Source organism: Benincasa hispida, chromosome 6 (genome assembly GCF_027475165.1).
Source record: "Benincasa hispida cultivar pf3 chromosome 6, pf3_genome.v1.1, whole genome shotgun sequence".
Classification (NCBI taxonomy): Eukaryota; Viridiplantae; Streptophyta; class Magnoliopsida; order Cucurbitales; family Cucurbitaceae; genus Benincasa; species Benincasa hispida.
In genome coordinates this window covers 39,823,445-39,895,533 of record NC_143483.1, presented here as the reverse complement: position 1 = coordinate 39,895,533, position 72,089 = coordinate 39,823,445, and the positions used below count along the sequence as shown (strand labels likewise).

At 33.5% G+C, this 72,089-nt stretch overlaps 2 protein-coding genes and 2 pseudogenes across 3 annotated transcripts; 3 read left to right on the top strand and 1 right to left on the bottom strand.

Moving 5' to 3' along the window:
* The first annotated feature begins 32,453 nt into the window (after positions 1-32,453).
* On the top strand, positions 32,454-33,447 carry LOC150035651 (uncharacterized; annotated as a pseudogene).
* A 2,791-nt stretch (positions 33,448-36,238) lies between these two features.
* On the top strand, positions 36,239-47,855 carry LOC120079734 (kinase superfamily with octicosapeptide/Phox/Bem1p domain-containing protein). Its single transcript, XM_039034083.2, has 11 exons — positions 36,239-36,608; positions 36,723-36,753; positions 39,209-41,767; positions 41,857-41,958; positions 42,107-42,259; positions 42,500-42,663; positions 42,805-42,952; positions 43,280-43,402; positions 43,499-43,586; positions 46,787-47,244; positions 47,378-47,855. The coding sequence occupies exons 3-10, from the start codon at positions 39,404-39,406 to the stop codon at positions 46,951-46,953; spliced, it is 3,309 nt and encodes a 1,102-aa protein (XP_038890011.1). The 5' UTR covers positions 36,239-36,608; positions 36,723-36,753; positions 39,209-39,403; the 3' UTR covers positions 46,954-47,244; positions 47,378-47,855.
* Positions 47,856-55,022: 7,167 nt separating this feature from the next.
* LOC120080338 (transcription factor MYB36-like) lies at positions 55,023-58,088 on the top strand. Its single transcript, XM_039034981.2, has 3 exons — positions 55,023-55,274; positions 56,117-56,246; positions 57,341-58,088. The coding sequence occupies exons 1-3, from the start codon at positions 55,139-55,141 to the stop codon at positions 57,957-57,959; spliced, it is 885 nt and encodes a 294-aa protein (XP_038890909.1). The 5' UTR covers positions 55,023-55,138; the 3' UTR covers positions 57,960-58,088.
* A 1,446-nt stretch (positions 58,089-59,534) lies between these two features.
* On the bottom strand, positions 59,535-61,993 carry LOC120079530 (uncharacterized; annotated as a pseudogene). The gene is made up of 2 exons (XR_016530042.1): positions 61,965-61,993; positions 59,535-60,382 (listed from the first exon to the last, which is right to left on the bottom strand). The product of XR_016530042.1 is annotated as an uncharacterized LOC120079530 (transcript).
* Positions 61,994-72,089: the final 10,096 nt, after the last annotated feature.

Here is a 72,089-nt window from a genome sequence, read left to right as displayed (position 1 = left end):
CTGCAGCCGCATTGGCAGCGGTCTGCGAAGCAGGATTCAAACCGTGGTAGAAAATTTCCATTTGCAGGCAATCTGGTAGCCCATTATGCGGACAGTCTCGGACCAACCTTTTAAGCCTCGCCCAAGTGTCGTTCGTCCATATCTTGTTCAAAATTGGTAATAAGCTTTCTTCGTCTTGCATTCTCGGTAGGTGGAAAATACTTCTTCATAAACTTCTCAACCACCTGCTCCCAAGAAGTGATCTCTCCTGGTTCAAGCGAATAAGCCCATTTCCTAGCCTGATCATAGAGAGAAAATGGGAACGATGTTAGTCGAACTTCTTCAGCAAAGATGTTCGGGAACACAAAAGTATTGCAGATTTCAATAAAACTTTGGAGATGGGCGTGCGGATCCTCGCCACGCCTTCCTCCAAATTGACCTGCAGCCTGGATCATCTGTAGCATCACCGGTTTCATTTCAAATCTACTTCCGTCTAAGGCAGGCCTCATGATTCTCGGAGAGAAATCATAGAGGTTTGGCGATGCATAGTCCCTAATGGGCCTATTACGATCATTTGCCAACAGAATCGGATTTGCCATGACATTGTTGTTATTTGGTGCTTCATTCCTAGGCTGCTCCGCCATCTCTTCTTTATCGGATTGTGGTTGATGTTGACGGTCTCTTAGTCTCCTTTGAAAAATTCTCTCAATCTCCAGGTCGTAGTTCACCAAAGATTGGGAGTTCTGCAAAGAAATCACAAAATTACTGTTAACAACTATTTTGCCGAAGTCCCCGGCAACGGCACCAAAAACTTGATGCGTTATTTTATTAAGTGGAAATATGGATGATATGCGTTGATGGATTGCATTGTGCACTCAAGTTTCCCCAACGGAATTCAAGTGTAAATTCCTCTGAGTTTCCTAGTAAGTCTAGGGTCGAACACAGGGACTTGTGAAAATAGTTATGTTGATAATATTTATGAAAACTTTGTGGTAACCAAGTAAATAAATAAAGTGTGGGTGTGTTGTTGCGTTGATGAAAAAGGAGTAAATAAAGGCGGCAGATTTAAGAAAGAGAGTTGCGTTGATAGATGCAATGAGTATGCGATGAACGGGTTGAAAAGATCTTTAGTTAGCGTTACTCAGGAATGCGTCAAACTTTGCGATCATGTTACAACCATGCACAGCAAGTCATTTTCCAATGTAAATACAATGCTCCTAAATCTAGGACGCATGTGTTGAATGCAAAATGTCCATAGAGCTTATCCCTAAGTCTCTACTCTTGTAGGCATTGATGCAAAATGCATAAAAGCAAGGTGACCGCATACAATCATATCTTCTTGCTAAGATGCATGCGATGCATTAATAACAAATAGTGCTCATTTCCAAGCACCTATCTCTCGTTTATATGTTCTAATATGGTTCTTCCAAACCTAGATTCTGACCTGACCTTCCCAAGTCTAGAACCTGTCCTTAGACTACCCTCCCGAGTATCTCTAATAGACAAATGAAGCATACATAAACAAGATAATCACAAAGAATGAAGATTCCCTAGTGGTGCTAGCTAAATGCTTCTCAACCCATTCAAATGATTTAGCTACTTATGCATGAATTACAGAGAGTGAACAGATATAGAGAAAGATGTTCTATTCTTATAACTCAATTGAGTACAAAATGATAATGGAAAATAAAGGTAGAGAGCCTGGTAGCAATTCCTTGTTGACCGAGGCTTTTTACACTGAATCTCTATTCCCGCTTCTACAGGCGTTGACCCTCTCTCTGTCTTGGAGCTTCTGGTGCTTTCCCAAGCTTGCCGGAACGATCTATCGGCACACCTTCTTCCTTGCGTCTGCCTTAAAATTAAGGAAGACTATGGACAGAGACGCGAACTTGTAAAATGATGAAGTAATCAACTGCTTAACCCCTTCTCTGAAGAATGCACTTCGTATTTATAGGGCATCAAAGGTGAAAGGCAGCTTCTCTCTCCTAGTTGTACAGATGAGACAGCTTTAATTCCTGACTGATGCACCGAAAAATTATCACCGATAAAGCTAGATGTACTTTGTGACCGTTATCGGTTGTCAACTTAATTTGGATCCAACTGCCATCAGCTTTCTTTCCCATCGATCTTAATTGTCCTTTCATCTGGATGCGTCCACCATGTTGCGGTGATTCTTCTTGGGTGAATGTTTGCAAGCACGATCAACGCAAAGTCTTGCGGTGAAGTTGCGCTCGACCAATGTATTCTTATGATTGCATTCTTTGCATTGCGTTAACGCATTATTCTGCACAAAAGTATAAATATCAACTTCTCTAATGCATTGGACGCATGCGACCGCAATATTATAGAATTTATGCTTGATGGACGCAATTTAACATATTTCATCAACGCAATCCAACATTGTTTAATGATTTAGCACTATGATAACATGCATTTCTGTCTGTTATCAGTTGCCTGGTAAGCCCAGGGTCGAACATAAGGACTATGGAGACAATATGCCACGATGATTTCAGATTCCTTTGTGGTAACAAATAAAACAATGATTTGGTTGGTATGTTTGTTTAGAATATAAATCCTACGTGGCGAAATTGAGAAAAGAGTTAATACAACGAAAGTTACAATGAGTACGTGGGAGAATGGGTTGAGAAGGGATTTAGCTAACACTTCCTAATCCGTTCATGTTATGCGATCATGCTACATACATACAACAGCAAGTCATTTCTCAATGCAAATGTTATAGTTCCTAGTTTTAGAACGCATGCGATGTATGCGATGATGTCTATAGAACTTATGTCTAAGCCTCTATTCTTGTCTATGTGATGATGAATGACACACACATATACAAGGTGACCACATACCACCATAACCTATTTCTAGGGTGCATGCGATGCATGTTAGCAAACAGAGCTTATCTCTAAGTCTCTATCTCTTGCTTATGCGGATCTAATCTTGCTTTCTCAAGTCTAGATTCTAACCTAGCTCTTTCAAGTCTAGGTTCTTTCTTTAGACTCTCTCTCGAGTAGCCGTAAAGGGGTGATGGACGCAACATAAGACAAGATGATCGCATACAATGAAGATCTTAGGTCATGCTAGCTAAGTACTTTTCAACCCATTCGAAAGTTTAGTTACTCATGTGTAATGTAAAGAGAGTGAACAAATGTAGAGATGCAAGTTCCATTCTATAAATGAAAGCAAAATACAGAATAATAATGGAAAATAAAGATAGGGAGCCTGGTAGCAATTTCTTGCTTCCCAAGGCTTTTACACTGCGTTTTTCTACTCTGCCCAAAAGAATAGTTTTGCTTTCGCAAGAGTCGGCCCTCTCTCCATTCTCAGCACTTCCCGGCACTCTCTCGAGCTGACCAAGAATGATCTTCCGGCGTCTTCTCTCTTCCCTCGCCTCCACCTTCTAAGTGTAAGAAAACTATGAACAAAGGCTAACTATCTTTTGTATGGTGAACTCTCTATATGGCTCAGCTGGAATAGAACCGAACTTCTTTAACGAAGGTGGCCTTGGCCATTTATAGAGCTTCAGGGTGAAGAGCTTTTTCTCTTAAATGATTGCACTGATGGGATGTCATTAATTCTCTGTCTGATGTGCCGATTAATTGTCATCGAAAAGTTAAGTGTACTTGCTACAGTGTGTTGTTAACGGCTTGTCAACTAAATTCGAATTCAACCGTCATAAGCTTTCTGTCCCATCGTGATTTATTAAGCTTTCACCTTGATGCACCGGCTTTATGCGGCCACCTTCTTGAGCAGATCTTCGCGAACGCATACGATCGCATAGCCGTGCGGTCACAATTCCTTAATGCTCTCAGACGCTGTATTCCTTCGATCGCAATTTTGCCTTGCGCCAACGCATTTTTCTGCACAAAATACGTAAATTAGCTGCTTTAATGCGATGGACGCATGCGATCGCAATGTTCTAAACTTACTGCTTTTTGGACACAATTTTATATATTTTACCGTCGTAATCCTACGTTGTTTTATATCTTTGCGTTGTAATAACGAGCATTTCTGCCCGTTATCATAGGGCGAGTTCAATTATCCACTAGAGGGCTATCCAGGATTAGCAGAGATTTTTACATGACTCACTAGAAAGTTACATTTATTGGACATAAATGCATAGCTTGAACCTAGTAGTAGGGTTACTTATTGAGTATTTTATACTCATTCTTTATTATGTTATGTTTTCAAGTAGGATAAGGACATACAGGCGAATGACAGAATGAATCTGTGATCGTGCCAATGGGACCAGAGAGATGTTTCCGCTCATATTTTCATGTTTTGATGTTTTAAATTCCAATACTGATGTTTGAACTTAGAGTTCCATTGTCTTAAATTTTTATTTATAAAGCTTCACGGAATTTATTTTTATTTCAGGGGGACCCCAACCAAAGATTTTCAGTCATTGAGATTTTACAAAAGCTATTTATTTAATAAAATTCTTTTGATTTTAGTTAAAATTTATGAGAGTGTCATTTTGAGATTTATGCATGCATGTAGTAGCGACCTATTATAAGTCTTAGTTGGGTCGTTACAAGCTCATTAGTCATTGGTCAAGCATACACAATAACATGATCTCATACAGATCTAGAAGTTTTTCTATTTAAACATAAGCTACAAAATGTTCAACACTTATCCCAATCAATTATCGAATGCAAACTCACTAGCCTTATCAAAACAAAATAATAAGTATATATGTGACCGTCAACTGGATGTGCCAACAAAAATTATAAAACCATGAATTTGTTCCAAAAGTAAGAAATGTTCAATTTCAATTTTAGTTAGTGAGAGTTTGATAATTAATCTCTTAAGAACACGATGCCATGATAATTTATTAGATGGAAGAATCTTCTAGTTCTTCAATAGATGTCAATGTATATTTTTTTAATAATTATTTTCACTGTTGACCCAAAATGACTCATCATGTCAAAGAAAAATATATTTGGATCAATAAACTTTAGGTTTATTGTTGCATACATTTCAACTACACAAATATGTGTGACTACACAATTTAGAAGGAAAAACATTACTTTTTCTATATACACTTCCCATAGAAGATAATAAATATAGTATATAAATACCATATTTATTCTTATTATAAATCTTTCTAGATGATATCTTAGAATGTATACCTTCCAAATTTACTAAATTTCTCTTTGACTTACAAGAGAAGAAAATATATCAATTGTCAATTTTGCTCCTCTGACAAAATATTGTTTTCTTTTTCAAAATATTTGGTCAAGTATACAGGGCTTAATATCATATTTGATTTTTCACTTCAAGCATTTAAATTTTTAAAAATATATTGTCTACTTTTAATATAATATGCATAGATGTACTATATGAACAACATAAATATTATTTATTCTTATTCTCTTCGTGAGATTTAAAAGAAACCCAAATATCTCATATACGAATTTTCAAAACAATAATAATTTCTTTGGGAGATTCTAAGAAATTTGTAATATAATATATATTTAGGGGTTAAAAAGATAAGTTATGATCTCTTCAAGAGATTCAAACAACTTCTCAAATTTTGCTTCCACACATCGTTTCTTTTTCATTAACAAGGATTTTAATTCTTATTGTATGGTAGGTACAAAATTATTGTCTCTTTTGCATCACATTTGAAAATTGAAATTTTCCTCCAAAACATTATATATCTATATGGTTTTAATAGAATAATTACTTTCTTCTTTATTAACATGATCCCGATCTCAATGATTAAATATCGGAACATTCATTTCAGGAAATGATATTATATTATTTGATCAAAATTCATTATTTTTCAAAACATCTGCTGGTATGTTTTATTCAACCTCAAAAGATATTGGATAAATATTTATCACAATATTTTAAACTTTCTTTCTCAAACTATAAACACAAGAGTATAAAATGTTTGATAAATGCTCATTAGTTTATAAGCATTTATTAATTTAAAATACGTGCAACTACAGGTGCATGACAAAAACAATAAACAATAATTCATTTATGCAACTTCAAGTATATTAAATCAAAATTAGCTTTAGGAAGAGTAATTAGCTATTATGCATAACTTTCAAACTTTGCCATAAAGGAATTCAATCAAATATATATATATATACATACATATACATAAACATATATATGTATATATGGGATAGTTGCAAGTAAAGCAATCAGACTCAAAGTATTAGCATATCTAACATAATGTAAAAAAATATACAAATATGACAAAATTTAGATAATCTATCAGTGGTAAGAGTGTATCAAAGATAGAAGTCTATTGCTGATAGACTTTGCTATATTTTCAATTTTTTTAAAATAATGTTATGTACTTGGTTATTATCCCAAAAAATGTTACTAATTGCAATTACTCTATATATAATCACTATATATAAATTTCAAAAACTCACAAATTTATCCATATGAGAATAATTTAAATATTCAACAAGCAAATAAATTTCAATTCTAGCATAATAAACAAAAATTGACTACTTCAACTCTTAGGTTGGTTCCCAAGTAGAGGTATTCCCTTACGCTCAGCTTAAATACCTCAATCTAATCAGAACAATCCTTAGACAGAGTTCCCTTAGTCAATTTTTATTTCTGATTCATTAATCTTTCAATTAGGAGTTAATTTCTAAGTTAAATATTAATCTTATTAAAACAAATTCACTTTAAGAAATAATCTTTAATATCTTAAACCTTAAACCTTTTAAATTAAAACTAAAGATAATCATGCATATTTATTCTCATATTTCAAAAATAAAAGACAATATTATCAGAAAATAATTTTAACATATAAAAAGTTAATAATAATATGAGAGGGTCTTATCTTTATTTAAAAGAAACTCAATCTTATTAAGAAATATGCAATCCAATTAAGAAAACAAATATCAATTTTTCATAAATAATTATTATATTCCAAGATATAGAAAATATAAGAAAAATATCTCAAACAAATATTTCAAATATAATTAATATGCATGATTTGCAATCTATGAAAAATTTCACATACATTAAAAAGAAAAAAAAAAAAACTGATGCATGCATGATTTATAACACCAGTTGCGATATATATGATATCATATACAGGATAAGAATAAATAAAAGAATCTACCTTCTAGTAAATGAATAAAGTTATAACAAATTATACGCGTTGAATGTTACCCCTGTTAGAGTTAAACAATATGTAGCGGAAGTATCAAGGATCCATAAGCATTCTAATTCACTAATTTTGACAAAAAAACTAAAGCATGATGTTCATAAAAATGGGTTTTCAGAACATACCTTTGAAGAACTCTTCAAGAAAATCGTCTGTTCAGCTGCTATCTTCACTTGATATCAACGTGAACCACCTCAAAGCCTTCCCTACTATGCTCTTGGACTTTAGGCAGAGTTGTGGGACTCAAGAACAACTTGTAGATGTGGAGAAATAAGGGAAGCTCACAATAGCATGTTGAAGAAGACAGCTTCTTCTTCACCACGATTTTTCTCTCCAAATTCTATATTCATCCCCTTCTCTAACAACTCCAATCTTCTTTATATATCAAGATAAACATGCAAAGAGATGGAGTGCATGGCTTACAGCTCATGCTTGGAGAATCAAGGTAGAGAAGATCATGGTTTGTGTGTGAGCATAAAGATGATGATAATGGAAAAAACTCTTTTTCCATTATGTGCAACCCATATAAACAAATTTCCATTTTATTTTTTAAAACAAAAAATGACTTTTAAATCATTTTCATTTAAAAATTTGATAATTTAATTTCATAAATTAATTTTAAAAATTAATTAATTTAATATCAAATATTAAATTAATTTTTACACAATAATCATCTTTATATATTTAAATCATATTTAAATATTTATTCTCTTGTTCTGTTTAATTTGAACGTTTCAAATTAATTTCTCAAGCTACCCTAAAGTGTACCCATTTACGAGCTAGTAGGGGGACCTCGCAGACCTACAGATCATGGGCTCCAACGATCCGATTAATCGGCTAAACTCATTAAACTGATCTAACTCCCATTCGTTAACTAATGGGTGATTCCACTAAAGCCCATAGCTGAACTCCCCTCACTGTAGATATAGTATGTTCACTCGATATAACCATGATTAGTAAGTTAACCCTTCATAGGTTGCTCGTAATAACGGCTGGGTCGAATCTCTGTTTTACCCCCGTAATTATCTTTTGTTCCTTAAGTTCCACTGATCCCCTAATGAACAATTGATTTGTGATCCAATCAACAAATTGAATCCCTCTCATGCCAATGAGATTGTGAGGCCTCTTGTTCAAGACCCAAAATCAGCACTTGAAGGGAACAACCTCTTTAGTAACCCTAATCGGGTAGGAGTGAATTCCCTCTTATACCCTATGTTCCCAACTATTCATCCGGTCTTATCCCCAAAATGGTAAGCTTAACTCTCACTGTTTGCAGATCAAAGGATAATCCCGAACAAACAGGAGTTCATAGTTAGTTCAGGATTAAGGTTAAGTTATCTAGGTCATCCCTTTGAAATCGTCAGTCTTAAATAGTAAATAGCATTATAAAGTAAGAGCGACAAGTTTCGTGGTCCGATCTTGTACAGGACACCTCCACTTCTCATGTCTCAACATGCATGAATTAGGATCACTTCGTATGTAGCACTTTACAACTCTTTGTAACAACTACAGAGTAGGCCGCATCCAATAGTGTTACCAGAATAAGGTACCCAATCCTATTCATATACTATAGATCATTTTGACTATTTACTCAAACCTGATCCACTTGTATGTCTCCACATAAAGTTCAAGTACTCATATAATAGTCAAGGGACTTAGGTTTATTGGATTTCTAAAAAATAATATATTCAACAACAACTTTATTGAATTCTCAGAATAAGTTCTAATGTTTACAAACCACGATTTTTAGGACATAAAACCCAATAACCCCAACAAAAGCTTTGATAAAATATTGATATGCACTTCATCGACAAAACTATGACATCAAATGCCTAACAGAAGCCCTACAATGCCTTTTAGAGTATTTGTTAAAAATAAATTTGAATTTGAAAAGGTGGAGATTGAAAATACGATGAGAACATCTATAATTATATGTATACAAACAATTGGCAAAGTAAAAAATTGAATTGAGGATAGAATTTAGTGTACTTCGAAATGTAGTGTGTGCATGTGATAGAGATTAAAGAGGTTTGCACAATAACTCACAAGTTGTATTTAAATCTCTTACCCACAAAATCACATCTCCTTCAATTTCATAACTCAATTGCATCACAAACAACTAAAGATTAATTATAATTTGAAAGTGGAAATAAGGCTAAAAAACTTACAAGTACTTTAAGACACAAGTTGGGCTCATGTCTAAGGATTTTAATTTCAATGCTCATATAATACTTATATCGAGTTTACAATTTGATCTAATCAAATGTAAAATCTAATATCAAACATATATTAACAATCAATTCAAAAACGCATAAATCACATATATGTTTTAAATAAAGTGTTCACATTCTTTGAACTTTAGTTTTAAATACCTTAATAATGTGTAGGACCTTTATCGTTCTTGGTATTCCAATGAATCAACTCAAATCTCGACAAAATCTCCCAAGTGGTAGAGACTCATACTAATAACATGTGATGAAATAAGAACAATATGAACAACAAAATAACAAAATAACAAAGAAAGCAAGACAAAAGAGAAAAGTAGAAGAGAAGAAGTAGAGAGCTAATATCGAACTCAATTGTGGTGTGTCTTACAAAGACACCATACACCATTATTTATAGGACATAGAATGGTGTATGTTACAACATAAAATTCAATAGAGGGTGCAATGTTACAACATGAATTCAATGGGAGGTTTATGATATTTGATAACCTATATAGGTTATGGATATCTACACTAAATAATATATTATAATATATATTACATTTATAATAAAATGCAGATTTTTTTGAAGCCATCCACGTTTTGTCTCCTAAAGCATGAGGTAATTTTAATCAAACAACGCACAGAGACTCAAGGTTTATGTTGGGAATGCGACCAAAGTCCCACATTGGTTAGATAAGAAGAGGATCATGGGTATATAAGTGAGAATGACTATCTCCATTGGTGTGAGGTCTTTTGGGGTGAAACCAAAAACAAAGTCATGAGGGTTTATGTCCAAAGTGGACAATACATACTATTGCGGAGATAGTTTGAGGGTCTTGTCCCTATCAAGTGGTATCAGAGCCATGCTCCTGAATTAACCATGCTCGGTAGAATCCTTGGTGCCGAACAAAGATAGAGCCTTGGAAGTAGTCATGGTGTGATCCGTGGTTGAACTCTAGATAGGTGGTATGCTCAGGTGAAAAGGAGTTAGCCTAGATATGAGTTAGATGGATGGATGACTGTTTGAGGGGAGGCTCAATAGTTCTTCACCCCTTTTGGGGTGAAACAAAAAACAAAGCCATTGAGAGTTTATGCCCAAAGTGGACAATATCATACCATTGTGAAGATAGTTTAAGGGTAGTTGTCCCTATCAAGTAGTATCAGAGCCATGCTCCTGAATTAAACATGCTCGATAGAATCCTCGGTGTCGAAACAAAATATATAGTGGAGCCTTGAAAGTAGTCATGGTGTGATCCGTGGTTGAACTCTATTGGATAGGCGGTATGGTCGGGTGAAAAAGAGTTAGCCTAGATATGAGTAAGACGGATGGATGACTGTTTGAGAGGAGGCTCGGTGGTCTTTTGTTCGAGGAGAGGGATTGTTGGGAATGCGACCAAAGTCCCACATTGATTAGTGGTGGCAGGAAATTAGAAATCAATTTTACTCGACAACCAAAATCTCATGGATGTGGTATGCGATGCATGTTCCTAAGATATGCATTGATGGTCATGCGTCGGATTGATAATGCGTTAATGAATGTATGCGATGACCATGCATCCTGCCACAAGTTTTCTTGCGCTCATGCCAAGTATAACACGAACACAAGTTTCTCAGGTAATCTGAGGTCGAACACAGGGACTTGTAGCTATATGTATGTGGTGATGTGCATGTGGCAGTTTGAATAAAAGAATGGAAGGGATGTTGCTACGTTACTCTTACTCCTACTTCTATCTAACAGACAACACAATGATAACATGCATGAAAGGTAGAGATACGACAAATCTTGACATGAAATAAATGTGTGGGAAAATAAATAAAATGCGGAGATGTTTTCATTGCAACCCTTAAGAGTGACCGTAAGGGCAACCCTAGTCAACGCAAGCCAATGCGATCATGCTACACTCATGCACGAAAAATCATTTTCCAATGAAAATGTGGTGCTCCTATGTCAAGGACGCATGTGTTGAATGAAAAAATGTCCATAGAGCTTATTCCTAAGTATCTACTCTTTTCCTATGTGATGATGCAAAAATGCACACAATGCTGCGGTGACCGCACACAATCGTATCCTATTTCTAGGAAGCATGTGATGGGTTAATTAGCAAACAGTGCTTATTCCTAAGCTCCTATCTCTTGTGTTATGTGTTCTAATCTGACTCTCTAGAGCCTAGATTCTGACCTGACCTATCCTTAGACTACCCTCCCGAGTATTCCTAATGGACAATTGAAGCATACATAATACAAGACAATTGCATGAACTTGGTTGACACAAGATTGTTACTATCCCTAGTGAACAATGCATACATTGCTTAATGCGTCCAACCACTTACCCTCCTGGGCAGTTGATTATTGCTGACTTCACTCATAGACAAGCAATGCGTTAGCCTATAGACAGGCATTGCAGCAGCTTCACACTAAGAAAATAAGATTACTCACACACTCGCGCAATGCACACCTCTCGGTGGGTTGCTACATGCTTCATATCCCTAATCTACATGAATAAGTATGCGATACCCAAGCAATCCCACTAAGTTTTGCAATGAAAGTACATATGCTAAGCAAAGAAGATGGAGATAGAGTCGAAGGAACAGAGAAATGCATTGAAAACAAATTATATTAATTCCTTAATTCCAAGATGTCATACAATACAGTATAAGAAAGAAAGGAAAAGGAAATGACCAGCTGGAAGCAAAGATTTACTCTCAGCTGATGTGCATCAAGGCTACCGGTGGTGCCATGGATGGGCGGAGGAACTGACTTTTTCGAGATCTAGCTCCGATCGAAGGCTCTGGTCGTCACTCGGAATGGATGTAGGAGGTGAAGAACTCCCAAACTTCTTCTCACGCGTTTGTCTGGATCGCAAGGATCCACCCTAGGCGAACCTCAGGCGAAAACCTTGGATAACTTGAATTTCTGCTCATCGACTTTTGTTTATAAAGCTTAGGTCACCAACAGCATTAATTGGACTGCTATGAGTCTGACATTCGGTGCGTTAGTCCTTTTCTGAACCTCTGCCACTAACGGCGTGGTAGGTGAAATGTCAGCATCATCTTTTGGTTTTTCTTGAGGTAGATGCGTTGATGTCTCCATTCCACCAACCTTGCGTTGATCCCATTAGTATGCGTTGTCGCATAGCCGCAATCATTCAATGAGCGCATTCTCTTAATACCGCAACTCTACACGATGACCCAATCACTTGACGAGCGCAACTCCCATGCGATGGACGCATACAGCTAATTACCGCAATATCCATGAATTGATCGATGCGTTTGCCTTTGTAATGGAGTGTTTCTCCACATGCAGTCATCTATGCGGTGGTCCGGTTTTCGTGTTTGTGTCCATTTCCTACATTAGCTACAAAAATAGAACATTGAACGCATAATTAACACAAAATAACGGGTTGGCTGAGATTCGACATGCTGATCGAAGCAAGCTCATTTTCTCGTGAATTCCTAACATGATTGTCACATATTCTGCCTAACAACTTTCATAATTCTAAGTAAAAGGCCTAAAATGACATGCATTTCTGCATGTCATCACACCCCCAAACTTAAAATCATGCTTGTCCTCAAGCATGCGTTATACTCAAGAAATTCTAACTCACCTTTATGCTTTCCTTTGCGATGACCAGCTTCTTAGAATATAATTTACACACATCTTTGATCATCACCATAATGCTCTCCTCCACTTTGGCTGCTTCTTCAAAAAGATCTTGTCTAAGTTTAAATCCGGCAAGCCTTTGCTCAACAACTTTTATTCATTCACTGCAATTTTGTGTTTAGCTTTTGAAAATGCGTTCATTCAAAAATACTTCAAAACTTTGCGATGGCTTATTCAAATGCGGCATTGAACCTGGTTACGCCCTTCGTTTTGGCTTACCCCCACATGTGTCATGTGGGCATCCAACTTCGGTTGCATTCCATATTCAACTCAACTCTTGTCTCGTTTGTTTTGGCTTGCGCCGGACAGAGGAGTTGCGCTTATGCGCTGATCCTGGTGACTTGCCTTCGTTTTGGCTTGCCCCCACATATGTCGTGCAGACATCCAACTTCAAGCAAGTGCCTTTCACAGCTTAACTCTTATCAACATGGGTTTCCCCATTGCGTTGATAGTGGAGTTATTATTCTCAAAATCTCATTTCAATTTTTTTTCTTCAAATGATTGCAATATAATGAACGCAATTCTCCGAGACCGCTGCCACCCCCAAACTTAGAGGTTGGCAGCGTTCTCACCGCAAAGCTAAAAACAAAATTACAAGAATACGATAATAAATGTTTGAACAAAGGTTTGCACAAAATACAACTTAAGACTTTCAAAATTTGAAGAAGCTAATAAAAGTAAAGAATGCCTTGCATTGATTAGTTAGAAGATGCGGTGAACTTATACGTACCATCATAGAAACATCGCAAAACAACACAATCGGAAAAAAGAGAATTTCAAAAGGATAAGGCAACAAGATAACAAGAAAAGACCTTAGACGGCACAACGCATGCGCTCATGCGTTGGAATCCAGGTGATTGAAGTCATGCATTGAAGGGTGAAAAGAATTCTTTTGTTGAACTATGAACCGAGGAGACTTATTGTTGCACCTACAAGAGCAAACGTACCACAACCAAGGAAGCAGCCATATATCCAAAATAACAATAAAAATAAAAATAACCTATACTAAGAAAGCAAAGTAAAGATAGAGTAGAAGACGTCCCTGGAAAAATTAGAGTGTTGTCACTGCAAGGAGTCTTCCATGTAAGAGATGGCTCTCAACTGCTTGGGTCAAGTTGCCCTGACCATTGGAGCTTCCGACAATTGTTGGGCGCATGTTGGCCACCATGAGCTTAGAATTACTTTCAGCTCTTTTGCGACTGATTGCCCTTCTACCTTGGGGTCAATATTGGCTTTCAGCGCATCGCCTACACTTCAATATTATTTGCAACCTGGTCGCACAAGCTGCAATACTCCTAAGATAAAAAGTTTGCTCATAAAGACACAAAACTTAACAAACATTTAGCTGCCAAGTCCCCGACAACGGCGCCAAAAACTTGATGGCAGGAAATTAGAAGTCAATTTACTCGACAACCAAAATGTCGTGGACACGATATGCGATGCATGTTCCTAAGATATCGTTGATAGTCATGCGTTGATGGTCATGCATTGGATTGATAATGCGTTAATGAATGTATGCGATGACCATGCATCCTGCCACAAGTTTTCTTGCACTCACACCAAGTATAACGTGAACGCAAGTTTCTCGGGTAATCTGAGGTCGAACACAGGGACTTGTAGCTATATGTATGCGGTGATGTGTATGCAGCGGTTTGAATAAAAGAATGGAAAAGATGTTGCTACGTTACTCCTACTCCTACTCCTATCTAACAGACAGAGAACATGCATGAAAGGTAGAGATACGACAAACCTTGACATGAAATAAATGAGTGGAAAAATAGATAAAATGCGGAGATGTTTTCATTGCAACCCTTAAGAGTAACCGCAAGGGCAACCCTAGTCAACGCAAGCCATGCGATCATGCTACACTCATGCACGGCAAATCATTTTCCAATGCAAATGCGGTGCTCCTAAGTCGAGGACGCATGTGTTGAATGCAAAAATGTCCATAGAGCTTATTCCTAAGTCTCTACTTTTTTCCTATGCGATGATGCAAAAATGCACATAACGCTGCGGTGACCGCACACAATCGTATCCTATTTCTAGGATGCATGTGATGGGTTAATAGCAAACAGTGCTTATTCCTAAGCTCCTATCTCTTGTGTTATGTGTTCTAATCTGATTCTCCGAGCTTAGATTCTGACCTGACCTTCCCAAGCCTAGATCCTATCCTTAGACTACCCTCCCGAGTATCCCTAATGGACGAATGAAGCATACATAATACAAGAAACTCGCGTGAACTTAGTTGACGCAAGATTGCTTAATATATCCAACCATTTACCCTCCTGGGCAGTTGATTGTTGCTGACTTCACTCATAGAAAAGCAATGTGTTAGCCTATAGATAGGCATTGCAGCAGCTTCACTCTAAGCAAATAAGATTACTCACACACTCGCGCAACGCACACCTCTCGGTGGGTTGCTACATGATTCATATCCCTAATCCACATGACTAAATATGGGATACCCAAGAAATCCCACTAAGTGTTGCAATGAAAGTACATATGCTAAGCAAAGAAGATGGAGATAAAGTCGAAGGAACAGAGAAATGCATTGAAAACAAATTATATTAATTCCTTAATTCCAAGATGTCATACAATACAGTATAAGAAAGAAAGGAAAAGGAAATGATCGGCTGGAAGCAAAGATTTACTCTCAGCTGATGTGCATCAAGGCTGCCGGTGGTGCCATGGATGGGCGGAGAAACTGACTCTTTCGAGATCTAGCTTCGGTCGAAGGCTCCGATCGTCACTCGGAATGGATGCAGGAGGTGAAGAACTCCCAAACTTCTTCTCACGCTTTTGTTTGGATCGCAAGGATCCACCCTAGGCAAACCTCAGGCGAAAACCTTGGATAACTTGAATTTCTACTCATCGGCTTCTATTTATAGAGCTTGGGTCGTTGACAGCATTAATTGGACTGCTATGAGTCTGACAGTCGGCGCCTTAGTTCATTTTTGAACCTCTGCCACTAACGGCGTGGTAGGTGAAATGTCATTATCATCTTTTGGTTTTTCTCGAGGTAGATGCGTTGATGCGTCCATTCCATTAACCTTGCGTTGATCCCATTAGTATGCGTTGTCGCGTAGTCGCAATCATTCAATGCACATTCGCTTAATACCGCAACTCTACATGATGACCGCAATCGCTTGACGAGCGAAACTCCCATGTGATGGACGCATACGGCTGATTACCGCAACATCCATGCGTTGATCGATGCGTTTGCCTTTGCGATGGAGTGTTTCTCCACATGCAGTCGTCTATGCTGTGGTCTGATTTCCGCGTTTGCGTCCATTTCCTGTTTAGCTACAAAAATAGAACATTGAATGCATAATTAACGCAAAATAACGAGTTGGCTGAGATTCGACATGTTGATCGACGCAAGCTCATTTTCTCGTGAATTCCTAACATGATTGCCGCATATTCTGCCTAACAACTTTCATAATTCTAAGTAAAAGGCCTAAGATGACATACATTTCTGCATGTCATCAATTAGATAAGAGGAGGATCATAGGTATATAAGTGAGAATGACTATCTCCATTAGTATGAGACCTTTTGGTTTGAAACCAAAAACAAAACCATGAGGGTTTATGCCCAAAGTGGACAATATCATACCATTGTGGAGATAGTTTAAAATGTCAATATTGACAAAAATATCGAGGTCCTAATTTTACAAAAAGTTTGATGGAAATATCAACAAAATGTCAATTTTGATTTTCTGGAAAAATTTTAAGAACAAAATATTCAAATAAATAAATTTAGATTAGTAAATAAACATTTTATGATTTTCAAACAAGTTAACATGTGTATTATGCATGTTGTACTTGAAGGAATGAAATTCCATAGCGAAAGCATGTGAAAGCATGCGTCATTGTTATTCATTTTGAAAACTCGAGGAACAGAGAAAACATACAATAGGTAAATGATAAATATGTATTCATACAACATGCTCTTAAGGGAAAGAGAATAATACCTCTTGAAGACTTTCTTCAACGTAGTCCTCCTCCTTTTCACGAACTCAAGAACACCAAAACTTCTTCCCAAACTCATGAACGAACATGAACCCATAGCAAGACACCATCACTTGGTTTCCTTGTTATTCTTTGGACAAGGATCAAAGATTGTGGGGTCCTTAATTTGGTAGGGAGAGTTCTTGTGAGAGAGCATTTTTGTTTGTGAGGGAGAAGAATAATTTTTTGTAGACTCTTTCTATTTTGTTGTGATATGTACCAATAAATTAATGTCACAAAAAAAAGGGGTAATACTTGAGTGCATCTCTTTATGCGTCCTCCTCCCATCAGTCATACAAAAAAATAATAATCAAAATATTTCAAAAAATAAATAAGAATAGTTCGGCACATGTCACAGTATGATAGGACAATTTGGTGGGATGCACAAAGATAGGTACTCCCTTAGATGCACCGTAAGTTTTTTTTTTTAAAAAAAAAAAAAAAGCCTCATCTTTTCATGAGTGAAGATGAAATGGCTGGAGAGGGAGTTATAACTCCCTTCCACACTTCACAAATAGCTCTCAATGGAGTTATTTCCTAATTTAATTTAAATAATTTATATACTAAATAAAATTTCATATATATATTAAATAGTAACCTCTTACATAATCTATAGTTTTAATATGAATCTCATTCATATTAATTATAATCTATAGTTTTAATATGAATCTTATTCATAGAATTAATATTTGAATCTCATTCAAATATTTATCTCTCACATATTATAAAGTACAATTTTGAATCTTATTCAAAATCAACTTTATATAATAATGTATCTATATACATTATATTGATTGTATCATATACAATTAATTCTCTTATTTAATTTGAACAATTAAAATTAATCCAAAATTAATTGATTCTTGTTTTATCCTTAGTGAGCTAGCAAGGGACCTTATGGACCTACAGATTAGAAGCTCCGATGATACGAGCTTAATTAATTAAACTATTTAATTAAATTAATTAACATTCATTAACTACAAGTCACTCTACTAAAGATCCACAGTTGCACTATTTACACTATAAATATATTTTTATGTCCATGGATATAACCAATCAACTATAAGTTAACCCTCATGAATCTATAGTCTAACTATAAACTAATCCCTCTTAGGTCAGTGAGAGGGTGAGACCTCAATATTCAAGACCCAGAATCAACCCTTAAGGGAGCAATTCATCTACTTACTCTAAAGATGGAAAGGAATGAATTCCATTTTGTGTAAATATGTTTCCAACTCCTATTTGGATAAATCCTCAAAATGATAGGCTTATTGAGTCGACAAGTCTGACCACTCTTACACATACAGATCAAAGGAATTTCCTCGTGGACAAGAATTCACAACTCACTCAGGATGAAGGTCGAGTCGCCTATGGTTATCCTATTGAAATGTTAATCTCTTCAATTAATGGCGTTATAAAGAGAGACTAATCATTTTGCGATTCGATCTTATACAAATTCCTTATATATGATATCCCCACTCGCATGTCTCCACATGAACGACTAGGATCAAATCATTTGTAACACTTTACAAGTATTGTAACAATTACAAAGTGGATCATATCTATAGCGTCACCAGGATAAGGCACCCAACCTTATCTATATACTACAAACCATATGGGTTGTTACTTAAATATGATCCACCTGTAGTTCAACCACATACATGTTAACCTCGGATCTTAGTTTATTGGATTGAATTACACAAGTCTAAATGTCAAATAAAATAACTTCTTATAAATAAAACTTGTGGTAGACCTTTTCAAAACCAACTAATATTACTTATGAACTCATATAAGCTGCTTCATATACTTTAACTTTTTTAAGAATATAAAAGAAGAGAAAATAGTGGTTTGATTATGTTAGTCTACAATGAGCACGTTTGTGCATACATGTTTGTATTTTTAGATTGATTAATTTGAAATTGTGTACTGAGGCGTTTGTTTATCCCTGGCCTCTAGGTCTTATTTTTGTCAGGTAATGCTTACTTATCCTTGGCCTACACCTTTATGCTGTGGTGGTGTTTGTTTATCCTTGGCTCCCAATGTTTCATTTTTATTGTTATAGGGCTTGTTTATCCCTGGCCTTCAGCTCTTCTTTTTTTCAGACGATGCTTGTTTATCTTTGGCCCCTGGCATCTTTTTGCTATGGTGGTGCTTGTTTATCCCTGACTCCTAATATTTCATTTTTATTGTGGTGGTCTTTGTTTATCCTTGGCTCTCAAAGTTTTCATTTTTTTGTGGTAATGCTTGTTTATTCCTTGCTTCTAGCGTTTCATTTTTGTTGTGGTGGTGCTATCCTTGGCCCCCAACGTTTCATTTTTGTTGTGATGAAATTTGTTTATTCCTAACCTTCAACTCTTTTTTTTGTTAGGCGGTGCTTGTTTATCCCTGACCCTTGAAACCTTTTGCTACGATGGCACTTGTTTATCATTAACCTCCAGCTCTCCTTTTTATTCTATTGTGTGGTGCTTGTCTATCCTTGGCCTACAACATCGTGTGATATTTTGTTATTTTGAAAAGTCGTGTTTTTCCTTACTTAGGTTATTTTTGTTCTTTTATGGGTTTAGCTATTATTTTGCACCTTTAAGTCAGAGGCAGCCAAACAAAATAATCTCTATACCTTTTTCAACCTTATAATCCTATAAGGATGGACAAAGGGGGCATGTTGTAGCCATGTATTTTGTTCAAATTAATTTTGTTACTTAGTAGTTACATTTTTTATTATTTTATTCACTTGTTATTATCTCTCCTTTGATTTTTCTTAGGGAACTAATGGATGAGAGAATGTTTGAAATGAGAGAAATTATTGATCCAACTATTTTTAGAGTAATAAAATCAAAACTTCCAACTTTTCATCCACATTTTGGCTTATTTACATTTGGAAAAACATTTCAAATTGAAAATCTAGGGCAACAGGAGTTTATACACATAAATGGTGGAGTTTATACACATAAATGGCAAACTCTTTTCCTAAAAACAATGTTCTTCAAAAAGGTATAAAGTGCAAACCCCAAAAGCATACAAAAAGAAACTAGTGAGATTGCCAAGCTTAGTTGAAGGTTACATACGATAGAGCGAACATCCTAAGGATCCATGCCTTAAGCAACAAGCTTTAATCTCCTTCTCTCTCGCTAGTTCTTAGAAGGAGCTAAAGCAACCTTCAACTTAAGAAAGGCTTACAAACTTCCCCTCTTTAACCTTTATCTTCTTAAGATCTGTAAAAAGGGAAGGAGGTAGCAAAGTATTATGATTTGCTTCATTTTATTTTTTTTCCCTTATCATTTTTTTCATTTTTTTCTTATATTATTATTGTTATTTATTTTTTTTTGTCTTATACTTTTATATGTATGCCCTATTTATAGGATGTATTATGTTATTTTATTTTATAGTTTGTTTTTTCTCCTTTTTATGTTCATACTCATGCCTTAAATCTATAATCTCATCATTGTCATTTATTGTTTGCTATTTGCATTCTTGTTCATCTATTCAAATTCTCATTCTTGTTACTGTCATTATTTTCTTTATTTTTCTGTCATTTTTTCCCTTCCTCCTCTCTTGTTCTTTTTCTAACATCTTTTTTTTTTTTTTTTTTTTTTGCTACCATCATTTTTAAAAAAAAAAAAAAAAAAGAAAGAAAGAAGTTGAAGATGTATGTGTTAATGTTGTTGAGAGAACAAAAAGAAAAACTAAACTAACCTTAGTATAGAGACTTCCTCTTCTTTGTAGGTTTATGAAGGTGAGCCATAACTACGTTCGAGTTTGGAAGTCGAGAGAAGAAAACCAAAGGGAAGAGATAGTAAGAGGATAAAAAAAAAAAAAAAAAAAAAAAAACCTTAGGTTAGCGGAACCATATTCTTGGTAGCAAAGTGAGAACTATAGCCATGTTTGAGTTTTAGAGGGGGAGAGAGTTTCAGAAAGAAATCAAGAAGAGGGAAAAAAAAGTTGGTGAAAAAAACAAATTGAGAGTAAAGGTGTAATTTACTAGATTAATAAAATTATTAGATTCTGATGTACGTAGTTTAAACAAAATATATTAATAAAATTGTTAATTGAAACAGATGCACAAAATTGAATAAAAAGATTGCACATACTAATCAGTAAAAACCATAACATCATATTATTATGGATAGTAAGATCACCAAAAATTAGAAAATATAAAGATTGTTATATGTATGAACAACGACCATAATATAATGAGAATATTGTCCGACTACCAAATGGGTTATGTATGTTGCAGGATAAAAGTAGTTAGTTAACTGGTTTAGTTTATTTTTCAAATGCATGAAGTCAGTTTTTTAAGTCATCTCTCGAATTGTTGTCTCCACTTAGTTAGAGTAGGAGTAGTTTTAATTTAACAACAATCTTTGCTATTAGATTCCCTATATAAAATAAAGTAGAAGTAGTCATTGCGCTTAACCAAATTACTAAGAATGTGAACAACACTCTAACTCAATCATTATACTAAACGTGACACCGTATATTAACAGTATGGTGTAAAAGTCATGCAATAGTAGTTCAGTGGTATTAATACATCATTTGAGTTTAATACAAAAAAGAGAAAATATAGTGATAATTTAGGTCATACTTTTGACAACAACTAGTAGGGAAAAAAAAAGAGAAAGAAAACATGTGCATAACAAAATTTGTTTGATAAAGACTTCATTGAAATTCTTTTGTTGCCATTTTTGTATTTGCTGATTCCTCATTTTGTTGAGTTGCAAAAGGAGTGATTTCTGATTACGTGATTTTATGCTTTTAAATTGAAGTTTAGAGCTTTGTTTAGTTGTTGAGAAAATTAGTGTAATAATTAGATAAATGTGCGAAAAATGAGAGTATTTATATAAGGAAAAAAAATTGACCATACTAATTGTAAGAACAACTTTTGAAAGTTTTTTTTTAAACAAGGTACTGATATTTTTTGTCTATATATTAATGATTAGTTTAAAAGTTTTAGTGTATTATTGAAGATTTTGAAAGTTCAAAGATATTTTTAAACAAAGTATTAACGAATTTCAATCAAAACTAATGGTAAATATATTTTTTTTAAAAAAAAATTAAAGATATTATTAAAAATTTTGAAAATTTAGAATTATTTTCAAAACAATGTACAAAATTCAAAGATGTTATTTGCGCGCGCACACACTGATGTATTAGACATGCAAAGTTGAGTTCAGTTGAATTGAATTGATAATAATTGTCTGTGGAGTTAAAAAAAAATATGTGTTTGGGGTGCAACGTTGAGTTGAGTTGAATTAGAAAGTCTGTGTTAGGGGTGCTGTGAGTTGAATTATTAAGTCAAGGGTATCTGATGCAATTTTTTGTAATCTAAAAAGGTTTGATTTTCTGTTGGCTATTTTCTGTGCTCAACTCTTTGTTCAAACATGTTCAAACATTCAGCTACACGTTTATTTCTCAACTTTTCAACACTCAATTGAGATGTCAATTTAAAAACTTCCATATATATTAGAATTTTCTACATGTTATAATTGCACTTAAACTGGATAAAATACTCTCGTTTCACACGACTAATAAAACCATGATATACTTTAACATTAGTGGAATGTTTTTATTAGAATACATATGAAAAATAAGTAGGCCAACACGGGTTTATGATTTTCTATGACATCTTATGTCAAATTATAGGTTAAGGTTTCTTATGCATGCACGTTAGTTGAGGTAAAACATTTGTATGTGTCACTATTCATAAACGTGATATTAGAAACTTTAGCAACATTATGTTCAAGATTGAGAATGCATGTTTTTTTAAAAAATGCATTTATTTGTCTTGTGAAAAATAAATCTATTTTTTTAAAGTGCAAATGTATATGTATTCTATAGGTTTTTTCTTCTTATTAAAATATGGAATGACTTTTTTTTTTTGTAACTACATATGTATTATAAGGTTAAAACAAAAAAAATCCTAATGTTATTTTTTAACATGTTATTTGATCTTCTTTTAACATAAGAAACTTGAATTATGGTCATTTAATTTTCTCATGTGTTGGTTATATTTTCTCAAAAATATTTTATGCGTAAATTTGTTTTGTTTGATAGATACTCAAATTTTTTGTATTTAATGTCAAATTACTATAAAAGATTATTATTAAATATTATGAATCAATAATTTCAAATTTGTATTTAAAAATACTCTTACTGGTCGATTTTTTATGTTTTTATTTTTAATTTTTTAGTATATGATTGTCTGTAAGCTGAGTGTTAGAGTTAGTCGTTAGAAATTATTGATGGAATTGGTCTTCAAAGGTGATCGTAAGAGTTGATTACCCAAGGTAGTTGCGTGGAGGTGGTTGTCGCTAGTGTTTTTATTGGAAGTGGTTACCGAAGTTGATCGCAAAGATGGTATTTGCTAGAGTTAGTCATTGGAGCATCATTGGAGTGAGACATTAGTTGTTCTTAGAGTTGGTAGCCGACATGTGGAGTCATTACAAACATCGGAGAGATGGATAGTAATAACCAACTTAACAACTAAGGGCATGTTTGGGCCTAAGATTAAAGTGAGGTGGAATGGGCTATAATAGCCCACTCCTTGTTTGGGGCTCCAACATTTTTTAGTTGGAGCTCCAATTTTACTTCACAGAATTGTTCCCAACCCCCACAATACATTGTTTCCATCTCCTCTGTTCTCCATCACATTCATGTTCGATCGTTCTCCCTCAATTTTTCTCCTTTCTTGTCCAATCAAACGTTATGCTCAGGTTTCGTTCTTCCTTCTCTTTACTTCAAATCTGGTTTCGTTCTTCATTCTCTTTACTTCTCCGCTTCATATCTGGTCTTGTTCTTCCTCTCTTTACTTCCCCGGCTTCAGATCTGGGTTTGGTGGCGTCTTCAGATCTGATTTCGCATTTCTTGCATGTTTTTCTTCAGATATGGTTTCACATATAACATATCTATAGATCGTGTGTCTTCCCCTTGGTGCTCCAAACAATCTCTCTCTTCCTGCTCCAAAACTTTGATTCCCTTTTCTACTTTATTCGATTCCTCACTCTGTCGAAATAGGCCTTGTAGCTTGGTAGGGGAAGGTCGACATTTGGAGCTTGGTAAGGGGGAGGTCGAGATTTGGAGCTTGGTAGGGGGAGGTCCAGATTTGGAGCTTGGAAAGGGGGGATGTCCAGATTTGGAGCTTGGAAAGGGGGAGGTCAAAGGTAGTCTTCTTTTTCCTTTTTCCAGCCGATGATGAGGTTTTGAATTTTTTTTTTTCCAATTTTAGCTCAAAATTTTGTAAATCAGTGGACAAATTATTTGATGTTCCTCATTTTGCTTTCAATTATTTTGCTTCCAAATTATGCTATTCATTCTACTTAATTCATTATTTTGCTTTGAGTTACTACTGTCTCTGAAAATATCATGATCTGTTTATCCATTGGTTGTCCAAATTGCTTTGAATTACTACTGTCTCTGAAAAATTTTGTAAATCAATGGACAAATTTGTTCATTTCAGTCTTTGTTTATCCATTGGTTGTCTAATTTGTAACTTTTAACCTCCGTTTGACCATTTTTATTGTATATTGATTGACAGCGGTTGTTAGGTATTATTCACTACATTTATCATTAGCATATCCCCTATTTTTAGGATGATTTATTGTATATTGATGAACAGTATTTGTTAGGTACTGTTTATGGTATTCATCATTGCCATATCCATTTTCTTTGGATGGTCTATTCTATATTTACTGACAGTCGTTGTTAGTTTACTGTTTATTATATTCACACAACTATATATATGTATCTCTCTTCACTTCACTTCAACTTAGGTTAAACTCATTCCATCTACTTGCTTAATGCAATTGGTATGTTATTTCTCTTGTATCCAACATTTTCTTATTCTGTGTTATTTCTCTTGTCTCCAACATTTTCTTATTCTGTGTTATTTCTCTTGTTAGTTTACTGCATTCATCTTATTAGTTTCTCATTTTGTTGGTACTGTTTATTGTATTCATCTTGTTGGTTAACTCTGGGGCTGGACCCTATTCCATTTTTTGTTTTTTGTACTTTATAATTATGCTCTCACTTGCCTTCGAGTATAAGGACAAACACATTCCATCTACTTCATAAATGCAAATGGTATGCCTTCTCCCTCTTTATCCAACATTTTTTTTATTACGGTTCTTGACTATTGTACTAATGTTGTTTATATTGAAACCAGGGAAAAAAACATTTTTCTTGAATTCTCATTAATGAGTTGGCCCAATAAATAAGCAATCAAATCACTGGCAATAACAACCAATAACATAAAAATAACCATCTAACCAATTATAAAACTAATTCTAATACTCCCCCTCAAGATGTAGAATGAACATCAATAATTCCCATCTTGTCTAATAAAAAAGTAAAAGAAGAGTATGGTAATGATTTGGTAAAAATGTCTGCCAATTGAGCATTAGAACGAACAGGATGAAGCTTGATGTCACCACGAGTAAGACGTTCGCGAACAAAATGACAATCGATCTCAATATGCTTCGTCCGCTCATAAAAAATTGGATTATATGCAATATGAATAGTAGATTGATTATCACAAAATATAAGAGCAAGAACAGAAGAAGAAACTTGAAGATCTTTATGAAGTTGAAGAATCCACACACTTGCACTTGTGGTGACAGCCAAGGCTCGATATTTAGCTTCAACAGAAGAACGTGAGACTGTAGTTTGTTTCTTTGCCTTCCAAGCGACCAATGAATCACCTAGAAAAACACAAAACCCAATTGTGGACTTTCTGGTATCCAAACAAGATGCCCAATCAACATCAGTAAAGGCCTTTAATTGAAAAGAAGAATCAGCCATAAGAAAAATGCCTTTGTCAGGACTGCCTTTCAAATAACGCAACAGAGAATGAACAGTAGATAAATGTGGATACCGAGGTTGTGACACAAACTGAATTAGCTTGTGAACAGCAAAAGTAATATCAGACTGAGATACAGTCAAGTATAATATGCGACCAATCAAACGTCGATATGTGGATGGATCTTCAAACAATTCACCTTGGTCTGACCGAAGCTTAAGACTAAGATCTAATAGCAAGGAACATGGTTTGGCAGATAGAAAACTAGTATCTTCAAGCAACTGTAAAGTATAGTGTCGTTGAGATAAAGAAATACCTTTTGAAGATCTTGCCAACTCTAGCCCCAAAAAATAACACAAATCTCCTAAATCTTTAAGCTTGAAGGTCTTATCAAGATGAGTTTTTAGCTTAGTAATATCATATGGAGAAGCCCCAGTAATTATAATGTCATCCACATATACAAGCAAAATAAGAAAATGAGAACCGGAACCTTTGGTGAATAGAGAATAATCAAACTTGGATTGGGAGAAACCAAATAACAACAAAGCATTAGAAAATTTGTCAAACCATTGACGAGAAGCTTGCTTCAAGCCATATATCGACTTGTGTAATTTACAAACTAGACGCTTCCCCTTAAATGGAACATGATCATGCCTGTAGCCAAGAGGCAAATCCATGAAAACTTCCTCTACTAAATTACCATGCAAAAAGGAATTATTCACATCAAGTTGAACTAATGGCCAATTAAGAGAAGCAGTAAGAGTAAGAAGTACCTTGACTGTTACAAATTTAGCCACAGGAGAGAAAGTCTCAATATAATCTAAGCCTTCTTATTGAGTATATCGTTTTGTAACGAGGCGAGCTTTATAACGTTCAACAGATCCATCCGATTTATGCTTGATTTTATACACCCACTTGCATCCAATAGAATGTTGCCCTAGAGGAAGAGGAATGACAAACCAAGTGTTGTTGGCTTCCAATGCTTTTAATTCATTAGCCATGGCAAAATGCCAATGAGGAAAAAAGATAGCTTGATGATAAAACTGTGGTTCATATTCAGAAGAAACACTTAAAACAAAATGTCGACAAGTAGGAGAAAGTTTTTCATATGATATAACAGAAGTCAAAGGATATCGAGATCCAGTTGGTTCCATAGAGGTGGCATGTAAAAGACTACAATGATATTCCCTTAAATAAGAAGGAAGCTTTATTATTCTAGTAGAATGACGAGGAATGATGCTATCAATATTAGGAACACCGCTGGAAGAACCACCAAGACAGCAATCATCTGATTTATCATTAATATCATAAGAAAATGGTCTAGTATCAGCAACAATGACATCATTATTTGAAGAATCTGTAAGCATATCATCATTATTGTTCACAATAGGGCTATCATGATGAACAGTAGGTGATGTGGCTGCAAGATCATGAAGAGAATGTTTATTCACATTAGTATCAGTAGAAACAACATTAGGTAAGAAAGTAGACAATATCCTTGGTAATACCAAATCTGGAAAATTATCTACTACTTCATTTTGATCAGTGATATTGTGAAAAGGAAACATATGTTCATGGAAAGTGGCGTCCCTCGAAATGAAAATGTGTTGCCTTTCAATATCATAAAGTCGATATCCTTTAATCCCTGGCGGATAACCCAAAAATATAGCAGGAATTGCACAAGGATGAAACTTCAACCGTTGGTTTGTTAATGTAGAAGCAAAACATAAACAACCAAAAGTTCGAATAGAAGAATAATCAACATGTTGTCCATATAAATGAAAATAAGGAGTATTCCACTTTAATAAAGGAGAAGGAATCCGATTGATGAGAAAATAAGCAGTGAGAACACATTCACCCAAAAACTTAATAGGAACATGTGATTTAAATAGTAAAGAATGAGCAACATTCAAAAGATGGTGTTTTCTTTCAACCACAGACTTTTGTTCTGGATGAGCAACACAAGAATACTAATGTAGAACTCCCTTAGTAGCAAAGAAATCATTAAAAGCAAAGGGGCATGATCAGACCAAAACTGTTTAATAGATGCATTAAATTGATTCTCAACAAGTTCGAAGAAACGTGGAACAATCATCTGATTTTTGTTTCATAAAAAAAAACCCCATGTATATCAGGAATGATCATCAATAAGTGTTAGAAAATATCGATAACTAGAATGCGTATGATTCTGATACGGTCCCCAAATATCACAGTGAATAAGATCAAACATATGTGAAGCTACATTTTTATAAGATATGAAAGAAAATCTTTTCTGTTTTGCAAGAGGACAAATTATACAAGTAGTAGCAATATTATGCTGGAGTTTAAAAGGTAAAACATCTTGCAGAGCAGATAAATGTTTGTGAGATGGATGACCCATTCGATTATGCCAAAGATTAGTATTCTCCATATGAGAAACAGAAGAGCACATAGAGATAAAAAAAAAAATCAGATGATTTATATGAACTTATCTGCAACTTATGAAGTCCCTGCCAAAGATCAGCCATTCCAATCATCTTCATGGTTGACTTGTCCTGAATAATGCAGAAATTTCCAAGAAACTTAACAAGAATGGACTAATCAGCAGTTAAGGCACTTATAAAAATCAGATGATAATGGAAACTAGGAAAAAAAAAAACATTGTGGATCATGAGATGAGAATCAATCTGAATATCACCAATAAAATCCACATTGATACGAGATTGATCAGGAAAAGTAACACACATCCCAGATACAGGCATGAGATGAGAGAAAAAATCTCAACAAGAACAAATATGTGTAGTAGCACCAGAATCGACTATCCAAGCAGCAGATAAAGGAGAAACAGAACATGTACCTGCTACATGAGAAGTGATAACATCAGAATCAGAAGTAGACTTGGCTTTGGAAAGATGTGTTTGAAAAAAACCAGCAAACTTTGATATTGTCCTGCCGTAAAACCAGGAATAGAACTTAAAGAAGTTGCAGAGGAGGATTCAGGCTTAGTCGAGGCATTCTTTTGATTTTTATATCCAAGAGGAAATTCATGTAATCTATAACGTTTCTCAATAGTATGACCTAAAATGTTACAATAGGTGCAAATCAGACGATCCTTTTTCTTAGAATTATAAGAAGTTGATGTGGAATGAGCACTTGAATTAACAGAGGAAGAAGAAAGGGAAGAAGAGTTCTTTATTAAAATATCTGCAATGGATGAAAAAATTGTTGATGAAGAAGGTGCAACAGAAGCACGCTATTCAACTTCTTGAGCAACAAGAGAAAAAGCTTGTTGTAAAGAAGGCTCAGGTTCCCTTAACAAATGTTATGTCCGATTTTGGCTAAAAGAATCATTCAAGCCGATGAGGAAAGTCATTACATGCTCTGTTTGGAATTAATTAACCAAATCTTTAACTCCTCCACAGGTATAATGACCACAAGTGCAGGATGGATGGTAAGAGGCGAGTTCATTCCACAACATTTTCATTTTTGCGAAATAAGTCATAACGGAGAGCTGATCTTGAGAAAGAGTCGATAACTCTCAACGAAGTTGGAAGATCTGAGGTCTATTCTTATGTTGATATCATTGTTGAAGATCAAGCCAAATGTCCTGTGCTGAATCGGAGATATTAACACTTACAGAGATCTCCTTCGAGAGAGAGTTGAGAATACATGTCGTAACCACACTGTTACAAATAATCCATGAATTTCACAAATCTCCATCAGGTTTGGACAAACTTCCTTCAACAAATCCAAGTTTGTTCTTGACCGTGAGCCCTAGAATCATAGGACGGCTCCAGGAAGTATAGTTAGATTCTGTTCGAGGATGAGATTTATGCTATCAAAGTGATGAAGAAAGTAAGGGTTCAAATATTGATCAAAAACTGAAGAAGAAGATGAAGGGTTGGCCATTAATCACGAAGTAAATGAGTTATCGGGAAAATCAATCGGAAATAGGAGAAGAAAAATGAAGAGGTTCGAGAGAAAAAAGAAGACATCTGATACCATATTGAAACCAGAGAAACTTAAAAGCCTTTTTCTTGAATTCTCATTAATGAGTTGGTCCAATAAATAGGCAATCAAAGCATAATTGGCAATAACAACTAATAACAAAAAAATAACCATCTAACCAATTATAAAACTAATTCTACTAGTTTATTGTAATATGTTTTAAGGTTGGTCTTATACGAATCAGCCGGATCAAACACTGTTTACCAACTTTCTCTTGCTAAGGTGTTTACATGCACTTAAATATATGTTACTTTTGTTAATTGTTTCTTATATTTGTTACTTTTGTAATTTATTTTTTGCTATATTTGGATGATTGACTATAATAATATCACGATCCAATATTTATTGCTATATTTGTAGTTTGTTTTTATTTTTATTTATTTATAAATTTTTTGTGTTCATTATTTTGTAGCTTTAAATTAAAAATGGATTTTCATGACAATTAGTTAAAAAATATAAATGGGAAATTTTTGCAATTGGTATGTATTATTATTATGGAACAAGAAAAAGTAACAAAAACAACCATTAGAATAAGGGCATTAGAAAAAGTAATAACCATTATTATGAAACAAGAAAAAGTAACAAAAACAACCATTATAAAATTTGGGAAACTTTTGCAATTGGTATGTATTATTTTCTCAGTTGGTATGTATTTCAAGAGTTTTAAATAACTATGGGTGTGTTTTCAACGATTTTTATCAAAGTTATTTTCTCAATTTATAAAAATGAGTTTTATCAATGTGTTGCAAAGGAGTGAGACAAATACAAAAAAAACAATTTCTCTGGAGATTTTTTTTATTTTTAACATCCACAACTAACAGTTAACATTCACTCCCTCTTTTCTTTCCATAGACAACAAAAAAAAAATGTTATAAATGGTAAAAAAAATCAAAGTATCTTTACATATAGCATGATTAAGTTTATGGTATTAGAAAATAAAAACCTTTTGGAATTTGATTAAGTTTACTTAACAAAATAATATTTTTTTTAATAAAAAGTTATATAAAAAGTGTTGTTTTTTAAGTAATATAAAAAAAACAATGTTAACATGACTAAAAAATATTTTTGGAATTTCACTAAGTTTATTTTTTTTAGTTTTGTAATTATTTTACGATCTAAAATTTTTCTTTCAAGACTAGTTCCAAATTTATTAGTACATAATGGACCCAACAGAACTAGTTACGATAATAACAACATTTACAGCTTCACAACGTCAGTTACTTTTAACACTAGAGTTATTACTGAATGACCATAGGAGGATAGAAAACACATCACACGACAGTAGACATCGTATTAGACAATTAGCATACTTTCGTCATTCATGAGTCTGATTTATGTTATCGTCAAAGTACAAGAATGGATAGAAGATGTTTTGCCATTTTATGTCAGTTACTTAAGACAACTAGCGAATTAGTTGAAACTGAAGTTATAGATGTGGAATTGATGGTTGCTATATTCTTACATATTTTAGCCCATGACGTTAAGAACCAGATAGTTCAAAGAGAATTTGTACAGTCTGGTGAGACTGTTTCTAGGCATTTCAACACTGTTTTATTAGCGGTGTTACAGTTACATGACGTGTTATTAGAAAAACATTTATCGGTCATAAACTCGTGTACAGATTCGGGATGGAAATGGTTTGAGGTATAGTTCAACTACACCAAGTTTGATGTGACTTATTTCTTAGGAGAATGTATGTGCATGAATATTTCTTATTTTGTTCGAATGCATAATTATTTGGATGTATTAGATGGCACGTACATCAAGGTAAATGTCAGTGCAACTGATCGCCCAAGGTATAGGACGAGGAAGGGTGAAATTGCAACAAATATACTTGATATGTGTGATACAAATGGCGACTTTGTGTTCGTCTTATCAAGGTGGGAAGGATTCACAACTGATTCTCGAGCTCTCAGAGATGTAATATCACGACCTAATGTACTGAAGGTTTCGAAGGGTAACTAGCTACACATACCATCTCTCCCTACTCATTGTATTTGTAATATAAAGTTTGAAACAATTGGACATTCAATAGGGTATTATTATCTATGTGATGTTGGATAACCAAATGCGGAGGGTTTTTTTGGCTCCATATAGAGGCAAAAGATATCATCTTTCAGAGTGGCATGGAGGAGGTAATGCACCAATAACTCCACGAGAATTTTTTAACATGAAGCATTCTTCTGCACGGAATGTCATCGAGAGAACGTTTGGGTTGTTGAAGGGTAGATGGGCAATCTTGCAAGGAAAATCATACTACCCAGTGAAAATCCAATGTCGAACCATCATGGCGTGTTTCCTTCTACACAATCTTATCAATAGGGAGATGACTAACAGTGGACTGACCAAAGATTTGGATGAGGTGGATTCAAGCTTTGCTACAACTAGAGGGGGGTGAGATAAATTATATTGAGAGTTCAAATGAATGGACCCAATGGAGGGATGGACTGGCACAACAGATGTTTACTTAATGAAAGTTGCGTAGTGTGTAGTGCCTTTATACTTTTTGTTTATTGTAGTGCTTTTATGAATGATTTCATTCAGAACTCTCTCATTATGTTTACTATATGTTGTGTTTAACTTTATCCATGAACTCTTTCATTAGTTATGCTACAACTACTTGTCATTTATTATTTAATTGTATTAAAATATGTACAACACTAGAATGTCAAGTTCCTCAAGAGTCTCGAAGCACACTTGGACTAAAGAGGAAGAAGTGAAGCTAGTCGAGTGTTTGGTGGCGTTGGTCGCATCTAGTGGATGGAGATCAGACAATGGTACGTTTCGACCTGGCTACTTGGCACAACTACAATGTTTGATGGTTGGAAGTTGCCCGACTGTAATATCCAAGGATCACTAACTATAGATTGTCAAGTCAAATCCTTGAAAAAAAAACTTACCAAGCGATCGCAGAGATGAAAAGACCAGCTTGTAGTGGATTTGGCTGGAATAAGGAATTCCAATGCATCACTATAGAGCAGAAGTTATTTGATGGATGGGTGAAGGTACAATTTTGTCTAAATTGATTTACGAATATTGGTAACAAAATCATAACATCCACCTCACTCTTCATGCAGAGTCATCCTACAACAAAGGGGCTTCTACACAAGTTGTTCCCATACTATGATGATCTGGCCTACATCTTTGGCAAGGATCGGGCTACGGGAGGACGGTCAGAGACCTTTATGGACGTCGGGTCTAACGTGCTAAACCATATGAATGATGGAGTTCCTATTCATGAATCACAGGATCCAAACATCCCCACGATGTCTAGTCAGGGAATGGACATGTCACAGGATGACATGCATGGAACACGTACCGATCGAAGTACTGAAGGAGGAAATGCTTTGAGAGGAAGTAAGAGGAAGTGAAGTGGGAATCAATATGAAACGACAGAGACTGTTAGGAATGCGATGGAGTTCGCAAATGACCAATCGAAGGCGATTGCAGAATGGCCGAAAGAGAAGCGTACAACTAAAGTCAAACTAAGTGCAAAAGTCGTAAACCAACTTCAAGATATTCCTGAATTGCATAACCGACAGAGGGTGAAGCTTATGCAAATCATATTCCATAGCGTGCAAGATATGGAAAGCTTTTTATCCGTTCCCACAGCCCTGAAGTTGGACTATTGCAACCTCCTCCTTGAAGAGAATGTTTGATCAACCCGTGTTTTGGACTGCTTTTCAATAGTGAACAATGATTAGTTTGTTTTAATTATGCATTTAAGTTTGTAGTATATTTGATACCTAAAAAAATGGTCATATTTTAATCATGCAATCACGAGTTAGTTATTTTGTCTTAGAGATGCTTGTACCTAAAAAAAGAGCTTTATATATGAAACACATGAATTGCATCCGAAAGTAATGCATTTTTTTTTTCTTTTTTGGCCATGTTAACCAAGGTATCTCTGAAAATGACAAAAAAATCGTGGTTAGTTTTTAATATAAATTACAATGAAATTAATTTTGTATAAATTGGTGGAACATATTTATATGCATAATTATTAGTATTATAAAGTATGGTAGTAGAAAAAATTACACATGATCTAAAATAATCTACATTTAAATTACAAACTATTATAATTCAGACTATAATAATCTGCACTCCAAACACAGACTATTAAGACAGAATACAATACTCTACACCTCAAACACAGACTATTATAAGATAGAATACAATACTCTACACCCCAAATACAGACTATTATAAACTAGACTATAATAGTTTGTACCCCAAAGACAGACTATAAAAACAGACAGTATATTATAACCCACGGACTATAATAACCTACTCTATGCCCCAAACGCCCCCTAAATTGATGGACAAACACTCTCTCCAACTCAAATGGGTAAATCAAACATGCGTAAACAATTGAATGAACAAGCAAAATGAGATATGAAGATACAAAACTCAAGAGTCTAAGACCATATGGATTCAAATAAAATTAAATGAAGACCATATGGATTCAAATAAAATTACATGAGGATCTTAAGAATATGCTAAAGAAAGGAAAGAATATGCTTTAAAAAGAAATTACGAGAAAACATGTTTTTTTATTTTTTTTTAATTTATTCATTTTTTTAAAAGAAAAAAAAGACACGCTCTCTCTATTTACATTTAACTCCATGGATACATTTTTTATTTCCAACTTTCCATCTCAAAATTCCGAAGGAGGTTTCTCCTCAATTTTCTTTTCGTTAGGATTTAAATAGATTTATCCGTTTTTTCCTTTTTCCATTTTCCTTTTTTTTTTTTTTTTTTTTTTTTTTTTTTTTTTTTTCGTGAGAAATTGAGAATGAGAGTGGGGAATCCCCAAGTTAATAAGTGACAGAGACGGGAAGGAATATGATAATTTTTTTTCAATTTAACTTTGGAGATGTTGAAAATTTTACTCATACCTATTAATTTTTTTTAGTTGATATTAATTTTTAATTAGTTCAAGTACTAGATTAGTTGATGTATTTTTTTGTTTTAATTCATTTTCGGCTTTATACTTTCAAAATGTTCATTTTGATCACTATATTTTCAAGTTTTGTTCATTTTGATCTTGTATTTTAAAAAGTGACTATTTTGGTCTCTTAATTTTCATTCTTACTAGGAGATTAAAATGAACACTTTTTGAAGGTTCGAGGATTAAAATGAACCAAAATTGTAAGTACAAAAACCAAAATGAACATTGAAAGTACAATGACCAACTTGAGTCAAAGTTGAAAGTATAGGGACTAAAATGAATATTTTAAAAATATAGAGATCAAAATGAACCTTTTAAAAGTATAGATACCAAAATGAACTAAAACCAAGATTACATGGACTAAAGTAATATAATCGTAATTTTTTGTTTATAGATAAATAAACTACATAAGCTTATAAAATTAATGTATAAAAATAAAATAATAAACCAGTTTTCTCCACATTTTAATTCAAGCCGCATCAATAAGGAAAAAAAAGCATTCTTCAAAAAAAAAAAAAGAAGAAAAAAGAAAGCAATGAATTTTCTCATGAAGAATTTCCAAACCTCTCATATTTAAAATCAAGTATGGATTAGGAAGACATGTCTAATGTCTCCTACACTATTGGACGTACCTAGGTGCAACTTATCTCTTTCAATTACTGGAAAAAAAATCGATAATTAAAAAAAATTTTAAAGAAAATTTTTGCCAAAGGACAACTTGTTATTAAATACTTGGATGAATTGCACAGAAAGATAAGTGGAGTTTGAGATTTATCTAAGTATTTTTGCTCTACTTGTTTCATTAACATCTTTAAATATAAAAGAGAATACCTGTCTTTTAGAAACTTACAAATAAGAAATTAGGGCATTTAAGTATTTTAGACTTTTCCCCCGAATATTTATTGTTCCACCAAAACCTAAACATTGTCGAGAGGATGGTCACAAAGCACTTGTACTTGCTATATCCATGAGCTACCTTACTATCTCACTAGGTGTTTAGTTCGACTATGAAGTCTAAGGTATGATGCTTTTCTTGTTTTATTAAGTTGTGTGAGCTTTTCTTTGTGGTAGACCAGTGGTTGGTTGATTTATTGGTCATTGCTTCTCATCTATGTACTGTGTTTTGATTATGTAGTAAAAAAGAGATTTTGAACTTTTGATCTCTTGATAATGGCATCTCTTTGAGTCATGCTCATTTTGGCACACACATTAATAATTTTAAATACAATTTTGAATGAGATTGTCAAAATGGGTTTAGGTTAACGATAATGGACATGTTCTTTCTCTTAAAAGGTTGAAAGTTTAATTTTTCACCCGATAAAATATTAAATTTAAATGAGATTTATTTTCGTTTCAAAATTAGACGCGTTATGTTTTCAAACTCTTTTTTTAGAAAGTTGTGGAACTTTCGATTTAATTTAAAATCGAGAATAAAATCAAAGATGACAAATCAAACATATGAGATATATAATATGCGTTAACGATTAAAAAAAAAAACCGAAAAGAGGGTTGAGAAACCCATCTCTTTTGAAAACAACAAAAATACTAGCCTTTCGATTAACACGAATCATCATAGATGAAAGGTAAGGTACAAAGGAGTTTCCCCTTTGGCCGATTTCCATTCCCTTTCCTTCTTCCCTCAGCCTTCGACAATCGCCACCGTCATCTCCGTTCTCCCATTCTTCCTCCTCTTGATCTTCTCATCTTTCTCATCTCAACGTTTGCTGCTTTTCTCCCTCACCGTCGATCTCCCTCCACTCCGTCGATCTCCTTCACGGTGTCTCTCTAATTCTACTTCATCTATCTCCTTCACGGCGTTCTCTCATCCACTCATTCCATTTCGAGTGCCAGTAAGTCCAAACTCCGAAGGTAAGTCTTCACTCTTTCGTCTCTCTCGTCTCCCTCACCTTCTTGCTCTGTTTTGTTTTGTTTTGTTTTTTTGTATTAATCTCAGATCTCTGATTTCTGATTTCTCGCGTTCAGGGCCTCAGGTTTAGCTATTCTTCAGTGTAAGGTATGTAAAATTGTAAATTCATTGTAAAAGAAGTTTATGTGTTGGTCGCTGTTTTACGTGTTTATGTGTTTTTCTCTCACACTCGAATGTTTTGTCATGTGTTGGTAGATAAATTTAAGTATTTAAAATTATGAAAAGAAAAAAGAAAACAATAACCCGGTAACCCAACCCAACCTAACCTGAATTTGTAGTTGTCCAAAGATTCAAACATACCATAAACTTGGAGTTGAGCTATACAATGTGATGCAATTGATAAGGTCTACGTAAATGTTAAATTCTCTATCTAAATTACCTTCTTTTGAAACCCAAATCCCAGTCTTGGTGCTTATTACAAATGTTTCAGGGAACTCTATGGCAATAGGAGCTACGCCTCCAATCCAAAAGTACAATTCAATGTTTAGGCTTAGTTTGATAACCGTGTGATTTTTAGGCTTGTTTGATAGCTATTGAATATACAACTTTATATATTTCTTAGATATTATGAAAGGAATACCAAAGGTATTATTTTTTCATGACGAGACACAATTTGAGTATTGAGGAGTATTGATAAATGTCCTCCTTGATCTTTTAATGTGTTAGTGTTAAGGATATAATATCTTACTTATCCACCATCTTACGATGGTAATGATATATATTGTCTACATTTATTATAAGTTATTATGGCCTTACTTTTGGTTTTACTGTTGGGAAAAACCCCACTTCTATCGTAGGAATAAACAAAAAAAAAAAGGGAGAAATTAAAAGAAAGTAATAAAAAATAGGAAACAGAAGAATTTATGTGGAAAACACCAAAACTGATGAAAAACCATGACTCACCAGAAAGAAGCCCATTATGTGAAAAAAATGTTACAATCACAAAAAGTTCTCTCCTCGATCCCAATTACAAAAACACTCTCTTAAAGCTTTTGGTACAAGTCATACCCTTTTCCCCATTCTCAAACTAGAGAATACAAAAAGTATAGAGACTGAAATTGGATATTTGAAAGTATAAGAACTAATATTGAACATTTAAAAATATGAGGACTAAAAGTGAACTAACCTCAAAGTATAGAGACTAAAATGATATTATAACAATTTTTTATCAAGCTTAATAAGATATGTGCATGTATATATTTGAATTTTTTATTTTTAGAATATATTCAAGTTGGTGGGAGAATATGGACTATTTTGTTCTTTTCACAATTTTAAATCTACAGGCATAAAACATGCGTATGCACACAAACACATCATTTGGGTGGATAGAAGAATTTCTTTCCACCCAACCACAATGACCATAAATATGAATACAATTTATAATGAATGATAAAGTAAAACTAAACCTAAATCATGTAGTCAAAAATAGAGAACCGGAAAGCTATATCTGAAAAGTTTAGGCAGTGGTTATTAAAATAAATTTAGAGCATATTTGGGAGTGATTTTGGAATGGTTAAAAGTACTTTTGTCATTTTTAAAATCATTATAAAATATGCTTTTAATTATTCAAAACCAGTTTTAATGATATGAAATTACATTTAATTAAATATTAAAATAATTTTGAGTGATTAAAGATGTGTTTTGAAGTGACTTTTGAACATGAAAAAGTGATTTTTAACAATTTCAAAATCACACCTAAACATGCACTTAAATTATCATTTAACTCTCATAGTTTCAATTTTCCTTTCTTTAAAAGTTTTATTGTATATTTTTTCTTTCTTTTTCTTTTTCTTTTTTTTTTTTTGAAAAGTTATCATATAGTTTTTATAGCATGGTTAGATCTCCCAAAGTTATGAAATATTTAGAATTTCCTAATGTGAACTGTTTTCATTAGTTGTGGCAGAGAGAAATTTAGGCAGATTTTTAGATTATAGTTTTATAAGCTGCATGGCAAAACCTACTCTTTTTTCTTGCACAATCTAAATTCTTTTTAATTTTCACCCAAAAATTCACTATACTTTCTATACTTTTACCAAGCTTAAATCCTAATAGATGGCGAATTGATATGACCAATAAAATAAATCTTTGATATATTTTATGCTAGAAAAACATAATTATAATTCATAGGTCAGCAATTGAGACATCTCACGCTACTTCGAAGAGGTTGTAAGTTGAATTGTCACCTTCATATTTGTGATGTAATGTTCTAAAAGGACGTATATCACCTTTGCATATTATATCAAACAAAACATATTGTTAGGTGTTGAAACCACCCGCATAACTCCACATTAGTGTGATATTGTCCACTTTGGTCGCTAGCTCTCATGATTTTGTTTTGAGAATTACCAAAAATGCATCACACTGATGGACATATTGTTACGCAATTCCCGCTTCTTTGTAAATTGGAGGATTTTAATGATCTTTTGATCTATTTTTAGAATATCTTATTATTATTATTATTATTTTGGGATGCTTTTAGGTTTTGTTTTTGATTGATTTGTTACTTTTTTTCTTCTTTAATCCTTTAAATTGATTTTTTCAGGATGTTCTTTTGATTCCTTATGATGTGCCAAATGGATTTGGGGAAACCGGAGAATTTGTTTCGCTAAAAACTGAGAAACTTGGGAGTTGCTTTCTGGATGGTTACACATTTTTGTGGTTTTGTTTTCGTGTGTGATTAAAAATTCAATGGGCAAAGCTAAGGACTGCAATTAGTGACATTCAAATATCTAAACAGATGGATAGCCCTTTGACTCGGAGCTCTACCCCTAATTCCTCACCTATCTCAAATCCTGGTTCAAATGATGAAATCCCGCGTGTTAAATTCCTGTGCAGCTTCTTGGGAAGTATAATGCCTCGCCCCCAAGATGGCAAGCTTCGGTATGTTGGGGGAGAGACGAGGATTGTGAGTGTTCAAAGGGATATTACATATGAGGAGTTGATGATTAAGATGAGGGAACTTTATGATGGGGCTGCAGTGTTGAAGTACCAGCAACCAGATGAGGATCCTGATGCTCTTGTGTCTGTTGTCAATGATGATGATGTGATTAACATGATGGAAGAGTATGATAAGGTGGGTTCTGGCGACGGGTTCACTAGGCTCAGGATATTCTTGTTTTCACATCCTGAACAAGATGGTTCTTTGCCCTTTGTGGATGGGGATGAGAGGGATACTGAGAGGCGATATGTAGATGCTCTTAATAATTCCAATGACATGAATGATTTTGTTAGACAACAACAGCAAAATTCCCCTGCAATTAGTGGCTTAGATGATATGCATGGGACTGAACATTTTTTGAATTCAATGAATATTGAAGGTAGTCTTCACACTCAGAGGAGTTGTGAGCCCTTGTCACAATATCACCTGCATCAGCTCACAATCCCTCATGTTGGGTCTGGTGGGCAACAACAATCTGCAACTCAAAGGTATGGTGAAATGGAAGCTCCATGGAGTCCTGCTTTCCTTTCACCCAGGCATCATGGTCCATATGATTCAAGACCGATGGGAGAATATCCATCTTCTCCATTTGCACGGTACCGTATGCCATTCCCAGATTTGCCAGATAAATATTTGGAAAGAATGCCTGAAGACTACGTCAGGCAGCAAATGAATCACCAACATATGTATGAACATCAACCACAATATAATGAGAATATTGTATGGCTGCCAAATGGAACAATTAGTGAAGAGTCAGGTTTCCCAGGTAATATATTACATGGACATGGTGTTCCAGATGGGAATAGTTCTTGTGAACATTGTCGGGCAAATTTTCATCGGTATCAAACACACATGGAGCAAGCTAATACATTAAATGGACTTCCGCTTGAATACTCTCAGAATAGGGAGGCCTTGATGCACAAGGCAGACACGAAGTTCCATCATGGTATTTTTCCAAATGAGCAGAATATTAATGATCATCGATCTGCTTATAATGAGACACCACCCCATGAGAAAGGATGGATTATGCAACACCATATGAGTGTGCGAGGGGATGACACGAGAACACATGTTTCTGGGGCTGGACGATTGAATGATCACTACATTGTGGATGGTTCTGGCTCAAATTTTCCACCTACACAAAGTAATATAACTGATGGCTACCATGCTTCCACGAATTTTCATGATGAGGTATTTCGTGATCAGGTTGTGCCTAGTGGGCAACATATGTGTGCCCCCCCTCCTGAAGATCGTGGTGTTGGTTATATACCTTATGGATATGGAGGAGAACCTCATTATCCTCCAATGGCACCAAGGCATATGCCTGGAAATGCCTCTTGGCGAAATGCTCAGAATCCATTGCACGTTGCCCCCCCTTATGAAGCATCTGTTTTCCTTCAACAAGGGAATGCGAGCATAAATCCAGGATATATCAAAGCCATGCAGGATGGTAGTCCACGAATTCATATCGGTATGGACCACCAAAATCCTTGGCATGAATCCTCACAAAAAAATTTGGGTGTTGAGGGAGCAACTGGTTTAGAGCATTTACCTGCACATGTTTTGAAGACTAACTCGGCCACGGGTGGCCATGACAATCAACACTTCACAAGTTTAGAACATATCCAACCACATCTAGATAAGATAAACCTTGTCGCTTCTCCTATGCCGAGGTCAGATTCATCTTCAGCATTTATTCATGAAAAAATGGTTGCACCTTTTCATCCTAGCCAAAATCCACAACCGAGGGCTGTTAGTGTGGTTAATGAAGCTATGATGATGGAAAGGAAAGTTGTGCATGGAGAAGGAAACGGACACATGATAAACGATATCGGGAAAGTTGATATCTCTGAAGGACACATTGTTTCTCATCCAGGGCAGAATAATACTGATGATACATGTTCTAAGGTTGCACCCCTTGAATCTTTAAATTCAACTTGCATGAACTCTGCAGTAGAAAATGGTGATGGTCTGAAACCTTCTGTAGAGACTCTTGAAAAGCCTAAACTATCTGTCAGCCGTCTGAGTTTCTTACCTGAGTTGATTGCATCTGTGAAAAGAGCCGCACTAGAAGTATCTGAAGAGGCAATGGTTGAAGAAACCGCTCAAAGGAAACCTGATTCAATGGGCAAAAAAGAGACGACAAATGAGCGACACTCCTCAGTTAGGACAAAGCAAATGAGCAATTTTCTGTCTTTTGACAATATTTCATTGTACTTGTTTATGTTTTTGTTGTTTCCTTTGCCATACAGAATGCCCATGGGGAACCTGAGTTGGAAACTGAGAGTGACAATCAAAGCTCCGGAATTGAGCCAACAAAAGCTGAAGAGGAAGCCATTTCAAGAGGATTACAAGTAAACTTACAATCATGCGTATTTTCTTTCACCTCATATATATCAATTTCTTGGAAGGCTCTTTGGCTATTGCTTGTGTTCATTATGACTTTGCTTATGCTTTTCAATCATGTGCTTTGATTCTTTATTCATTGTCATTGTTGTTCAGACAATTAAAAATGATGATCTGGAGGAGATTCGTGAACTAGGGTCTGGGACTTACGGTGCTGTTTATCATGGGAAATGGAGAGGTTCTGATGTTGCAATAAAGAGGATCAAAGCTAGCTGTTTTGCTGGACGGCCTTCGGAAAGGGAACGTTTGGTAGAATCTTGGTCTTAACGCTCTTCCTCCACTAGGCATTTGTGGTTCCATTGAATGAATGACTTGGTCCATGTCCTACTGTTTATGCTTGTTACTTGTTTGTGCTTCAACGTGTAGTTTGTGTAACCAAATATTGACCAGCTTTTTTATACCTCTTCCAGTATTTATTTGTTACTGAATCTGTTCATCGTTTTGGCGGAATACAACTAATTATTGATTTCTACTTCTTCCCTATAACAGATTGCAGATTTTTGGAAGGAAGCTTTGATATTAAGTTCTTTACACCATCCAAATGTTGTTTCCTTCTATGGTATTGTTCGCGATGGTCCTGATGGTTCCTTAGCAACCGTCACAGAATTCATGGTCAATGGATCATTGAAGCAGTTTTTGCACAAGAAGGACAGGTAAATTGTGGTGGGGTAGTTCTTATTTCATTTTCTTAAAGATCGTTTGCTCTTTTATTGAATATATTTCATGTTAAACTTTTCTCATTAGTGAGTCCTACTGGGATTTGTGATATGACATAAGTACTACATTTTTCATAGGACCATTGATCGTCGTAAGAGACTCATTATAGCTATGGATGCTGCATTTGGGATGGAATATTTGCATGGGAAGAATATTGTACATTTTGATTTGAAATGTGAAAACCTTTTAGTGAATATGAGGGACCCTCAGAGGCCTGTTTGCAAGGTATACCGAGCTCAATTTGTTTGTGAATATTTCTGTTTTGTAGCACCCTTTCTTCCTGATATTTCTGTTGGGACCTATAGGCTTGTTTAAATGCATTGTTGTTATTCTATTCTGTGTTTTTAACTTAGATGGTTAGCTTATCAAATTTATATTGTTTATGAAGCTAACGATTCAAAAAGTTTTTCTTTCAACTAAACAACTACAAATTTCCTCCCACCACAAAGTTAAAAAGATTAGGGGGAGATGGGGAACCGAAGGCAGGGAGTATTTTGTGTCTTGGGAAGGATCTGGATTCTAAGTTCACATGCTATGTGCATGATTTTTTAGATTGGCGATTTGGGATTGTCAAAGGTGAGACAACACACGTTAGTATCGGGAGGGGTTCGTGGAACTTTGCCCTGGATGGCACCGGAGCTTCTTAGTGGGAAAAGTAACATGGTGACAGAGAAGGTAGGGTCACTATTTTCTCAATCTTAACAATTTTGTTTTAGCTAGTTACATTCTTAAAACTTATCTGTAAACTGATCGGTTTTCATTGGAATACAGATTGATGTTTATTCATTTGGGATTGTTATGTGGGAACTACTCACAGGAGATGAACCATATTCAGATATGCATTGTGCTTCTATAATCGGTGAGCACTGAACTATGAGGGTAAAATTATGCTTTTTAGATAAGATATGGATTGTTTTTTATACTCGCTGGCAATTTGCAATGATTTCAAGAACTTTTTATTTAATAATGAAATCATATCTTAAGATTGTTGGTAAAACATATATGGTGGCTACTTCTTTATTTTTCATGTGGACAACATATATTAATTTTGAGAGGCAGAAAAAAAAAAGGCCTTCAAATTGTACAGCAACTATTTCCCAAAAGGTTTATGTTAATGTGAAAGGTATTCCCTTCTCTATTATTGATATTTAAAGGAAGAACAGCCCCTTGGGGGTTTCGATTGGAACGCTTTTGGGACTCTATTATTGAAAAATTCAAAGCTAAGCTTGGCAAATGGAAGCATACTCCTCCCTTAAAAGCTTTACTTAAGCTTGCAAACTATACCCTTAACAGCCTTCCAATTTAGAGCTTCTCGATTTTCAAGGCCTCAGTTATGGTGATCAAGCGAGTGTTTTTTTTTTGGAAGGGTGGCTCCTTTAGTTCAGGTGACACTTGGTTAAATGGAGCTGGACTTCTCTTCCCCTCCAGTATATGGGGGTTTGGGGGTTGGTTGCTTGCGGCAAAGGAACAATGCTTCACTATTGAAGTGGCTATGACGTTTCATCCATGAAAAAATTCTCTTTTGGAGAAGGGTGATTGATAGTATTTTACGGTTTTAACCCTCATGGTGGTTGGCCTTACCACCAAAGGGCGCCATCAAGGCTAGATCTTTCCCCACAAAAACACCTCAAATAATTGGTCAAGGGAAGAATTTGCAGCCTTCTGATGCCATAAGAAATCAATGGCGGAAGAGGCATCCCATCTACAACCTGAAATGGAGTAATGCCAATAAACGCATGAAATGTGGTATTATACCAATATTTCGCCCAACACAACCATTGGACCCACTGCTTAGGTTTTTTCCCACAAGAACACCTCAAATAATTATTGACACATTTACAACTTTCAATTGACATCGGTCTGAGAATGGTACATCGTGCTTTAGGGAGTTGTGTGCCTTGGTTTCAAAAAAGCTTTTTCCAAAAATAATTGAGGAAGACCTTGTCACGACCAGAAATTATGGAACCAGGAAAACCACAAAGTCAAACTACTTCCTTGCTCAAATGGTTCACGACTGCAAAAATGGTATTGTAGCCTTCGGATTGAGGCAACCTCTCAATAAAATCCATGGTAATATCATTCCAGATACGATCAGGAACAACAATGGGTTAAAGAAGACCCATTTGGGAACCATCTACGGTTTTATTACGTTGACAAATAACACACTCCTCCACAGAAGTATTAACAACTTTCATATCTTCACAATAAAGCTCCCTTGTTGATCGTCTATAGGTCCTAAGGAAGCTCAAATTCCCTTCACCAATTGACCATAGTACAAGTGCAAAATTGAGGGAACCAACTTGGACGATTTGACCTCCCTTTATACTTCAATCGTTCAGCGTGGTCCTATTGCCAAGAAAATTTAGACAACTCCTCACCCCACCCCCTTCAGACAACTCTTGGGATGATCTTGCACAGTTTTGGATCACGCTTCACTTCCTCTCACATCAGTCATGGCTGGAACACATTGATCTTAGGCTACATCACAAATAAATTAGCCAAATTGGCCTTAGGAGGTAAACAGGACAAGATATCAGCCTCACTCCGTACATTTTTTTTTTAATAATGAAAACTTTCGTTGAGGAAAAAAATGAAAGAAAGCATACAAGGGTGATGTTTTGAAAGCTTTTGGTTGGTCTCTAACAAGATTTACCTTTATCTTTGATATTTTGGCATCCCTTCTGGTGGGTCATCCTTTTGGTGGTACTAAACGGTTGATTTGGTTGGCCATTACTTGTGCCTTTTTTTGGAGACTCTGGTGTGAGCGCAATGGTCGTCCATTCAAGGACAATTTTTAATCTTTTGATAGAATTTTTGGTATAATTTTGTTTACCGCTTTTTATTGGTGCAAAGATAAGCACCCTTTTAATCATTTCATTTTATCTTATTTAGTCTCCAATTGGAATGTTTCTTGTAAATGCTTTTGGCTTATGAGGATTCCCCTATTTCTTTCATCAATGAAATTTTCTCATAAAAAAATGATTGGTATTGGAAACTTATCTGGGCAATGACATTATCCAATGCTCTATAGTCCACACAAAATCGCAACCTACCATTCTATTTCACCAGTAAAACCATGCTCGGAAAAGGATTTGTATAAGCTGAACGATCCCTTTTGTGAGCATTTCCTCTACCAATTGGTCATTTTTTGCCTTCTGAATCCGAGCATATTGATAAGGTCTGAAATTCCCTAGTTGAGTAGGGCAAAAAGATCAAATATGGTTTTGGCCCTAGTTTTGGACTTACTGTTCACTTTAATATTTGGACTTTTCAAAACGTCTCCTTGAATACATTGTTTCATGATCTTTTTAATTTTTAATTATAGTCTTCTATGTTTAGTTCCTACCAATCGAAAAAACCAGCTTTTATTATTGTTAAGTACTTGAGCACCTTGGAGAACCACATCCCAAAAGCCAGTTGTTGGGGTGGGAGAGCCAAGCCACTTAAGTACCACATTGGTCATCCCATTTCTAACCAGTATGGGACAAAGATAGCCAACACTACCTTGGTTCCTAACAATAGCCTATCTTTGGAAAGCCGACGTCCTGGCAGCTACTCCGGCGGTACTTCACTCGGTCACACCCGTTAGAACCTTCTGCCGGTTCCAGTCCGAAACATCAACAACTGACTCTGATACCATTTTATTAAGTACTTAAGCACCTTGGAGAACCACATCCCAAAAGCCAGCTATTTGGGTGGGAGAACCAAGCCACTTAAGTACCACCACATTGGTCATTCTAACCAATGTGGGACAAAGGCAGCCCCTACTACCTTGATTCCCAATAGAAAAGTGAGTATCAAAGCGGAGCCAACAAAAAGAACTTTTGAGACAGCCTAACAAAATTGTGCCCATAATTCTTTATGCACTCTACTGGCAAAATTTAGCACAATTTTAAAAATGTTTCATCAAAGTCAAATGGCAACAATTTGACATATTATCAAATGCACACTCAAACTTGGAAAAAATGAAAATCCAAAATTATCAAACAAATGAAAGGCTAATACTTATAGTCGGCCAAAGATCTTGTTCTACTGAATCTTCTCATTTCTTATTTTCAGGAGGAATTGTGAATAATTGTTTACGCCCTGAAATCCCGTCATGGTGCGACCCAGAATGGAAGGCATTAATGTCAAGCTGTTGGGACTCAGACCCCGCTAAGAGGCCATCATTTTCAGAAATCTCTCAGAAGCTAAGGAATATGGCAGCTGCAATGAATGTGAAATAGTTGTTAATCGTCAATACAACCCATCCACTATTCCATTCATAAGATAAGCCAAGAATTGGCAAAAGACACTTCAAAAAAAAAAATATGAAGCATAGTTTTTGCAACTTTTAAGGCCGCCTGCTGGTTCGTAAAGTGTAAGAAGGCTATTAGATGTGATGTCATTCTCTTGTGGAATCCTTTTCTCTAGCATATTACCTATAGAGTATGGTTATTATATGTGCTCTATAGAGACTATATCGCTGGGAGACTACAAGTACAGTTATGAAGGAGATCCATGTAGTCAATGGGAATGTACGCCTTCTCTTTCTCTTCTTTTTTATACCGCAAATATCCGAGCTTGTTTAATTTTCTCATACTTGCTGTTTCTACTTCCTTGGAGGGTTATGCGAGTTTCTCTAACATTTTCCCTGATTCCATTGCTCAGGATTTCACTTGGGTTCTGCCATTGGAAGCGTACGCTGTACGGTAATGATACAATACATATATATATGTTGGTTCTGCTATAATTTGCTGGAAGACCTGTTTTGCTAAAAATTTTCTGACTTCTGTACTGGGAGTACATGTGTAAATAGGAGAAGGGGGGGGTGCAAATTGGGAAGGTACACATCATCTTGGGGAAGGGAAAGATACTGCTGGAACAAGCCTAACAATGTACTTCCATATCTGAGATGAAACTGATTTAAATTTATTATACATATAAGTTTTCAGAAGAAAAGATGTTGGTTTGGGTGAGTTTGGTAGGGCCTCATTAGATTTGTTTGATTCAAAAGAGACTGATATTTCAAATGCTTGGTTGACTTTGTTATTTCCTTCTATTTCTTATAGTATGTACGTTTGCATAAAGGACAATGATATGCATTTAAATTCTCCAATGATTAACATCATCAACGTTTTCTTTTCAATGATTTGACTCAACATAATACCTAATATGTGCTCACGGTCTACCATCAAAGTCAATTTGTTTTGGCCCGATTGTCTTTCTACGCATATGTAAGATTGCTCGCCGAGTATTATCAAATATTGAATTAGAGTTGGTTTGATAATATTTTGTTCTTTTGGTGTTTGGACTCAATTTTGAGAAAACTTTTACTAAAGTGAGCATAGCTCAATAGTAATTGACATTGATATTTATTTCATTTTTTGATGGTGGAGGTTCAAATTTTTACACTCCACTCGTGTACCAAAAGAAACTACCCTAATTTTCTTGTGTTGTCAAAAAGGCTAAACTGGAAGGAAACAAGAACACAAACAAATGGGGGTGGGTGTGAAGGGTAAAGTTATGGGTTTGGTAGAAGGTAAAGGAAATTTGAAAAAGAAAAAAGAAAAAAAGAGGATTGTGAATGGATAATGACTTGAGGGAAGGGAAAATAGACATGTGAGCTCATTAACTCAGTGAGACTGAATTTGCAATTTGTTCAAAAGTAAAAAGCACATGGACATCACTGCAACCACATGTTATATAAGAACAAGGATGACAGTTTTAATGTGCTTTTTTTGAAGAGTAATTTTTTCTTTTACAGTAGGTAGAGTGGAGATGGTAACTCACTTCAAATAAATAGTATAAATTTTATGTTAGTTGAACTATGTTCTTCGATAAAATTTATCAAATTGAACTTTAATTTGTTATGGATGACACTTTTAGTTGGGTTTTCAATATATATATATTTTTTTAAATTATAGCGTGTGAACGGCATTTTTATAATTTAATTAGATGGTATTTTTGGTAGACATCGGCCCTTTTAGCTGTGTTGGGTGGCGAAATTGGGTTTGAATATTTTGGTCTTTGACTTTGAGTAGTCTTTTACATGTTTTATTTTTTGGTTAGGTTTACATATTTTTGTGGAGTTAAATTTTGGTATTTATGTGCATTGACTTCGTGTTCTTTGTTGGTTAAGTTTTTTTTTTTTTTTTTTTTTTTTTTTTTTTTTTTTTTTTTTTTTTTTTTTTTTTTTTGTATTCTGGTGGGGTTATTGGGCTTTCTATAACATGGTTGTGAGAAGAGGGTAATTTTGTCACTTCCTCTTAAGTTGCAAGAATTAAATTTGATGAAATCAAAAGTTTCATTTAGATTTTCAAAAAAAAATAATTAATATTGATTTAGTGAATTAACTATGGTGTAAAAGTGAAAAAGAAAATTACCCTGTATAAATGAAGAAAGGAATTGTAATTATATATATACATACGCATATCTATTAACAAAAGATGTTAAAAGAAGCATCATTACACAAACGAAGTGTTGACCTTACTTAAACATACTTCAATGTTCAAGGACTAAAAATATAATATTCAAAACTTAGGGATGATTGAAGCAAATATTATCATTTATTTTCTAATCCACCTTAATTCTTTCCCAAACTCATCATCCAACCATGCCTAAACTTGAATAAACCTTTGTGATTCAACATGTTATTCTTTACTAGGTTGTGGTATATAATGATTGAAACAAACAATTGAATTTTAAGAGTAGGTAAGTCGGTCTCAACTTTGGGATAACATTCTTGTCTTAGAAGCTCTTTAGTCTACTAAATTCAAAGCTTTTAGCTAATTACGACATATATTTTCCATCATTCTCACCACCGAATTGTCTCATGATCCTCTTTTATATATGTTTCTCACATACACTTCAATAAAGTACCCTCGATCCTTAAAAAAATAGACCAAACTAATCCAAAATTTAAAATTTTAGGTTAAGAAAATCACTTTTAGTCCCTAAACTTTTATAAGATTAACAATTTAGTTTCTGAACTTTCATTTGTAACGATTTAGTCCATATATTTTTAATTATGTAACAGTTTAGTCGTTATACTTTAAAATTTGTAACGATTTAATTTTTATGGTAAAAATTAGTGTTAAGATTTAATGAGATTTCTTGCATAAGTAAACTGATAAACTAATTAGAGACTCAATATTTTCATAAAATACAAAGTCTACATCATAAAATAATAAAACTGGCATCTAATATTTAATGAATTTTTTATGTTAGAGACCACTTTGTTACATACTAAAATTCAGGGACTAAAATGTTAATAAAATTGAAAGTACATGGACTAAATCATTATAAACCAAAGTTTATGGACTAAATTGTTAGTTTCATGAAAGTTTGGGGACAAAAAGTGTTGTTTAAATATGAAAAAAGTTTCATTAATCACATTGGAAGAAAGACAAAATAAACATTTAGTTTGGAACTCAAATAATCAAAGGTGAAGTTAGTAATACAAAACTATGCTACATTGTTTCATATTTATCAATCATTATATAAGCTTAACTTTAATATAAGAAGGTCAGTCAACATTTTAATAAGAAATGAATAGTAATAATTAATCACATTTGGTTTAGTTGTTAATGGGCAATGCTTATCTTTACCAGCTAACACTATTTGAAGAATTTTGCAATGTCAATGCTTTGATTCTTTGGTTAAGAGCAATGACAAACACAATGAGAGTTTTCAAAATTTTTTGATCTTGAGAATCCCAATAAATTAATTATTGAGATTATTTTTTATGGGATTTGAGTGTTTTCTTTTTGGCTTTTAATTGGGGATAATCTACTTTAATTATGTTGGAATTAATTAATTAGTATTAGAAAGCTAGCCTTTTGCTTTGTTTTTTCTTCTAATATTAGGGTTAGTAAAAGTCAGAATTAAAGGTCAATGAGGGACCTTTTTTCCTTGGTTTGGTTTTTGGTTTCTAAGCTTGATTTGCGGGGGTAATTAAGATAAATTTAATTAATTATATGTAGTGTAACCGATGCTTAAAATATCATTGTCCATGGAAATATCGAGATTTTAATTTTACAAAACATTCATAGAAATATCGATAAAACTTTGATTTTAATGGATATTTTGGAAAAAATTATATAAACAAAAAATTCAAAACATATATTTTTCTCTAGAGAACAAGTTAAAATATCTTATTTATATTATATTTACATTAGTGATATTTTGTTACTTAATTATTATGTTTTGTGGATTTTTCTATAATATAATGAAAATATCAATTTGCCCTTCATATTAATATCGACACCGAACCTATAGAAATGTGAAAATATCGATAGACATATCAACATTTCAACGAAAATTTAATACTATGAGTGTAACGATAGATAATAATACACACTAAAGAGAACAAATAAGGTTGAATAATAAAATTTTATCCCAAAAATGAAAGAGGATAAATAAAGTGAAAATCTTTTAGGAAAAAAAAAGTTTAGATTTAAATACTAACACTTGTGATCTTGGTTTATTTTGGTCCTATTTTCAACTTTTGCCCATTTTGGATTCTAAAGTTTTAAAAATAACTATTTTGGTCTATTCACCTATAATGTTTATTTTTATTATTCAGTTTTTATCATTATTTTTAAAAACTTAAAAAATTAGTTTTTATTTTTAGAATTGGATTAGGAATTCAAATGTTTTGGATGAAATATGATAAATTTATAGTAAAAAAAAAACCGAAGGGAGCAACAAAAAAAAAAAAAAAAAGCAAATAAATTAACTAAAATTGATACCTTAATTAATTAATGACTACTTTTGACTTTGTCAATTATTTTTTTTTTAATAATTTTTAGAGTACCGAATAATTGAGTTGAAGATAATTGAATATACTAATTCGTTTTCTTAAAATGGAAAACCATGTTTAAATAATATAAATTTCTTGGTTAAAAAAATAATATAAAGTTCTATACTTATATCCGAAATGTCAAATTTTGACTACCAAAAGATTGTGAGGTGTTTTAGGTAAACTGCAAGTCTTGGATTAGCCACACTTCAGCATTTTTCGATTTTCCATTCGAGCATAATTCAATGGATAAAGATACTAATTATTATTCCACGATCGATTGTTCGATCCACTAATTATCATAATTCTTTGGTTATAAATATTGCTTACGATTAATTTAGACCTTATTATTATATCCCCATTTAAGGTAAAAAATTCTAATTCACACCTTCACATGTTGTTGAACTAAAAAATAAAGAGCTTCAACACCATCCATCGTTTCTTTTTTCTAAATTGTGGTTTGATTTTGTAAGAATGGGTTGGAAAAAGGAGAATGGTTTGTTTGAACTTATTCTATTTTAATCTCTAAACTTTTAAAATATTAATTTTTCATCCTTAAACTTTTAAATTTTTTATATTTATGGATCCCTAAATTTTTCAACATGGATCTCTAGATTTTTCAACCGTATATATTATTATTTAAGCCTTTGAACTTTTAAAAATAATCATTTTAGTTCTTTAACTTTATTTTGTTTTTAACACAAAGTAATGCCGTAGTTTTGAATATGTGTGTACTAGCGGATGTCACATATAGGTTAGAACAAGCATTTGACAAGTGAATATTAGATAAAATAATAATATAAGAATTATCAAAATTAAATTATTGTTTCTTTTTTAAGAAAAAAAATTCAAGAAACTAAAATAAACATTTTGAAAGTTTAGGGACCAAAACGATATTTAGGATATATTTGGATTAATTTTTCAAATGTTTAATTTTGAAAAGTCTTATTGGAAGATTTTGAAGTGTTTGACAACCACTAAAAATAGCTTTTAGAAGATCGAGTTTAAATAAAAAGGATTTTTTTGAAAAATATTTATTTTTTTCTAGTCAATCCAAACTTGTCCATAAACTATTAAAATAGGGGATTTTTAAAAATAGAAAAGTAAAGGAAATAATAGTAAAATTTAATATTCTTTTGATAGAGGCTGATAAAAGTCTATCCGTATCTATCAATGATAGAAACTGATAAAAGTTCATCATTGATACTATATGATAGACACTGATTAGAAGTCTATCAATGTCTATCCGTATTTTTTTTTCCATATTTTTGTAAATAGTTTGACATTTTTTTTATCCGTAAAAAGTTTTCATTAAAATACTTAAAATGTTTTAATTTCTTAAGTATCTAATAATACTTGAAAAAGTATATGGAAAGCCAGATCAAAATTCATATAGAGTCAAGGGTTTATGGTTGGCAATGGAACATTATAGGGATAATAGAGACAATAGAGAAGAGATTGATACCCCTTCAATTAAATTGAAATAATTTGGGCAATAATTCCAATCCCAATAAATTAATTATTATAAACCCCAAAAAGCAATTTAATTTAATATATTAAAATAAATTGAGAAAAACTTTGTGTTGTACTTTGTCTAGTTGCATGCATTTTAAGACAAACCAATGAACTAATCCAAAAACCTAAGAGATAAGAAAGAATTTAGACGATAAAGTCTAGTCTTTTTTATTTCTATTATGAAACATTCTTTTAATTCATGGTTTGAAATCAGCACAAAATTGAACGAATGACAATTAATATTAATAAAAAAAATTATGTATACTATTTTTCTAAAATATTTAACTTTGTTTAATGAAAAATTTTAACAGATAAAAATGAAATGTCAAATTATTTATAGAAATAGTAAATAAAATATTGATAAATATTGATAGAATTTAAATTTGTTATCCATTGATATCCTACTACTAACTTTTACTTGATTTGTGAGTTTGTTGGTTTTGTTCTGATCTAATCTTCGGATTGGTTTTGGGTTTTGTTATCCCGTCTTTGCTTAGGCTTTGTGCTTTGATGCCTTGATCTCGAACTGTGGGATCCCCTTATTATTGTATAATAATATCATCTATTCTAAAAAAAAAAAAAATGTTTGTATCACATTTTTTTAAGTACCGGAAAAACATCTGCTTATTTAATACTTATATACATATTGTACACTCTCAATTAATTTTTTTGGAATAAATTTACTTCAATTATGTTTCTAGACTTTTGAGAAGTTTGATTCCTTTTAAATTTTAAAATTTATTTTAAAAATAATTGAATTTGAAAATAAACAAAAAATATATCTTTTAAGTTAAAAACAAAAGAGGTAATGATTGATATATGTAAAAATTAAAACCATAAAATATATCATTAAAATTATTTACACAATCAATTTTTACCCGTCAATTGTCACATGATGAATCATGACATAAATAATGATATACATTTCTTACAAAATTTTCACCTTAACAATCATATCAATTTTCACACTATATCAATTCTAAGGATATTTTTTAGAACAAACTTCCAAGTTAAAAAGAATGAATTTAAAGATAAATTTCAGATTTGTTTCAAAAGGTTATTAAATCCAAAAATGACTTTTAAATTAATTTAATTTTTCTATTTCTTAGTTTTTTTTTTCAAAAAATCATTATTAATTTTTTCAAAAGTACTTTTGGAAAAATTAATTTCATTTTAAAAACATATGTTTACGAATCATTCTTAAAATGTATTTGGGATTGATTTCAGAAGAGATGGAAGTGAAAATACTCTAAACCATTTTTTGTGTTTAATAATTAAAATCACTTTTTTAAAAATTACTTTCATTTCACACCTTTTTTAAATGAGTCTCTAGCTACTATCCTTCATATCCTCCTACCTACAAGCCGATGTACTTTTTAATAAAATTGTATTTTCTCAATTTTATTCTTAAATTTAAGATTGATTTTGTATATCTATTTTTTTAAACTAATTAAATATATTTTCTAATTTTCGAATGTATTATTTTTTCAAATTATCTCAAATTTATTTTTTCAAAAAAACAAGATATGTAACAATTAATTAATCTAGAATAAACAAAATATATCGTTTTAAACAATTATTTAAAACTCATAAATACTAAAAAAAAAGGTGATTATATATAAAACACAATAATTTTTTTATTTATTTATCAAATACCGTAACCAACTTACTCAAGTATAAAGCTGAAATTTATCGAACACTTGTATGTTTCACATTAAAATTGATTTTACTAAAAGCACAATTACACAATTATTTCAATAGTTACAACAATTTCAAACGAAATCTAAACATACTATTAATTAGAAAAATAGACATTTTCGTAAATATTAGTGGATCTCATATTAATGACAGTAGATCTCACTCTATTATTAAAAGAGTGTGACACATAATAAGTGGAGATAATATAAAAAAATTGTTCATACTATCGTAGTATAAGAAATTTTCTCTTATCAGAGTCCAAGTCTTCGATGATTAACCCTATTCCACTCTCTCTCTCTCACAAGTTTCAAAGCTAATATATAAATTTAAAGGGACTTCCCCCAAAACTGTCAACTCTCACTTCTAAAGAACATTTTAGTTGAGCTTGTAGAGAGAGAGAGAGAGAGAGAGAAATAATGGGGAGAGCTCCATGTTGTGACAAAGAGAAAGTGAAGAAAGGGCCATGGTCACCTGAAGAAGATGAGAAGCTCAAAGCTTATATTCAACTCCATGGAACTGCTGGCAATTGGATTGCTCTTCCCCAAAAAATAGGTTCTGAACTTAATATTTATATTTCTTCTCTCTCTCTTTTCTGGCCTTGTTCTGGTCTTTTATTTTTTATTTTCCATGATTAATGATGTATTTGGTTTAATTTTTCGAGTGTTTAATTTTGAAAACAAAATAGCTTTTGAAAACTTTTTAAATGTATTTTAAATAGTTTTTAATTAAAAAATTTAAATAAGAGTGACTTTTTTTAAAAACGTTTTTTTTTTCTCTCTAGATAATTCAGATCTTAGGCTTGTAAACATTCTTTCTATCTCTATGTTTTTTTATTTCTTCATTTTGAAAACTAAAAAAATTGTTAAATAATAATAATAATAATAATTAAAACGTGTTTTTGTTTTTGGAATTGGTTAAAAATTCAAGTTTTTTACCTACGGAAGATGAAAAACATTAGTAACAAATCAAGAGAAAATTATAAACATAATTTTCAAAAACCCCTAATTTTGATTATTTGTCTTATAAGTTCTTGACAAGTTCAAAATTTTTAAAAATTAATTGATATTATTACATATATAAATTTGAAATTTTAAGTTCTAATTTGGTAACCATTTTGTTTATGAAAATTAAATCTATGGATACTACTTCCACCTCCTTGTTATCTACTTTTCACCAATGGTTTAAAAAAACAAGCCAAAATTTGAGAAGTAAAAAAAAATTGTTTTTGTTTTTGGAATATGGCTAAGAATTCAATCATTATACTTAATAAAAAGATAAATCATTATACGAATAGATGAAATAGACTTAATTTTCTAAAATTTAAAATAAAAAATAAAATGAATATCAAATGGGATATAAATTTTGAATAAAGAGAAATTAGATTTGAATTATAGGGCTGAAGAGATGTGGGAAGAGCTGTAGGCTTAGATGGTTGAATTATTTAAGGCCAAATATCAAACATGGAGGATTCTCTGAAGAAGAAGACAAGATCATTTGTGGCCTTTTCATTAGCATTGGCAGCAGGCAATTCCTTGTCCTTTCTCTTTGTTTCTCATTATCTCTTTAAATTCCTTTTTTTCCCACCATAAACTAATTTCAAATTTTTTATACTGTGTCATTCAATTTGTTTGATAGACAGTAAGTTTATGCCCATTTGATACCCTTTTTGGTGTTTAGTTTTTTAAAATTATTTTTGTAAATATTATTTTTACCGAATATGCACTTATAAAAGTAATTATTACTTTTGGATTTTAATTGATGTAACCCCAAAGAATTTTAGGATTAGAAATTGATATTTTATCTAATATTTACAAATATTTTCAAAATCTTCCAGTTCCAAACAACTAAAAAAAGGGGTATTTATTCTTTTTTTTTAAAAAAAAAAATTGCATAAAAATTCAAATATTTTTAAGAACGATAAAAATCAATATAAGAAACCGGGACAAACTAAGCAAAGTTTTAAAAATAAAAAATCAAGAACCGTTTGATAATCATTTGATTTTTGAAATTTATACTTAGTTTTTAACCAACAGTAGTCTTTAGTTTGCTCAAATTAACATTTGATTGTTTTTTCTATATTCATTTTTTTTTTTTTGAGTTTTCAAAACTTTACTTTTGATTTTGAAAACATTCTAAAAAGTAGAAAATAAGGAAATTTATAAGTGAAAGTAGTAGCTTATAAGATAATTAGTTCAATCAACATGTTGTGTACAACGTTTTCCTTCCATTAACAGTCTTAAAGTTCAAAGTTTGACCAATTAGATTCAACTATCAATATTCATGATTTAAAATTTCAATTTAACTTAATTAAAAAAAAAAAAAAAAACTCTATATATTAAAGTTAGATAACCAAAGGTGTTGCATTTATTTTAATTAAACAAGCTCCTAACATTAGCTCCCTAAGTTAACTATCAATATTCATGATTTAAATGTTTATTATCATGTGAGATAAATAATTAACAATTTTCTTCATACACCTCAATAACACGACTTCCAAACAAAATTCTACTCTTTCAAGCACAGCTTTATGGATAAATACGTTCATTATTATTTCAAAAATTAATAGTTCGATCTCTTATTCTTGATTGTTGAACTAAGAAATGAACATACATTTTCAGGTGGTCTATAATTGCAGCTCAGTTACCGGGAAGAACAGATAACGACATAAAAAACTACTGGAATACAAGACTGAAGAAGAAACTCCTCGGAGCTCCCAAACAATACTTATCTAACATCAACAAGTTATCATCCCACAGCGATTCCAGAGATAGTACTACACAACCATTGACAAACTCTGCCATTGAAAGGCTTCAGCTTCAAATGCAGCTTCAAGCCCTTCAAAGCCCTTTTTCTTTCAGCAACATCTCGACACTCTGGCCTCCGATGTCCGTCGAGGAAGTTAAGGTAACCCGAACTGGCCAACTACCCGATAACAGTGGTTGCTGCAGTCTGGCCACCCCTCTGCTAGAAGGTTGTGCTGTGAATTGCACATCGATGGCTACAGGGAAGAGTCCGGTTGGTTCGAGCTCGATGGAGTTTCGAGGGGAGGAAGATGGAGGAGATAGAGAGGTCGAGGGTGTTAAGGAAATGGATGATTCGAAGGAGAGTTTGTATTGGTGGGACAATGATATTGATGCAAAATCTGGGGCAGCTACGAAACTGTGGGAAGCTGCTTCAGTTGATCTTCAATTCGAAGGGATTTTTAAGGATTTCGAACAGCTTGGTTACAGTATTTAGGGGATCGGTTCATGTTTGTAATTATTGTTCTAAAATATGATGAGAGAAAGAGAGAGGTTAATGAGTTTTGTAAATTGTGATAATAATGGTGCTGTAATGCATGTGTATTTTGTAAGCTTTCTTGCACAAGTTTCTGATTGAGACGCCAAAAATACAACCGTAGTCCATGGAAAAATGGTCAAAAATAACACCATAAACTAATAGACTTTTTGAACTAATTTTTCTTAGTGTATCTTGGAGAGATTGGTTAGTTGAAAAATTCACTTTTCTAGCTTTATCAATTGTTTTGGCCTCTTTTGGCTGTTCTGGAGACATCTCTTAAATTCTATTATTTTTTTTTTTCAAAATATTAGATAATCAATCTCAATCTTATATCAAATTTTATATATTTTCAAATTACATTTTGAATTTTAAATTTTGAAAAAAATTAAATTTTACAAAAAAGAGAATTAGGTAAGATATGAAAAATATAGAAAATCTCGAATGGATTCATCTAAGATTTTATAGATTTTCCACATTTTACCTTTTCTTTGAAAAATTTAATCTTTCCAAAAAAATTTAAAAATATGAAATTTAAGATCACATAATATTTTGAAAAAATTATTCGAATCTCGATTTTATCCCTTCGAGATATATCGAAAAAACCTAAAAGAACCAAAACAATCAAACTTATATATTTTTTTTAAAATCGATCTCACTCGAAATGGACAGAAAAAATATTTAAACAAATTTTTAAAAAATGTACTAATTTTGTAGAGTAAAAATTTAGTTATTTCTGATAATTTCCTAGTCTAAATTTCTAAAGAAAAGTTATGAACTATACTCACTTCGATATATCTTGTTATTAAATATATTAAAAATTTATAGAGTTCATATTTTACTCTATTTTAATCTTTTATACTTTTCTCTCTGTTCTATAAAACTAAAAGTAAAAAAACCAGTAAACCAAGTTAACTAACCAATAAACAAAGGAATAGTGGACTAAATTTAGAACTCAAAATACCAAATATTACAAGTATCATAGCTTCTAGATAGTTACATTGCAATCGTTTTCATCAAGTTAATAGGACCAAATGCAAAGGATCTCAAGTTTAATTCAGTAAGAAACTCTGTTTCAAGAAGATTCATAAAATATCTCCAGAGATAAAATATCTTCAAACAACTGTGAAAAATCTTATGGTATGTTCGTTTTAACTTGTTGACAATTATGAAAATAATTCATCTAGGCCTATTTGATAACCCACTATTGAATTCTTAACTAAATTCAAAAAAAAAAAAAAAATATATATATATATATTTTAATTTTAGTACTCAAATTTTAGCTTGGTTTTAAAGTACGGATAAAAAGTGATAACAAATGAAAAACTTTAAAAATAAAACTGTATCCATATACAATCCAAATGGTTATAAAAAAATAGAACTCTATTCAATCCAAACATACTCTTCTTCATTGAGCTATGATAATTGCCTTAAATTAAAACTGAAAATCTGGTAATAATGATATGCAAGCATAGATTATCAACATGACCAACAAACTATGTAGTAAACAGAGGGAGAGATGAAAAAGCCAACATATTTCAAATCAGCTCTCTAAACCTAGTAGAGCTATATTCATTCATTCTTCTTTTTGGAATTCAGCTCTCTAAACCTATTAGAGCATTTACAAGACACCCAAAACGACAAAAGGCTCTCTCTTACATCTATCCAGAGGGAAATACCAAAGTTCAGCCATCAGCAAACAGCATATTAACACAACGGAAGTCTGCACAAAAAAACCAACCCAAGTTCCAGAAACTAAATTCCAAGCAAGAGAGCCGAGCAGCATACTTACCCCACCCCCCTTCATTTGAGATATCTGTTGCTTCCCTTACTACCAGATCCGCTGCCACCCCTGCCACCACCTTTACCACCGAAATCAACTCGACGGAACCTCTCTTGACACTGATACTCAGTATATCCACTTTTGTCTCCAACCCTGTAAGTGGAAGTGGTTTTGAACTCGTCCTTCGCACCAATTCTTCCAGTTGATCGTTCTTTGAATGTTTCACCACGGGAAGCAACTGCCTTTGTTGAGGTGGTCGTATAGGTTCCAGTTTGCCTATTACGATCGTGAGTCCTCCAACTTTGTTCATAGCTGCTCAGCTGGTTTTTGTTCTCTACACAAGGAGAAACAACCTCCATATATCCAATTGTTGCCTGAACTTCATGTCCTTGAGATTGATTGTATGAATGGTCGCCCGAATTCATAGTCATAACTCTGGTAGCCACCACTGTATTGATCAAGCTGCTTTGACATTGCTGTGCTTTTCTACCACAACCAAAAGTCAGGATCGATGACATATCCAAAGTTCGAATTCCATTCTCGATATTGTATGAAATTGCTCAAGGAGAAATCAAGTAAGCCAACCTCATTTTTAATCATCCTACTCAAATTAACCATAAATTTAAAAGAGAGAATAAAAAAGCTTCAAGCAAATGTGACCAAGTGGAATTGAACTCATGAGCATGAGAATTAATGGCACGTCAAAAGTTTATATTAACGTGTTACACTAAGTTCTGAAATCAAGAAAGACAACACAATCAAGAGCTGAGTGAACAAGAACAAGGATATAAGTGATTCAGCTGCGTACAGTCTGCATCCACAGTGCAACTAGATCAACCCCTCCATTATTAAGAAAAAGCTATAATACAATTCAATTGAAGATCAATTCTACTGATGTAAGTCCTCTTCTCTCTGTTACATCCATTACATAACTATTTTACCCAGCTAAGACACCAGCTCACCAGAAAATAACAGACTAGTTGCTTCATCAAAAGATAAATCATTGTTGGTTATACATTTGTCTTCACTCGGTTCTAATGACCATAGTCTGTATCCCTTTACTCCTTTTGTTTATTCTTACGAAGATTGCACTTTCTAGCTCTCAGGTTAATCTTCTTTCTTGTATGCTTTCGATCAAGCTTAAATATCCGATTAAATTTATTTTTTGAAATGAGCCTTTTATACACCTAGACCGTCCATCCAACTTCGTCAAAGGTACCAAGTAAGACCAAAATTTTCTCTACAAATATGCCAAAGGTTATAGCCCAAATCTAAAAATCTCCGCATTCCTAGTTTGGTATCACTCCATACTTTATTGCGGATTTCATAAGAACTCCTTGCAAATACAGCAGTGTAATAGCTTGATTTTTTCAATTTATTTTCCAGCCTAAGTTAAGCTAATTCTAAACAGTATATACATTCAAATTATTACGATTCCTTTGCATGAATCCATTAGAAAGTAAGAATTCCACGTTCGGCGTAGATTTAAACTTCTCTAACCTGGTTATCCACCTGTCACAACACAAAGCTTATAATATAATTTCCCTTTTCATGATCTGTTGATGCTAAAGAAAGCTTCACAAATCTTCCAAAACCTTGACAACTTTATCTTGTCCAAGAATCCATACTCTTACCACGCTAGCGAGTCTCTTCCCATTTTTACACCTAGACCAACTACTTTCACAATACATCACTTCTCTCTTCAACTACGATACACTCAGTTCATGAAATCAACAAACGTCGAAAATACAAGTACGAACAAGGATTTAAGGAACAGTCCTATAACATACAATATCCAATATTTAGAAGCAGAAGCTACTTAAAAGTCCATTGGAAACTATATTACTACAACCCATGCAAGCATAGTCTAACAATGTGTTGCATCTTTCATTGTATATTGAATTTCCAGCAACAAGAAACCACCGTTATCGAAGAAAACGGCTGATTCAAGGTCATGAATGTAGATATATTTAACATTTCGTTTCATTATGAAAGCAAGCTCAACGGAAGAACAAAAGAACAAAACAAGAACACGAAAATCAATGAAACAAGTAGAAAAATAAAGGAAAATGAAATCAGAATCTCACTTTAGCCGACAAGAAAGCAAGTTGGGAATAATATTCTTTTACATGGAAAGTAAATAAAACGCAATAATGAAGATGAGAAGCGGTGGGGTTTCTAACCTTTTGGCTGCTTCTTGAAAATCGGAGGGTTAGGGCTTTGGGATGAGGGACGATGTAGGATTTATATAGCCTGATCCATGTGATCGCCTGCTTCCGGTTCTAGTACATCCGGGTTCCAATTTGTGAGTCGGTGGGCTCGGATGGATGGTGAGGAAAATCACAACCGTTGATTTTCATTATAGTGAAAATGATTTTCGGCGGTTGAGATCCCGTTATTTTTTGTATAATCTCCGGATATTCTAGATCAATATTCAAAACCCAAAGTTCCTCCATTCACTTCGATCCCTAAATAAATCAAGGATTAAAATAATATATTCCAGAGATATATCGATAATTAATAATTAAGTTATTTTTACTTTCAAACTAAGTTGTTACAAGTATTTTTGTTCATATTAACTATATGTTCGTTATGTTTTTTAAAAAACTTATTTTTATTTAAATACATTTTATAAAAACTTATTAAAATACACTTAAAAACTATTTTGAATGATTGCTAAATACTCCAATTTCTTCTAAAATAATTTATATTTTAAATTATTAAGATTTATCTAACCATTAATGTATCATTAAATTACAATTGAGATTAATCTTAACCATTTGTTAAATATTTGTTAAAAAAAATAGTAAATATTAAAAAAAAAAACAAATTGTTAAATATTCTTTGAGAGCTTTTTTTAACCAATAAATCGTCGAGAATTAATTAGAAAGACGGAATGCAAAATGGGTTAGGGCTTTTTCTTGAGAATTTTGAATTTTTCCTTATGAAATTCATAATTCTTTGATGATTCTTGGATATATTATTAATAGAAATTGATAGAAATGAACTGACAATTCATATTCTTGTTTGCAAATTTTACTTGGCTACTTTGCACAATGGTAGATAAAGTTGCACAAATTAAGTTTTCTTGTCAAGAATAAAAAAAATTTCTGACTTCTGGCATGAAAAATCTAATTTAGATTCATCCAAAAAATCGTTCTATTAGTCTAGGCTTTCCAGCTTAAAGAATGTCACAACAAAGAAATGGAATTATGGAATTTTCATAATCTTTTTGAATTTAATGAAAGAATCGACCCTAATGCACTTATTTCCCAAGAACTTTTACATAGAGAATTTCAAATTTAATCTTGTGCTCAATTTTGTTTGTCTCATATTCATCAAATCTTGCATGTTTCTTTCTTTTAATTTCTTTACAAACTAACAAATCCCCTCTTTATCCAAGGAATTCTTAAATTGAGATAATTAGTCATTAGGTTCCCTGAGGTTCAACCCCGAACTTGTCAGTTATGCTACTACTAAGTATAAAAGTAGGTTTGGTAAATTACAAATTTTTATTTGCTTAGTTTAGGGGTTTAAGAGCAACATTAAATTCCACCTAACAAATAGGCGCCGCCGTTGTCGAGGAACCAAAGCGAGAAGAATAAACAAGAGCAGAAACTTCAAATGGAGAGAAGAATAAGATGAGGAGAAAAAGAGTTTGAGGAGAAAGTTCAAGAAGAGGAGAATCAACAAGAACAAGAGAATCAACAACAAGAAAACGAAGTCTTGACATAAGAAGCTAACATGAGTGAAGAAGCTAGGGAACATGCTCTTAAAGAGTTAGCGGAGCCATATTATACCCAACGACCGATTTGTATTGAATACCCAGATACAACCATGCCTTTCGAATTAAAACTTGGGCTAATACATTTGTTACCTATTTTTAAGGGCAACTCCGATGAAGATCCCTACAAGCATATCGACGGGATGTGTGCCCATGGAGTCATCGAAGAGCAACTCAACCTTATAGCCTTTTCCTTCTCTTTGAAGGATGTGACTAAGGATTGACTCTATTACTTGTCCGTTGGTTTGATAACCACCTGGAACGGTTTGAAGAAAAAGTTTTCAGAAAATTTTTTCTTGATTCTAGAGCTCATAGTATTAGGAAAGAATGGGATTAAACAAATTGTAGAAGAGTCTTTATACGAATACTGAGAGTGTTGTAAACAACTTTGTGCTTCTTTTCCGCATCACCAAATTAGTGATCAATATTTAGTTCAATACTTTTACTCAGATTTACTTCGTTCTGACAAGAGCAATATAAATGCAGCGATAGGAGGTGCATTGGCCGATAAAACTCCCACCGAGGTGAGCCAGTTGATCTCGACCATGGTGGAAAACTCCTAAAACTTTGAATCTAGAACTCTTAACCTTGAATCTTCAATAAAGAAGTGAATTACGATCTCAAGTTTCTAACCTAGTCTCTCTTTTTATACAGGTGGCCCAAGGTAGAATTCCTCAAATTAAGACACGCAAAGCTTGTGGTATGACGGGACACTCATTCGATGCTCATCCCTTAGCTCAAGTCAATGCGTTTGGTGGCTTTCAAAGGTAATATGACCCTCATGGTCAAACTTACAACCAAGGATAGAGGGATCGCCCCAATTTTAAGTGGGGAACACAAGGGTAATCTGATAATAGGAATCAATCATTATCTTCCTCATCTTCAGGTATGTCACTAGAGGATGTAGTTAAAACTCTTGTTGACCACTCTCTCAAATTTCAACAAGACATCCAACAATTAAAAAAGGATTCAATTCAACTTGCACAAGAAACAAAGTCTCTTCAACAAGAAACAAAAGTGGGCTTCTCCAATTTGGGAACCCAAATCACCCAATTGGCAATAGTGGTGAGTAGATTAGAAAGCAAAGCATTAGGCAAGTTGCCAGCACAATCGGACCATGCCAATGTAAGTGCCATTACTTTGAGGAGTGAGAAGGAGATCCCCACCACATCCTCCACCACGGTCGATCCTCCAGTTCAACCTCCTGAGAAAAACAAAGAGGGGTAAAGAAAGAAGAAGAAGGTAAAGCAAAAGACTCTAAAGAATTACCCATTTTTCTAGAGGTAAGTAACAATACTCTACCTATTGTTGAGCCTTATATTCCTAAAACACCTTTTCTTAGTAGGTTAATTAGACTGAAGGAAGAGAACAAAGACCAAAAGCTCATAGAAATGTTTCAGAAAGTCCAGATAAACATTCCTCTACTTAACGTAATTCAAAAAATTTCAAGGTATGCAAAATTTTTAAAAGATTTGTGTACAAAGAAGAGGAAGGGTAAGGAAAAATAAAGGGTGACAGTGAGTAAGAACGTTTTTGTTTTATTGAAAAAGAACATGCCCGAGAAGTGTAGGGATCTAGGTAAGTTTACTTTGCCATGTATTATAGAGGATATGATTATCTCATATGCTATGTTAGAATTAGGTGCCTCCATAAATGTGATGCCTTATCATGTTTATGAGGACCTTAAGCTAAATGATTTGCAAAAGACGAATATATGCATATAATTTGCAGATAGATCTTATATCCAACCTCTAGACATTATTCAAGATGTTTTGCTTAGAGTTAAAGACTTTATTTTTCCTATGGACTTTTACATTCTTTAAAAAGATGAAATATGTTCAACATCGTCTTTTAATATTTTGCTTGATAAACCCTTTATGAAAACTGCAAAGACTAAAATAGATGTTGATAAAGGTTCTCTATCTGTTGAATTCGATGGTGAAATAGTTTCATTCAACATTTATGATGCCATGAAACTTCCAGAAGAATATTTGTCTTTGTGTTGGATTGATACACATGATGAAATTGTGATGTCTATGTATGATGAACCTGATAGTTTGATGACTTCTTCTATTGACTATGATTTTGAAATAGCTTCCAACAATTTTTCTCATGTTTCTCTAAATTTTGCAACAAAAGTGATTCTTATAAAGGTTTGTTTCTAATTCTTCTCTTAATATTTGCAATAAAGAGAAATCTTCTAAAGATGTTCTTTTGAAATCTTCAGATGATTTTTGCCACAATGTTAAGTCTTGTAAAATCTTTGGTTCAAGTTCTTTGAACAGTTTTTGTATAAAAGAAAATTCTTCACATAATTCTAATAAAAATGAAGAAAAATCTTCTAATTCTTGCTCCTTTGTTAATCCACAAGTTAAAGGGATTGAGCTCAAGGCTCTTCTTGTTCCTTTAAAGTGCAACTTCTTGGACAAGTGTTTCAAAAGTTCGAAAAAGAAAGACCTAAAGAAGATTAAGAACTCTCATGTTCCTTGAGAAGATAAATAAATGAAGATAGGGTGAAAGGGCTTAAGCTAAAAAAGATTCAAATGAAGGGCAAGTCAATCAAACTCATTTGAGCTTTGGTTTGACTGTTCCCTCTTACACTTAGTCCAAGATCATCCAATGTCGAGCAACTAACGATAAAAATTTGCACTACGAGGCACCTAGGCATAAAAATTTCTCTCTTTATTTTGATTTTTTTAGTATTTTCTAATAATAAATAATTGAAAGAAATTTAAATTTATTATTCTTTGCTGGAAATTCTCATTCAAGATAGCTCAAAAATTTTGCTCAAAGCTTTAGCACCCGTCCAAAAATCAAGGGAATTTTTCTATTCCCTTTTATATTTTATCATTGTGATTTTCTTTGTTCTATAACATTGAGGACAATGTTTGCTCTTAAAGTTAGGGGTGGGTGCTATTTATACTCGCTTTCTCTATGCGTGGATTTTGTCTATGCTTTTAGATGATGTTGAATATTTTTATTCATAATGATGATATATATGCATATCTGGAACCCTTGAGCATATGAGCTCAAGTTTATGGCTTTCATAATTTTTTTGTGATATATTTTGACTCTTTGAAATTTTGTGAAATCTGAAGATTTTGTGATCCTTGATACCTCATTTTCAATCATTGATTTTTTATGATCAATTTTTTTTTTACTCTAAACTTAACATTTTTGCTTTAAATGTAAGAAGTTTGATTGTTTGAATGTATGACATATAAAAAAAGCAACTCATTTTGTTTTTGCTCAGTCATTTCTTTCTAGTCAATGAAAAGTTGATGATGCACTCCTTTAGGTACATGCTTTCGAGACCTTAGATATAATACATTTTTCAAACAAGATTTTTAGCCTTTTTTTTTAATTTTTTTTTTTTGTCAATCTCATGAAATATCGAATGCTTTGTTTTGAGTTCATTTAAGAATCCTAGACTTGTAGAAAAGTTTTATCTTCCTTGATTTTATTTCTCACGTCGAAAGGCCCACTTTTAGCCTTTAGAGTAACCAACTTATTTTAGAAGCAAGACTAGACAATGTGGATAAAAAAGAGCCTAATGTGTGATTAAAAAGAAAAGCAAAAATAGTTGCTAAAAAAAGAAGAGTTATTTAAAGCATAAAAAAAAAAAAAAAAAAGCAAGCTTGCAAGTATATATATAAAGTAATAAAAAAAAGTGTATATATGTGTATGGATAGAGGTGAAAAGAGCTATCTCTGCCATGTCAAGTTAGGGCCCTGCAAGAAAAGAGTGGATAGGTTCCCTACGGTTAAGTGTGAAAGCTAGCCCTTTAAGTAAAATAAATGCTTTCTACACTTTGTGTGTGTGAGTTTAAGCACCATTGCGTTAATATTGCCTCTCTTTTTTGTAAGTTGATACGTCTTGGGTTAATAATCGAGTTAGAGTAGGGGAAAGGCTTGATAAAACCTTTCCGATGTGTCTTAGTGTAGGGATTGAATCCCAAGCAGAAGCGTTGAATGCCTTGCATCTCGAGAATCGAGTTTTGAATAAACAAAAATAATGTTTTAAAATAGAACATATGAAAGATAAACATATGAAATAACATGCTTTAGAGAAGGAAAACTAAGAGAGAACCATTCTTACCTTTGAAGATTCCCAATCTTCACAAAAAATCCTTTTGATCTTGGCACGAACTTCTTCTAAATAAAACTTGAACACGACTACGAGAATAACCTTGTTATTCTCAAGGATTTCAATAGAAGGATAGGCGGTATCCAACTAATTGAAGAGGAAGAGATAGAGACATCTTTCTTAGGGAGTAAAGAGAGGTTTTATGTTTTAATGGCTGGGGTAAATCTCACCAAAATGAATTCTTACCTTAAAAGGGCCATAAGGAAGAATTTATATTGAGAAGGGTTAACTCCTTCTCCAAGTATTTCCCAATTTACCCATGTGCTCAGTTAATTAAATAACGTTTATTTAATCAATTAGCACATTAATTAAATAACCATATATAAATTAAATCCAATTTAACGTATATATTTAATTAACATAAATAAACATCGTATATTTATGTGCATCACCTCTCTATTAATTTAATTAATTAATTCTTTATGAATCTAATTCACTTGAATTAAATATTTGAATCTCATTCAAATATTTCTCTCAAACTTAATTTAAATTATAGATCACATCCATAATCAATTACATATTAATCACATTAATATACAATTTTCTCAAACTGATTTGAACAATTCAAATCATTCCTCTTTAATATTCTCTAGTGAGCTAAAAAGGGGACTTGGTGGACTTGTAGATCAGAAGCTCCAATGACATGGGATTAATTGGCTAAACTCATTAACCAATTTAATCATTCATTAATTGTGGGAACACTCTACCAAAGACCATAGCTGCACTCTTCTCACTGTAGATATACTTCTGTGTCCATGGATATAGACCAATAACAACAAGTTAGTTCTTCACGAGTGTCCATAACACCATCTGAGTCAAATGACCATTTTATCCTTGGGTCACCTTTGTATCCTTAAGTACCAGTGTTCCTCTACTGAATAATCTGATTATGGTCCAACCAATAAACAGAAACCCTTGGGCCAATGAGAGGGTAGGGCCCTTTGTTTAAGTCCTGGAGACATCACTTAAGGGAACACTCATCTATTTACTCTGAAGTCAAAGAGTGAATTCCATCTTGTATTATTATGTTCCTAGCTTCTCACTCGGTATTGTCCTCAAAATGGTAAGCTTATTGAGTCGGCAAACTGGCCACTCTCACCCATACAAATCATAGGACAATTCCATCATGAACTTGAGTTTATAATACACTCAAGATTATGATTAAGTTGTCTAAGTCATCCAATTGAAATAGTAACCAAACTAGTTAACGGTATTACATCTAGTGGTTACTATTTCACAGTCTGATCTTATGCAAACTCATTGCATAGGATACTCTTACTCGCATTTCACCTACATGAATGCATTGGATCATTGCGTTTGTATCAAATACAAAGTGGGTCGTCTCCATAGAGTCACCAGGATAAGGTACACGACCTTATCCCTATACTATAGACCCTTTAGGTTGTTTCTTGAACATTGATCTCTATATGTCTCCACATACAGTTCAAGACTCATAAGGTAGACTTGGATGTTAGTTTATTGGATTTATGGTTATTAAGACATAATAGAATACAACACAGTCAATAATATTTATTGAAACAACATTGATAACTCTTTATTGATGACAGTCAATTGATAACATTTACTATCTACGAGTTTTAAGGCATGAAATCCAACAAACTCCCATATAAACTAAAACTCTAGTCAGTGGGTTATACATAATATCAGAATCCAAAATAGTGGGAATATAGTAAATAAATACAATAAACTAGAGCATCCACATACCCATTACATATCTCCCACTTGCCCTAGATTATACAATGTATATGTCTCATAGACCTAGACTCTCTAGATGACCCTTGAACACTTTAGCTGAGAGAGCCTTTGTAAATGGATCAATGATGTTGTGCTCCGAGGTGATCTTTGTGACAATTAAATCTCCTCGTTGCACAAATTTCCGTATCAGGTGATACTTCCTCTTAATATGTTTTCCTCCTTTGTGACTGCGAGGTTCTTTAGAGTTGACTATTGCCCCACTGTTGTCACAGTATAAGGTCATGGGCAAGTCCATATATGGAACCACTTCCAAATTGCTTAGGAACTTCCTAAGCCAAACTACTTTATTTGCTACTTTACAAGTAGCTACATATTCAGCCTCCATAGTGCAATCTTCAATGCATCCTTATTTGATACTCTACCATACTACAACTCCCCCATTGAAGGTAAACATTGATCCTGACTTGAATTTCCTAGAATCCTTATCAGTTTGAAAATTAAAGTTGATGTATCCCGTAAGGATCAAATCTTTAGCTCCATACACCAGCTTGTAATCCCTCGTTCTCCTAAGATACTTAAGGATATTCTTAACTGTAGTCCAGTGGTCTAACCCTGAATTGGACTGGTACCTACTGACTATTCCCACTGCATAACAAATGTATGACCTAGTGTAGAGCATAACATACATTAAACTGCCCATAACTGAGGCATGGGGAATACATCTCATATCCTCAACTTCTAGAGATGCTTAGGACACTGTTTCTTAGACAAGTGAACCCCGTGCCTAAAAAGTAATAAACCCTTCTTAGAGTTCTGCATTGAATATTGAGTCAACATTTTGTCGATATAAGTTGGTTGAGACAGAGCCAACGTTCTGTTTGTGCAATCCCTAATGATTTGGATCTGAGGTACATACTGTGCCTTTCCTAAATCTTTCATTCAGAATTGGGCTGCCAGTCATTCCTTAATCTTAGTAAGGTCCCCTACATCATTCCCAATGAGTAGGATATCGTCCACATAAAGTATTAAGAAAGCTACTTTATCATTGATGATTTTCTTGTAGATACAAGGTTCATCAATGTTTTGATCAAAACTAAAAGATTTGATTGTTGTATCAAATCTAATATTCTAGGATCTGAATGCCTATTTCAACCCATAAATGGATTGATTTAGCTTGTAAACTTTTTGCTCTTGACCTCGGGTTATGAAACCCTCGGACTGAGTCATAAAGATTTCTCTTCAAGATTGCCATTTAGAAAAGAAGTCTTGACATCTATTTTTCATATCTCATTGTCATAATATGTGGCTATGGACAAGAGAACTCTGATAGACTTAAGCATAGCAACAGGGGAAAAAGTTTTCTCATAATCAACCCCTTCCCTTTGGGTATAATCCTATGCTACAAGTTTAGTTTTGAAGGTCTACACCTTTCCACCTACATCTCTCTTTATTTTGTAGATCCATTTCCACCCTATGGATTTGACCCCTTCAGGTAAATCTACAACTCCCATACCGAATTGGAGTACATAGAATCCATTTCAAGGTCCATGGCTTTGACCCATTGCTTCTTGTCTACGTCATTCATCACCTGTTTATAGGACAATGGATCCTCAACACCATCATCTGGTATGACAATCTGAGTTTCAGTTAAACTCAAGTAATGGTCAGGTTGTAATCACAACCCTCCCACTGTGTTGAGACACTCTTAATGATTAAGAAGAACGATATTGATCTGAAGTACTGGCTTCTTCATTAGCTCTTGATGAAGGACCAACTTCCTCAACAACCCTTGTTGATTCTTCAGTTACTTGACTTAATACTACTTTACTACGTGGTTTATGATCTCTCACATGGTCTTCCTCTAAAGATGCAGCGTTTTTCGATACAAACACTTTATTTTCTTGAGGGTTATAAAACATACCACCTCTCGTCTTCTTAGGGTAGCCAACAAACTGACACAATTTTGAACGAGGTTCCAACTTCTTAGGATTTGTCACTAACATATGTGCAGGACAACCTAGATTCTAAAGTAATGTAAACTTGGTTTGCGTCCTCTCCATAACTCGAAAGGTGTTTCAGAAACGCTCTTCGAGGGAACATTGTTCAAGATGTGAACTGTAGTTTCTACTGCATACCTCCAAAACGAGTTAGGCAATTGAGCATAGCTCATCATAGAATGAACCATATCTAATAAAACTCAATTTCTCTTCTTTGATGCACCGTTAGGCTGAGGTGTACCAGGTGCTGAAAGTTGTGATTAAATTTCATGCTCTATCATATAGTCCTTAAATTCTAAATCCATGTACTCTCCACCTCGATTAGATCAAAGTGTTTTAATTGTTTTACCTAATAGGTTTTCTACTTCAACTTTATACTCTTTGAACTTTTCAAAGGCTTCAGACTTATGTTCCATTAGGTATAAGTAACCATACCTCGAATAATCATCTATAAAAGAGATGAAGTATTCGTACTCTCCTTTAGCCTTTACATTCATTGGACCACAAAGATCCGAATGTATGAGTTCTAAGGCCTCTTTGGCTCTATAACCTTTTCCATTAAAAGGTCTTTTAGTCATTTTTTTTCTTCAAGACAGGATTCACACAGAGGTAATGAATCATCTTCTAACTTGCTTAGAAGTCCATTCTTTACCAATCTCCTGATC

Bases quoted from the DNA above. Each gene is read 5' to 3' on its own strand.
- LOC120080338 (XM_039034981.2), top strand. From the start codon at position 55,139: ATGGGGAGAGCTCCATGTTGTGACAAAGAGAAAGTGAAGAAAGGGCCA. The intron at 55,275-56,116 runs GTTCTGAACTTA...TTTGAATTATAG, and splicing joins TGCTCTTCCCCAAAAAATAG to GGCTGAAGAGATGTGGGAAG. The intron at 56,247-57,340 runs GCAATTCCTTGT...ATACATTTTCAG, and splicing joins TTCATTAGCATTGGCAGCAG to GTGGTCTATAATTGCAGCTC.
- LOC120079734 (XM_039034083.2), top strand. From the start codon at position 39,404: ATGGATAGCCCTTTGACTCGGAGCTCTACCCCTAATTCCTCACCTATC. The intron at 41,959-42,106 runs GTAAACTTACAA...ATTGTTGTTCAG, and splicing joins CCATTTCAAGAGGATTACAA to ACAATTAAAAATGATGATCT. The intron at 42,260-42,499 runs GTAGAATCTTGG...TCCCTATAACAG, and splicing joins CTTCGGAAAGGGAACGTTTG to ATTGCAGATTTTTGGAAGGA.